We start from the raw sequence: 72,089 nt of genomic DNA on the forward strand, positions 1-72,089 counted from the left end.
TTGCAATGGGTGAGCAAGGAGCATACGAGGGCCTTGACAAAAAAGTTCTGAAAGATCTGTGTTCAGAAAAGGGGATAAGCTTTAGAAAGAAAGCTACAAATCAAGAACGGAGAGATCTGTTAATGGCCAGTGATCAGGAGGCAGGAGCACAGCCCTTACCTGATGCTACAGAAGCTGCAGAAGCAATTAGAATGCAAAAGTCAGCAAGTAAACTGCAACTTGAACATGGACAAAGACCGGCAGAAATTTGATTGCAGGAACTAGAAGCTAAGGCAAAAGTGGAAAGACTTAAGCTCCAACTCAAGAAAATAAAAGAACACCGGGAACTCTCTTATCATGAAAAGCCAGCTCCTCTTAACAGCAAAGATGGGGACAGAACCTGTCCAGTTTATAACAATGTTGGTATGTTGTATAACTCTGAGCAGTTGTCTGGGTGTAATCAAATGTACCCCAACACTGCCATCTTTTATGTAAACGCTCTTACTGTGAGTTCAGCCGAAGGTGACTCCATACGTTGTGCCAATGCTCTGTATGGGAGTAGTAATGAAAAATTCATAGAGTGTAAAAGTCAATGGTAAAAGCTGTTTAGGGCAAATTATGGTTTCTAACATCACTCTTGTTAAAGCAGATCTTGTCAAAGAGGAACATTACTTACCAAATCAGAGTCAGGGCCGGTGCAACCACTAGGCGAACTAGGTGGTCACCTAGGGTGCCAAGTGGTTGGGGGCGGCGGTGGAGCGGAGATAAGCTGGGGCAGCGGGGCGCGGGGAGGGCGGCCTGCAGCAAGTATTGGGGAGGGGGGCCAGTGCGTAGGGGAACCGCTCCCCGCCCCAGCTCACCACTGCTCTGCCTCCTCCCCTGAGCACTGCCCCGCTCTGCTTCTCTCCCTCCCAGGCTTGCGCGCCAAACAGCTGATTGGCGCCGCAAGCCTGGGAGGCGGGAGAAGCGGCGGCGGCGTGGTTGAGGAGGAGGCGGAGCAGAGGTGAGCTGGGGCGGGGAGCTGCCGCAGAGGGGGCTCCCCAGGCCGAGGGGAGGGAGGGGGTGGCGGGGAGCTGCTGCAGGGGGGTTGCCTCAGGGTGGAGGGGGGAGCTGCTATGGGGGGTGGGGTGGGGCAGCACAAGGTGGAAGTTTTGCCTAGGGCGTGAAACCTCCTTGCACCGGCCCTGATCAGAGTGTGAATGTTGTAGTCCTCTATGAGTTTACTGTTAAGCATGCCTTTAGACAGAGTCCACCTTGAATGGAATGGTACTAAGCATGAAGTTATAGCTGGTGTAAGGAAGTTATTGCCTAAGGATCTTTTGACTGGGGAAAATATTAAATCTTTGTTCAATCCAGGTAGCCAGTCACAGGAAAGGAATGATCTTAAACCTGTGTCTATTATGGGCAATGATCTGCCTGGGGAGGGTTTCTCCAAATGTTTGAGGAAAAGATTCATAGATTCATAGATATCAAGGTCAGAAGGGACCATTATGATCATCTAGTCTGACCTGCTGCACAATGCAGGCCACAGAATCTCACCCACCCACTCCTGCGATAAACCTCTCACCTATGTCTGAGCTACTGAAGTCCTCAAATCATGGTTTAAAGACTTCAAGTTGCAGAGAATCCTCCAGCAAGTGACCCGTGTCCCATGCTACAGAGGAAGGCGAAAAAACCCCAGGGCCTCTGCCAATCTCCCCTGGAGGAAAATTCCTTCCCGACCCCAAATATGGCAATCAGCTGAGCATCTGGGTAAGATTCACCAGCCAGACACCCAGGAAAGAATTCTCTGTAGTAACTCAGATCCCATCCCATCACAGGCCACTGGGTCTATTTACCATAAATATTTAAAGATCAATTAATTGCCAAAATCACTTTATCCCATCATACCATCTCCTCCATAAACTTGTCGAGTTTAATCTTGAAGCCAGATAGGTCTTTTGCCCCCACTGCTTCCCTTGGAAGGCTATTCCAGAACTTCACTCCTCTGACGATTAGAAACCTCCGTCTAATTTCAAGTCTAAACTTCCCGACGGCCAGTTTATATCCATTTATCCTTGTGTCCACATTGGTACTGAGCTTAAATAATTCCTCTCCCTCTCCGGTATTTCTCCCTCAGATATATTTATAGAGAGCAATCCTATCTCCCCTCAACCTTCTTTTAGTTAGGCTAAACAAGCCAAGCTCCTTGAGTCTCCTTTCACAAGACAGGTTTTCCATTCCTCGGATCATCCTCGTAGCCCTTCTCTGTACCTGTTCCAGTTTGAATTCATCCTTCTTAAACATGGGAGACCAGAACTGCACACAGTATTCCAGGTGAGGTCTCACCAGGGTCTTGTATAACGGTACTAACACCTCCTTATCTCTACTGGAAATACCTCGCCTGATGCACCCAAGACCGCATTAGCTTTTTTCACGGCCATATCACATTGGCGGCTCATAGTCCTCCTGTGGTCAACCAATACTCCAAGGTCCTTCTCCTCCTCCGTTACTTTTAATTGATGCATCCCCAGCTTATAACTAAAATTCTTGTTATTAATCCCTAAATGCATGACTTCTCACTATTAAATTTCATCCTATTACTATTACTCTAGTTTACAAGGTCATCCAGATCCTCCTGTATGATAGCCTGGTCCTTCTCTAAATTGGCAATACCTCCCAGCTTTGTATCATCCGCAAACTTTATTAGCACACTCCCACTTTTTGTGCCGAGCTCAGTAATTAAAAGATTAAATAAGATTGGTCCCAAAACTGATCCCTGAGGAACTCCACTGGTAACCTCCGTCCAGCCTGACAGTTCACCTTTCAGTATGACCCGCTGTAGTCTCCCTTTTAACCAATTCCTTATCCACCTTTCAGTTTTCATATTGATTCCCATCTTTTCCAATTTAACTAATAATTCCCCTTGTGGCACCGTATCAAATGCCTTACTGAAATCTAGGTAAATTAGATCCACTGCGTTTCCTTTGTCTAAAATAATCTGTTACTTTCTCAAAGAAGGAGATCAGGTTGGTTTGGCACAATCTACCTTTTGTAAAACCATGTTGTATTTTGTCCCAATTACCATTGACCTCAATGTCCTTAACTATTTTCTCCTTCAAAAATTTTTCCAAGACCTTGCATACTACAGATGTCAAACGAACAGGCCTGTAGTTACCCGGATCACTTTTTTTTTTTCCCTTTCTTAAAAATAGGAACTATGTTAGCAATTCTCCAGTCATACGGTACAACCCCTGAGTTTCCAGATTCATTAAAAATTCTTGCTAATGGGCTTGCAATTTCATGTGCCAATTCCTTTAATATTCTTGGATGAAGATTATCTGGGACCCCCGATTTAGTCCCATTAAGCTGTTTGAATTTCGATTCTACCTCAGATATGGTAATATCTACTTCTATATCCTCATTCCTATTTGTCATGCTACCATTATCCCTAAGATCCTCATTAGCCTTATTAAAGACTGAGGCAAAGTATTTGTTTAGGTATTGGGCCATGCCTAGATTACCCTTAACCTCCACTCCATCCTCAGTGTTTAGCAGTCCTACTTCTTCTTTCTTTGTTTTCTTCTTATTTATATGGCTATAGAACCTTTTACTATTGGTTTTAATTCCCTTTGCAAGGTCCTTCTCACTTTATCCCTTCATGTTCTGACCTCAAAAAGGTAGCTTTCCTTGCTGATCTCTCCCATCTTCCACTCCCTGTAGGCTTTCTGCTTTTTCTTAATCACCTCTCTGAGATGCTTGCTCATCCAGCTTGGTCTACAACTCCTGCCTATGAATTTTTTCCCCTTTCTTGGGATGCAGGCTTCCGATAGCTTCTGCAGCTTTAACTTAAAGTAATCCCAGGCCTCCTCTGCCTTTAGATCCATAAATTCTTTAGTCCAATCCACTTCCCTAACTAATTTCCTTAATTTTTGAAAGTCAGCCCTTCTGAAATAAAAAACCCTAGTCACAGAGTTATTTTTGTTTATCCTTTCATTCAGTTTGAACTGAATTAGCTCATGATCACTTGAACCAAGGTTGTCCCCTACAACCATTTCTTCTATGAGGTCCTCACTATTCACCAAAACCAAATCTAAAATGGCATCCCCTCTAGTTGGTTCAGCAACTACTTGATGAAGGAATCCATCAGCTATCGCATCTAGGAAAATCTGAGCCCGATTATTATTACTAGCACTTGTCCTCCAGTCTAGATCTGGGAGGTTAACGTCTCCCATGATCACGCAGTTTCCATTAGTATTTACTTCATTAAAAACATTAAAGAGGGCTCTATCCATATCCAAATTAGATCCCAGCGGTCTATAGCACACCTCAAGCACTATCACAGGGGAGGCTCTAGTAATTTTCTTCCCCAATGTGATTTTTGCCCAGACGGACTCTGTCTTATCCATTCCATCGCTTATTTCTTTACATTCTACCTCATCATTGATATACAATGCTACTCCACCACATTTAGCTTTACTTCTGTCTTTCCTAAACAGCACATACCCTTCAATAGCTGTAGTCCAGTCATGACTCCTATTCCACCATGTTTCTGTTATCCCTATAATATCTGGTTTCACTTCCTGCACCAGTAGCTCTAGTTCCTCCATTTTGTTATGTAGACTCCTCGCATTGGTGTACAAACATCTTAATTTTTGCTGTTTGGCCTCACTCACATTCTTTACCCGATTAGGCACCATCATTCTACAGCCAGTATGACCTATTAGACTGGTACCCACACTGCCCTTCCTCCTTGTGTCCATTCTCCTACCCACGGCTGTATCCTTTCTTACTATGTTTTCTTCCCTCTCAATGCTAAAATCCGGAATGGAGATTAGCTGCACATCTCCCAACCATCTCCCCCAAATTCCTAGTTTAAAGTTCTCTTAATCCGTTGTGCCAGCCTCCATCCTAGAAGTCTATTTCCTTCCCTACTTAGATGAAGTCCATCCCAAGAGAACTATCCTCTGTCCATGAATGCCTCTGTCAAGGATCCTTCCCCACTCTAAACTCTAGGGTACAGATGTGGGGACCTGCATGAAAACCTCCTAAGCTTACTTTTACCAGCTTAGGTTAAAACTTCCCCAAGGTACAAACTATTTTACCCTTTGCCCTTGGACTTCCACTGCCACCACCAAATGTTTATCTGGGTTTATTTATTAGGAAAGCGTTGTTATCTTTCCCCCAAAATCCTCCCAACCCTTGCACCCCACTTCCTGGGGAAGGTTTGATTAAAAATCCTCACCAATTTGCATAGGTGAGCACAGACCCAAACCCTTGGATCTTAAGAACAATGGAAAAAAGCATTCAGTTCTTGAAAAGAAGAATTTTAATAGAAGTAACAATAAAAAGAATCACCTCTGTAAAATCAGGATGGTAAACACCTTACAGGGTAATTAGATTCAAAACATAGAGAATCCCTCTAGGCAAAACCTTAAGTTACAAAAAGACACAGACAGGAATATCCATTCTATTCAGCACAGTTTAATTTCTCAGCCATTTAAAGAAATCATAATCTAACGCATATCTAGCTAGATTACTTACTAAATTCTAAGACTCCATTCCTGGTCTGTCCCCGGCAAAAGCATCACACAGACAGACTCTTTGTTTCTCTCCCTCCTCCCAGCTTTTGAAAGTATCTTGTCTCCTCATTGGTCATTTTGGTCAGGTGCCAGCGAGGTTATCCTAGCTTCTTAACCCTTTACAGGTGAGAGGATTTTTCCTCTGGCCAGAAGGGATTTTTAAAGGGGTTTACCCTTCCCTTTATATTTATGACAGCCTCCCAGTGGCCATACATCCCAAAGCCCTCCTTATAGCACCACTGCCTGAGCCATCTGTTGATAGGCATAATCTTGAGCTGTTTGTCTGTAAATGAAGTTTCTGAATGTCTGTCTAATGTCTCAGCAGTGAATCTGGAATTAGATCAAGAGCAGAAGGATTTCATTGGTCAGGAAAGTGTTTCTCAGGAGCAGATTAAAGTGGATGGTCAGATTAAAGCCCTAACTGAGGAAGGAAAGGGTAGATTTTTGATGGGTAATGGATTATTGGCAAGTCCATCTTATAAAAGTGAACCTGAAAAGGGTAACTGTGATTTGCTGGAAGTAGCTCAGTGTAGTGAGAAGAGCAGCAGTTTATCTGTTGCGAGTGGCAATGTGCCCGGTAAGGAAAGTTTGGTTGAGCCCAGGCAGCCTTGTGAGCTGATGGCTTTATCTAGTCAGCAGTGTGGGAAGGTAAGGATAGTGGAAGATGAGTGTCCCCATACCTTACCTGTTACCTGTGTGGAGAATTGTGACAGTGAAGGAAATGTGCCTGTGTCTATTAGGGGTATTGACTTGCCTATGCTCTGTCTCCAAGCAGTCGTCTGTGAACAGCCCTGTGTGCTGGAACAAGGGAAATGAAATCCCAAGCTGTATGTCTCGTAAAGGAGAATGTGTCTCCGGCTCTTCTTTGTCTGTGAAGCAGACAGAAGGGGCCTTTCAGCCTGTGATGGTTGAGAATAGTGCAGCTGTCTCAGAGTTGGTTCTGGAAGAAAATGGTCATAAGTTTGTATTTGCTAGGGAGAATGGCACTGTAACTAGGTTGCATCCAGTTAGTGTCTTAGCAAAATCCCAGAGACCAGATAATTCTGGTGCTTGTTTTGCCTATTGCTAATGTGTGGTTGGAAAAGGATGTAGCAACTCTGTCTAATCAGGGTGATATCCTAGATAGGGCATAAGGAGAGCATAAAGGTGATTTGATTGTGTTACCACTGACAGTTTGAAAACTTGTAGCAGGAAGGAAAAAATTCCTAAGCTTGTGTGTGGCAAAGAGAAGGAGAATGCTTCTGATCTTTTGACTAGGAAATCTAGCAGTTTTCCTGAAAGAGGATTGTGTAGAAATCTGCCTGAGCCAGAGGTGATCCTGCATGTGAGTAAGACCCAGAAAGAGTCTGTTGTTGCTCAGGAAAGTGTTCCTTTAGAGCAAGCCCTAGGTGAAGAGGGTAAGGGCAGAATTTCTGTGAGGGGTGCTTAGAGAAACTCCTGGGGAAAGGAATCCTCATGGTAATCTGTGCAAGCAGTTTGCTGCAACTGAAGGGTGTGAAAGTGAGTTAATCAAGAAAGTTTCAGTTCCTAACAGCCAGAAATTTTCTGTTGTGAATAAATCCACTGACTTTCCTTTTGAAGGATCCAGTGTCAGTATGGATAGCTTTGAGAAGGTCTCAGATGGAGTAAAAGCTGTTAAGGAATTTAAACAGCCCTATAACCAAGAGGCTGTGTTTGGCCACGTTGTTGGGAAGACAATGGTGTTGGAACAGGAATGTCTTCAGGCTAATTCTTTAAGCCCTGGTCTACACTACAGAGTTAGGTCAAATTTAGCTGCGTAAGGTCGATTTTATAATGAATGCGTATACACAAGCAACCCCGTTCTGTCGACTTAAAGGGCTCTTAAAATCGACTTCTGTACTCCTCCCTGGCGAGGGGAGTAGTGCTAAAATAACCTTGTTGTGTCGAATTTGGGGTACTGCGGATGCAAATCGACGTTATTGGCCATCGACGTTATTGGTGCTCCAATGTGACTGCTCTGGACAGCACTTTCAACTCCCGTCCACTAGCCAGGTATGCAGGAAAAACCCTGGGAACTTTTGAATTTCATTTCCTGTTTGGTCAGCGTGGCGAGCTCAGCAACACAGGTGACCATGCAGTCCCCCCAGAATCGCAAATGAGCACCAGCATGGAGCGAATGGGTGACACTGGATCTGATTGCTGTATGGGGAGAACCATCTGTGCAGGCCAAACTCCGATCAAAAAGAAGAAATGCTAAAATATATATATATATATACCAAAATTGCACAGGACATGATGGACAGAGGCTACAACAGGGACACACAGCAGTGCCACGTGAAAGTCAAGGAGCTCAGGCAAGCCTACCAAAAGACAAAGGAGGCAAACGGTCGCTCTGGGTCGCCCCATACATGCTGCTTCTATGATCAGCTGCATGGCATTCTAGGGGGGGACCCTACCACTGCTCCACCACTGTCAGTGGACACCTGCAAGGGGGGAGTCTCATGCAACACGGAAGAGGATTTTGTGGAGGAGGAGGAGGAGAATGCGCAGCAGGCAAGTGGTGAATTCGTTCTCCCCGGCAGCCAGGACCTTTTCCTCACCCTGGAGCCAATACCCTCCGAAGGCGGGATCCCCGATCCTGAAGGCGAAGAAGGCACCTCTGGTGAGTGCACATTTGTAACTACAGTACAGGGTTTAAAAGCAATAGTGTTTAATGTTTGATTTGCCCTGAAGACTTGGGATGCATTCGCAGCCAGTACAGCTACTGGAAAAGTCTGTTAACGTGTCTGGGGATGGAGCAGGAATCCTCCAGGGACATCTCTATGAAGCTCTCCTGGAGGTACTCTGAAAGCCTTTGCAGAAGGGGTTTCTGGGGAGGGCTGCCTTATTTCATCCTCCATGGTAGGACACTTTACTACGCTAAGCCCTCCCTAGAAATCTTCTGCAAAGACTTTCAGAGTACCTCTAGGAGAGCTTCATGGAGATGTCCCTGGAGGATTCCCGCTCCATCCCCAGACATGGTCACCTGGTTGAAATAGGGGAATTTTTGTAAGGGAACAATAAAAGGACCCCGTTCACGCTGGGCTGTTTGCGCTTGGCTAAAAGGGATCATCCCATAGCCACGAGGCGGGGGGGAGGGGTGAAGGGATCATCCCAAATAGCCATGCAGAAAGGTGAGGGGAGGTGTGTGCTGCACATCCACCTGAAAACCGCAGCCCCTCCTTTTAAATGGCAAACCCAACCAGCACTGCTTGCTATGGGAAAGGAGGACGCTGCAGTTTGAAACCATTCCCACATGTTATGAAGGCGTTAGAAGCCAAACCCGCGTACCCTTTGGCTTACCATGGCTGCCTGGAAACCGAATTCTGTTGCCCAGCCGTGTGTGATGTGTCACCATACTGGCAGGTGCTCAATATAAAAGGCAAAATGCGACCTTGTACCTAAAGCACATGTGCTGTCTGCTGTGAATTGCTTGATTCACTGTGAAAGTCTCCCTTTTGTTCTCAGAAATGTATCATCTTAAATTTTACTCTCCCTTTTTATCCCCCTGCAGGTGCAAATGTTTCTATGCTCCCCCTATCATCTCTGTCCCTGAGGTTGACTCCAATCCTCATAAGAAGTCTTCCTGGGGACGTTCAAGATAGCATGTGGGCAATGGGTCTGGGGCTTGGTCCTTTGGGATCGAGAGAACCTTTTTTCTTTTGCTGGGGTATTGGTTTTCATAACCATTCATCCCCATAACGAGTGGTGATGATCCTGGGAAACTGGAGTGTCTAAGGGAATTGCTTGTGTGACTTATGATTAGCCAGTGGGGTAAAACCAAAGTCTTCTCTGTTTGGCTGGTTTGTTTTGTTTTGGTGTGCAAAGGAACCCCAGCCTTGGGCTGTAACTGCCTTGCTTTAAGCAATTTGTCCTGAATTGGCACTCTCAGTTGTGTCCCACCAGAACCAGGATCGTTACCTTATATCCTGGGACATAGACATTTACATCTAAGCTTAATGCATGCTGCAATTTCCAATCATTTTATAGAATCTAAACACTACACATTCTTACCAGTCTAACACCTATCTTGAGCAATGCTAACACACAGGTGAGCTGGTCTGGTTTCCAGCTATGGATTTGTCAGTGCTTAGCTGATGCCCTGAGCCTTTGGCAAGAGCAGGCACCTGGTCTGCCAGCGTCACAGTCTTCTGTTACTAGTGATCATATTATGAGATTAAAGGGAAAAACCTATAAGTAAAACACCCTTTCGAGCTACCCAAGACCTACTTGGTAAACATTTTTATTTTACAGCTGCACTGCTAAATATGCAATATATTAGGAAGTGCTTTTGACAAAATGTAACTTTTAAAATATATACACACCATACTTTTGGCAAGAAGCTGAGTGCTGACAATGCCAATATTTAAATTTGGAGGCCAAATGGATTAGCTTAATTGCGTATGTAAAAAAGGATCCAGTGACTGATGGCATGTGTCAACAGAGAAGTGGCACCAATTTAATTCCAACTGTTTAAAAACCAATGCAGTTAAACTGGGGCAAATCCCTGTGCGTCCACTGTTCTGTGTCAGAGGCAATGCAGCCTACTGGATACAGCACTAGACAGCAACCTAGGAGACTTGGTTACTAGTCTTGGCTTAGTCACTGGCCTGCTGGGAGACCTTGGGCAAGTCACTTCCTGTCTGTATACCTCAGTTTCCCCATCTGTAAAAGGGGAATATGATACTTATCTCCTTCCTAAAGAGCTGTGAGATATACTGCTAAAAAACACTATTTGAGAACTAGGCATCATCACATTGGTTTCTGACAGGTTTGTTCAGTTTAGCTTGTAAATTGCCCAGTTAAAGCTATGTCATTTTACATCAGTTTGAAACCAATATGAATGCCCAAGCAAGCTCACTGGTTGTACTACATTGATATAAAATTACATTATCTCTTGAACTGGTGAATTTTTGTGTGTAGACCAGGCCTGAATGCTATTTTTGAAACTGACTCTTTCTTGCCAGCCTGCCTGTGAAATACAATCCAGCACAGTAGAAATCCCTGCATGCTCCTGACCACCAGGTTCAGTGCCTTAGTGCTGTAGGCATGGTAGACACTGAGTTGCACCTGCCTTCACCAGAGCCAAAGAAAGCATAGGGAAACAAACTGGGCTGCGTGAACAAGTGTGAGGAAACAGGTACTGGAGGGGAGCAATACTGTAAGTGATGGCTTTGACACAGCCCCACAAAGTACAACTCCTCACAGAGACCCTACTCTGAAGAACTAACTACCAGCTGTCGCCCTTAGCAGTTACTGAGGAAGGAAGGAATTTCATCCTTGAAAGAAACTTATACCAAAGCCAAACACTAAAGAGCTGGGTAGGGCCCACTGAAGAATACGCTATCTGTTTCTTCTCTCTGGCTTGCAGCGCACCATGGTCCCCCTCAAAGCAGCTCTGGTGACCTTGTGCTCATTATCACTATGATCAGCGGCCCGGGCAGTCTGATGTCAGGATATTTATGGCACAAGCTTGGACTGGTCCAGCGATGTGCAGCACAATGAACAAAATGGCACCCTCTTGTCACCCACTCTCCTCTTGGCACAGGTTTTGCTTTCACAGCCTGCTTCGACAGAAGCCTTGATAGTAAGGCTGAATGTGGCATTATGACGGGACGCTGTAACAGAATTTGTAACAATTTATCATTGGAAGCAAGCACCTCCTCCTAATGAAAATGGCACATGATCAGATCTGTCTTTTTGGTAATCAGAGTGGTTTACTTTAGTCAGCTACAAGGTGTTGTGCATGATAGCATTGTCCAGACTTCCTTGTGTGATGGGGTCTTGTCTTCTGTTCAGATGGATATTGGTCACAATGACTGATTTGGGGCCTGATCCAAAGCTCATTGCTGTTAATGGAAAGACTTCCAGTGATTGCAATGGGCTTTGGATCAGCCAGTCTTGATGCAGAGGCCCATGGTGAGATGGTAACTATAGGCTGGATCCTCAAAGCTATTTAGGCTCCTCACTTTCATTGAAATCAGTTACATCAGTGGAAGTTAGAAGCCTAAATACAACAGAGGATCTGGGCCTGAAGTTCTCAAACTGTGCCTGCAAGCAGCTGGCCTCGTCGGCTACATTTGAGGGACCTCATATAGAGGTAGAGGTTTTGTTTTGAACAGCTGGATTTCATAGTGCAGGAGCATCTTTGCACATGTGAGATTTGTTAGGAGAATGTGAAGTAAATAGGGTAGAGACTAAACAATAATAATCTTGCTTCTGGCCTTGCTTTTAGTTTAAACAGGCTGAATAAGAAAGCAAGAGAATGTAAGTGAAAGCACAAGGCTGCACCCCGCCTTCCTCCCCCGCAGCTGGTAGCCTTGAAGATAAAGGGCTAATTGAGCAAGGGGTTGTAATGGTTACCAAGTAGCTGGAGGGGAGGGGACAGTGTAAGGAGGAGAGGCAGAGTCTGCGAGAGTGACCGTGACCAAAAGAAACCCCGCTCCTTACCCCTCCCATCAGAGACAAAAGAGGTGGTCTTATCGACCCCAGACTCAGGACCACCCAGAACGGAATATGACATTGGAAGGGTGGTACCAGGGGAGGGGCACTACAAGTATAATTAGATTGGCCAAGAAGGGAGCTCCCTCGGCATGTAGAGCCAGGGGTTAGGAGAAGGAGGGGGTTCTATCAGCGTATTGAACTGTAGTTGGGTGAGGGGGAGAGGAAAACTATCAGCATATAGCGATAGCCCGCCTGGTGTGAAGGGCTTCAGAACATGCTGGCTTCTTTAGCTCCAATAAACCCATCCAAGTGCTGGCAGACTGGACTCTGGACTGTTATTTTCCCACTAACTGTGTCTGGGAACTAAGAGGGAGGAGGGAGCTGGACCCCCGCCAACAAGCTTCACCTGGCAGTAAGATGGTATCAGGGTGCCAGAAGATGCATTGAATACAATGTGATGATGCTGGTACAGTCATTAGGCCATGAGCGCCGGACAGGGACAGCACCAGGTGTTATAGACGAGAAAGCAATGAGAACTCGGATGAGTTAGAGCAGTCGCTATGCTATCGCCACGAAAGCATGTTTTCAGAGGCAGTACCCGCACTGCGTGGCTGCAAGCATTGCCATGGAGATGGCTACACTGTTTTCACAGTAACTGTGAAATCTCTGGAAAACATGGTTTCTCTGGCTGCACAATGGCTAGAGAAAAGTCTGGGAGACCTGAGGGTGAACAGAGGATCCATCTGTATGAGACAGGGAGAACAGGGAAGGAGGCAGGAGGCCACGGCAGGAGCCATCTGGTCTGGCTCTGGGCTCCCACAGAGGACTTCTGTGTACCCTTCCTCCTATATTCTGTCACCCCCCTGCTGCATTCAGTGGTACAGTCTGAGGGGCAGGCTTCTTTCAGCAGCATCAGGGGGACTAAACCAACCAGAAATGGGAAGAGAGGAGAAAACTGAAGCATTTGGGAATCCTCCCCTGAGAACACAGCATGTTTTCTTTGGTAGAATCAAGTCTCCTGCCTTCTGGGCTCTAGCATTTTCTTTTCCCTTTTGCCCCTGCCACGGCCAATGATCTGATCTGAAGGTGCAGTATGGGGGAGCCCTAGGGCTATCTAACCCCTAAGAGATATGGAACTATTAACAAAATAAAACAACACGCTCCAAAAGAGTGGATAGTCTTTGTGTCTTTCTCCAGCTATTGACTGGCACATTTCTACCCTCCTTATACAGACTCTGCATAGACCAATATTTTCCCCATCGCCGCAGGGTTTTAAGAACAAGTTGGACAAACACCCGTCAGGGATGGTCTAAATTTACTTGGTCTGGCCTCAGTGTAGGGGGCAGAATCTGACAATTTCTCAAACTCATTTCCAGCTCTATTAATCTACGATTAAAATAGGGGTATGAAATGTAATGTTGTTTCAAGACAAATGGCCCCTTTTTCCATGGGCAAAGCCTGGCTAATTGCTCATACACAACCTGTCTAGGTGTGTTAGCAGCAATGGAACAGTGCTGCACCCATCCACAACATCACTCATCTTGAAGTGGTCACCATTAAAATGTCAATAACCACCAGCAACTAACCCCACAGAGACCAACTGAGATCCTGCAGCATTTCCCTCTATTTAGAATATCGAATAACTGGAACGATTTGGCTGAGGTTGACTTTTAAATGGTGACCCCAATACTGCTTGATCCTAGAGTTTTTACCCTTCATTCTTGTTCTTTTATGGGAAGAAGGGAAAGTTTGTGGAGATATGGGAAGATGTTTTAGAAATTAAAATATAATCATTTTTAAATGAGAGAAACATCCATCACTTCCCATATCTGTACCAGTAAATTGTGGATTCCTGACATTTAGGCCCAGATCACCAAGGGGCATTAGGCACCTAAATACCTTTGAGGAGCTGGGCCTCTGTTCTTTTGGTTTCTCTTGTTTCTCCTCCTAATTAAATTCTATTTTCTTTGTTTCCTGAAAACTTGTCATTTTAAAGGAGTTCCTTTGGAGCTGTGTCTATTGCTTCCAATAGGTTGTGTGTTCTGTGCTTCTCCTTGTATGTTTTGACACAAGCCTCTCAATTAATTAATAAAAACAAAAAGAATTGTCAACGTGTTTCAGCACTTTAGGCCAGTCTATCCTGGTAAGAAGGGCCAGGCCACGTCAGTTCTTACATGGATACTTCCCAGGAAAACCGAGGGAACTACACTATGTAATCTAGACCTGCTCTCAACAGGATTAGCTGACATGGCAGTTAAAATGCCAGTAGCCACAGAACCATTGTCTACACTAATACTCCCACTGTTGCTATCATCGATGGAGCTCAACAATGGACAAAACCTAGTTCAGACAAAGCCTGAATGTCGCCAAACATTCTTGCTCTGCCTCTAGTATCAATATTCAAGTATCATGGCACTTGCTATGATTGCCACAGACTTCACACCTTGGCAACTGCCCCTGAGCACTCTGCTCAGTTCTAACCACAATTATTTTGACTAACTACCCACACCTATAAAAGAGACGGAATAGGTTAAAAAGCATGAATAAATGTTTGCTACTAATCCAAAGACTTTGTCAGGCTAACCTTTAGGGGCAGAGACAAAATGGAAACTCCATTGTGCCCTTATTGTGGAGAAGTGGATATCATTTAAGTTGTTTAAAGACATAAAATGACAGTTCTCATTGGGTCTCCTTATTCCTCTAAATGTAATTTAGCAGTGCAATTTAATGAGGATTAAGCTATGTGACAGCAGCTGTGGGGTGACATCTCAGTATCTCCTCATATTATACTCACTGTATAGATACCCCAGTATCTAGAGGTGGGAAAGAGAGTGACCTTTACAAGACACTTTCACTCTGAGAAGGCGAGGGAGGGGAGAGAGATGGCTCTTTCCTTGGGATGTCATGGGTGACTATGCTGTACAACTGAGATGATGTGGCGGAGGTGGGGCAGTTAGGTTACATGAGATATATATTTTCCTGCAACTCTTGAGTTTGTGCATGACAAAGCAGTAGTGGCTTACTGAATTTCAGATGACAATGATATACTGGGGACTTTTTGGATCATCTCCATCTTCCCATGCACTGGTTTAAAACAAGCAGCAATTGCCCTCATCTGTTAGATTTCCACCATAAGTATATGAGTGATGGGCAAGCCTCAAAGGATTTGGAGTTCAAGGTTTGGCATGAATAAGTCCCCAAAGTTCAGGTGTTAATTTTAGTTTTAATGAACTATCTGCACTCCATGGGTCTGCAAATTTGGGCCACAGGAGGTTCTATCCTTCAGCTAGCAGTGTGAAGCACAAGTCCTGACCATGTTTGGGCATTAAAGAGCCCCTGTTGTTCTCCCCCAGAGTAGGAGTGTTAACCACACTGTTTTGGTTAATTCCAATATAGGCCTTTGCATTTTCCTCATCCACCCCACCTCACTGGGACACTGGTTCCCTGCTGAATGATAGTGAAGAATGCAGCTTTATACCCCACTGGTGTCATTTTCTGAAGCACCTGCTGCTCCAGAGAGGGCTGGCATCCAGGTTGAGACCATTTAAACCAAGAAAGTTTTCCCACATAAAGGGAAATTTGCCTATCTGGCTCCCCAGCTCTCCATCAGCTCCTACTAGACCAACTTGATCTCTCTGGCCTCTGCTCAGACCACTGTCTCTCACGTGCCCCTAGCCACACAGCTACCTCCCCAGTGGTTGGTTCTCCTTCCTTCCCTTACCCAGTTCATGGCCAGTTCCCCTGACTTTCAAAAACTGCCCCTTCCACTCTGGACTCTCCCAGCATCTAACTGCAGCTGCTTGCCAGGCTCTGCTGCCAGGACCACCCTCTGGCACTACCTCCCAGCTGCTCCCCACATGCTGTGCCCACGGGCACTTGGTGAATTAAGGGTCACACCGTAACCTTGCTTGGCTAGATTCTTCTTTCTGCCCCCTCCTTTCTTCCCCCCCCCGCCTCCTTAAAGACCCCGGAGCTCATTACATATTGAGGTATAAGGTCTTCTGCATAGTGCATGGACCCACTCCCCTAAATATCACCCACCAAATGGCACCCTGCAACTCCTACTGCAAAATAAATACAGTAATTAAACAAGGGAAATTGACATGCAGTTTTTAAAATTATCCAAACACAAAGTAATATTCCCCTCTTCCCTCCTGTGAAACCAGCCCATTATGTCAATTTGCTTTTCTTAATTGCTTTTTGTTTATTTCCTCAAACAACTCATCTTGTTAACCTCCTCACACTGTGTTTGCTTTTGGGAGTTTGGTCATTCGGCCACCATTCAGCTTTCAGTTTTTAACTCTTTTGTGCAGCTGCTCTTTTTACAGACTCCTGTCGCAGAGGGCGCCACGTCTCCTTAGACAGGATGACAGTGTTCTGATAGTTCAGAGGAGGGTGTAGATTTAGCCTGGGGATGAAGCGAGGTGTCAGTTGATCTATGTGGGGTCATCCCTCAGCAAACCTGGAGGAAAATGAATGCTGGAGTTGAAGCTAGTCCTCCAACATCAGTTCCTGTCCCCCCTCAGACTGCGTTAACTCATTGCCTTTCATTAGAGTTTGTGCCCTGAAGTCACTTCAGAGCTTTTGAAAATATTGGCCTAAAACGATAGAGGGCTTATGAAGCAATCATAGAATCACAGAAGTGTAGGATTGGAAGGGACCTCAATAGGTCATCTAGTCCAGTCCACTGCACTCAAGGCAGTTCTATGTAATAACCAGACCATCCCTGACAGGTGTTTGTCTAACCTGTTCTTAAAAACCTCTAATGATGGATCTTCCACAACCTCCCTCGGCAATTTATTCCAGTGATAATCTACCCTAACAGTTAGGAAGTTTTTCCTAATGTCCAACCTAAACTGCCCTTGCTGTAGTTTAAGCCTATTTCTTCTTGTCCTAGCCTCAGAGGTTAAGGAGAACAATTTTTCAGCCTCCTCCTTGTAACAAACTTTTATGTACTTGAAAACCGTTATTATGTCCCCTCTCCGCCTTCTCTTCTCCAGACTAAACAAACCCAGTTTTTTTCAATCTTCCCTCATAGGTCATGTTTAGTTGACCTTTAATCATTTTTATTGCTCTTCTCTGGACGTTCTCCAATTCGTCTTCATCTTTCCTAAAATGTGGCACCCAGAACTGGACACAATACTCCAGTTGAGGCCTAATCAGCTTGGAGTAGAGTGGAAGAATTATTTCTCGTGACACGTTTACAATACTCCTGCTAATACATCCTAGAATTATGTTTGGGTTTTTTGCACAGTGTTACACTGTTGACATATTTAGCTTGTGATCCACTATGATCCACAGATCCCTTTCTGCAGCACTCCTTCCTGAGCAGTCATTTCCCATTTTGTATGTGTGGAATTGATTGTGATGAAATGAATGAAAGGACAGATTTTAGGCTGAAGAGCAAGAAAACCTCCCGAGTTGAGGGGCAATTATATGGTGCAACAGATTTGCAAAAGGAAGAGTTGGAGGCCCATCACCGGATACACTGGACACTAGCCTGGACAAAACATAAGGACTGGTGATGATCCTGCACCATGGATGAGGAATGGAGGGCCTAAGAATGGAATTTCTCCATAGGGAGTAATGTATATGATGCTTTTAGCAGAGACAATGTATCTGGCTCCTGGCTGACCAGGAGAGAAGTGACAAACAAGTGGCAGTGAGAAGCTGCCTGCCAGGCCTGGTGGGTTTTGAACACTGGTCCCTGGAAGCCACCACACTTCAGTCCTCATCCCAGCAGCTCATAGATAGCAGCTGGGACCAGGTTCATGAAGCCCAACTAGGACACAAGCTCCGTCCCCTACATTTTGATTGGGAGAGCTACAAAGCTCCTGATTGGGCAGCAGACCCTATTTATGCCTGAGGAGGCAACAGGAAGTTGTCCTTACAAATGAGTTCTATCCTTCCATGAACAACAGCTGGCCTGGAGTTTACCAGTTCCTGCCTTCTGATCCTGACCTCCTGGTATTCGCCCTTGGTAACTGGGTTTCTGCCCTCCAGTTTCCTCACTCGATCCTGACTTGGCCTGACACTTGGTCACCACCTCCTGGGCCCTGGACGATGCCTGATGCTGACCCCTAGGCCAGGCTTTCCATGCCCCAACCCTGAGACTGGTAAAGGAGAACAGGGAAACAGATAGGAGGAGAGGGTGTTGGTCCTGCTTTGAGCAGAGGGTTGGACTAGATGACCTCCTGAGGTCTCTTCCAACCCTGATATTCTATGATTCTATGACTGTCTCTTGCCTGGGTTCCATTCCAGTTACAGGAAAGGGGGCAGTTCTAGCAAAAATGGGTTTGCCACCAACAAACTTTAGACAGACAATAGTTTTATTATAGTTGTTTTTCTCTTTATACCTGGTGTGGGACTAAAAGAAACCCAAAGGGTTCATTTGTCAGGAGTCAATGACTGCTGTTCATAAACAATACATTTGTCACCTACAGAGACCGAAGAGACAGCCTTCAAGAGAGTTCTTCTACTTCCAGCATGTCAAATGCCCTTTCCATGTGTGACTCGGTCCTCTCAAATGCATCTAGGTGGGTGAGAGTATAGTGCAATTTGTAACAAAAAGTCTCTTATTAGTTTCAATGTTGATTAATTAAGCAACAGATGGTATTGCTAGCAGTCACTCTAGACTGCTAGCAGTACTAGAATTTAATTGATGTTTCATTTTGTTGTAGGCCCCAACAGGGCTTTAGATTAAAATACAAAGCCTTTATTGGATGCTACTACTAATTAGCAACATGCAGTCACATTTTAAAGGCCCAAGCCTACAAATGCTTAGGTCCATGAGCAGCTATACCCTTAATGGGACTACTCATGATTAAAATTACTGATGTAAGTGTTTGCAGGATCAAACCCTAATTTTCCTAACACAGTACTCTCATGGGATCAGTTATTTATTGTGGAGCAACAATTTATTGACCTAAATCCTAGGGGAAATCTGACTTTTATTTTCCCCCCAAAGTAACCATCGTTATTAATATGTGAACAGAGGAGAAGCAATCAGAGGGAGTTTGCCTGGGAACCATCCGAGAGGAGCTACAGTGAGTGCCGCATTAGGGGGCGGTGGGGTTGTGAGCTGGTGGTGAATATCCGAGTGTCTGTCTGCTGTGACCATTTGTTTGGGTGGTGCTAGTTGCAGGGACTGTTTGACTGTGTGTTTGTTTGTTTTGAAAAGTGTGAATTGGGAGTGCTTTGTTCCAGGTGGGCCTTGAGTGGTTGATTGGAGGGAAGGCTTTGAGCTAGCAGCCTTATAAAAAAGTGAGCTGTGAACTGTGGAGAAGCAAACAGAGGGAGGTTGCCTGGGAGTTCACCTGGGGGGAGTTCCCACAGAGTTTTTGCCTTTCAGGCTTCTGTGAGCAGTAAATATAACATCTGAAGAGGCTCTTAGAAGGAAGACAATGTGGATAGTGAGTGATCAGCTGTTGTGACCTGCACAGGATGTGCCATGTTTGTCTTTCCCCCAGAGGATAGAAGTGACTTTGTCTGTATGAAGTGCAAGCTGGTCTCCATATTGGCAGAGAAGGTTAAAGGACTGGAGACCCAAGTATCAACCCTGCATTGCATCAGAGAAAATGAATTTCTGGAGAGAAGTCAGCGTTTGGTACTGCAGGCACAGCATGCTGAAGAATCAGAGAGGGCAGTGCAGAACGGGGAGGAAAATTGGCAGCATTTGACCTCCAGAAGAAGAAACAGGAGAACCCATGTATCCCCAATGCAGGTAGAGGTAAGAAACTGTTTTCAGGCTCTCTGCAAAGGTACTATGGCGGAGAATGGTTTGGAAGAGTCATCTGAGGGAAGGGATCAAAAGGAGACCCCATCGACCAGAAGGCAGGGGATGCATTGTCCTAAGGATAGAGGTTCCACAACCACCACTCCCAAGAGGAGGAGACAGGTGGTGGTGGTTGGGGACTCCCTCCTAAGGGGGACAAAGTCATCAATCTGCCATCCAGACCTGGAAACTCAAAGTGTGCTGCTTGCCTGGAGCTAGAATTCAGGATGTGATGGAGTGTCTGCCAAGACTGATCAAGCCCTCAGACCGTTATCCCTTCCTACTTCTCCATGTGGGCACCAGTGATATTTCCAAGAATGAGCATGTCACTGCAGACTATTTGGCTCTGGGAAGAAGGATAAAGGAGTTTGAGGCGCAAGTAATGTACTCGTCCATCCTCCCTGTTGAAGGAAAAGGCCGAGGTAGGGACCACTGAATTATGGAGGTAAATGTGTGATTATGCAGATAGTGTCAGAGAGAGGGCTTTGGATTCTTTGAGCATGGGATGCGTGCCAGGAACAAGAATTGCGAGGAAGAGATGGGATCCACCTAACAAAGAGAGGCAAGAGCATCTTCTCAGGCAGGCTTGCTAACCTAGTGAGGAGGGCTTTAAACTAGGTTCACCTGGGGATGGAGCCCTGAAGTAAGTGGGGAAGTGGGAGGAAACACAAGGAGGAGGGTGCAACAGGGGACGCCTCCTAATTCATACTCAGAAAGTAGGATAATTGGCTAGTTATCTTAGGTGCTGTATACGAATGCAAGAAGCCTGGGAAACAAGCAGGAAGAATTGGAAGTCCTGGCACAATCAAGGAACTCAAGGAATCCATTTTGAAGCACTTAAAATCATAGGATCATAGACTATCAGGGCTGGAAAGGACCTCAGGAGGTCATCTAGTCCAACCCCCTGTTCAAAGCAGGACCAATCCCCAGGAACTGTCAACATGGATTCACTGATCAGGCATCATCCAAGGATCAGGAACAGACAACATGGATTCACCAAGGGCTAGTCATCCCTGACCAACATGATTGCCTTCTATGATGAGATAACTGGTGCTATGGACATGGGGAAACCAGTGGATATGATATATCTTGACTTTAGCAAAGCTTTTGATACGGTCTCCCACAGTATTCTTGCCAGCAAGTTAAAGACGTATGGATTGGATGAATGGACTATAAGGCGGATAGAAAGCTGACTAGATTGTCAGACTCAACAGGCAGTGATCAACGGCTTGATGTGGAGTGCCCCAGGGGTCGGTCCTGGGGCCGGTTTTGTTCAACATCTTGATTAATGATCTGGAGGATGGCATGGATTGCACCCTCAGCAAGTTTGCAGATGACACCACTGAGAATAGTCTAGATCCATCCTCTTTGGAACCCCCTTTCCGGTAGTTGAAAACAGCTATTAATTGCACCTTCAGCAAGTTTGCAGATGACACTAAGATGGGGGGGGAGAGGTAGATATGCTGGAGGGTAGGGATAGGGTCCAGAGTGACCTAGACACATTGGAGGATTGGGCCAAAAGAAATCTGATGAGGGTCAACAAGGACAAGTGCAGAGTCCTGTACTTAGCAAGGAAGAATCCCATGCACCGCTACAGCCTGGGGACCAACTGGCTAAGCAGCATTTCTGCAGAAAAGGACCTGGGGATTACACTGGACAAGAGGCTGGATATGAGTCAGTGTGCCCTTGTTGCCAAGAAGGCCAACACCATATTGGGCTGTATAAGTAGGAGCCTTGCCAGCAGATCAAGGGAAGTGATTATTCCCCTCTATTGGGCACTGGTGAGGCCACACCTGGAGTATTGTGTCCAGTTTTGGTCCCCCCACTACAGAAGGGATGTGGACAAATTGGAGAGAGTCCGGCAGAGGGCAGTGAAAATGATTAGGGTTCTGGGGCACATGACTTATAACGAGAGGCTGAGGGTTCTGGGCTTATTTAGTCTGCAGAAGAGAAGAATGAGGGGAGATTTGATAGCTGCTTTCAACTACGTGAAAAGGGGGTTCCAAAGAGGATGGATCTAGACTGTTCTCAGTAATAGCAGATGACAGAACAAGAAGTAATGGTCTCAAGTTGCAGTGGGGGAGGTCTAGGTTGGATATTAGGAAACACTATTTCACTAGGAGGGTGGGGAAGCACTGGAATGCGTTACCTAGGGAGGTGGTGGAATCTCTTTCCTTTGAGGTTTTTAAGGCCTGGCTTGACAAAGCCCTGGCTGGGATGATTTAGTTGGGGACTGGTCCTGCTTTGAGCAGGGGGTTGGACTAGATGACCTCCTGAGGTCCCTTCCAACCCTGATATCCTATGATTCCATGAATGTTGTCCTGTAGTCCAGTAAACATTACTATGGAAAATAAAAATAGTAGAATTTAAATGTAAGCAACATCAAAATGTGCAACATCAGTGTTGCCAGTTCTCATGATTTTATTGAGAGTCTTACAATATTTAGTCTTTTTCTTAAAATCCCAGTTCCTTGTGTCATGTGATCAAGGAAGAACATCAGCTTTCATTTAAAATAAAAACAGTAAGTTTCTTACTCTCATGATTGCTGAGCAAAGTTTGAAAATGTGAAGCAATTACATGCTCAAAAACAAAAAGAAAAGTGCAATTTTATGTTTTAACTCATAATTTTTAGACCAAGCTCATGATTTTTTGAGGCCTAATTCATGATTATTGAACACTTAGGGTCGGCACAGGGTTGTATGGGGCCATTGCCTGAAGAAGGCTGTTTCTCCCCTTGGGTTTTCAATGAATAAGAGGAGGTCTGCCCTTAAAACGTTGCTTTGATGCAGTTGCACCGCTATGGTACTTCAGTGAACATGCTACTCTGCTGATGGGAGAGATGGTAGTTATGTTGATGGGAGAAGCCCTCCCACTGATATAGTGCTGGCTACGCTAGGGGTTGGGTCAGTACAACTGCATCGCTCAGGGGTGTGGATTTTTCACACCCCCAAGCATCATAGCTATATCAGTGTAAGTTTGTAGTGTAGACCTGGCCTGAGATCTTCTAGGGGACGGAGCAGCGTGTCACCAACTCCTCCATGATGTAATTATATTGGCTGGTCTAACTGCGGCCTGATATGTTTTTTTTTCTCCTACTAAAAGGAGAGGAAGCCTATACAGTATGCTTTTAGATCTCTGTTAACAAAGGACCACCCCCTGGCTCCTGGCTGCACGCACGCACGCACGCACGCACACACACACACACACAGCACCATTTCAAGGTTTAATCATTCTTTCTCATGTCTTTTTCCTGAACAACTTAAAACTCTTAAAAGGGAACCATCAACTTGGGGATCACATTTCAGCCAGAAAATGTACTTATTTTAGTTATAAGCAGCTCCTGAGACAACGATATCTAAAAGAGTTAAGGGAAAAACCGCTTTCAGTATTACCAATTCCACAAGTCCAACAATCACAAGGCAGACCTCAAAAAAACAGGAGATATTTAAAAGATTACTTAGTGTTCATTGGATTCGTGAACTCCCCCTGCTCACCCCCAGTGTGTGAGAGACACTCAGAGTTGCCAGCGCTCTCCAATGTATAGAATAAGGGGGATCAGGTCCCACTGCAGGAGCTCTTGCTGAGGGGATCCAACTGACATCAAATGACAGAGACTGGTATAAAATGCTGCCTGATGGTGTGGAGCTTCCAGCTTCTCCACAACCCATCTTGATATCAGAGTGCTCTTGACTCATCCCATCTCATCTCTTAGCTCATCTCAACTCATCTCATCTTCCCCATCCCCAAACAGAGGGAGCAGATCAGACCGAAGGATTTTCTCCCCAAGAGGGAGCCATCAGGCCTTGCTCTCCTTTAAGGAACTTTGTTTTCACCTGTGAGTCCTGAAAAGTCGTCATATGGGTCTAACTCATAATTTGTGAACATCTGAGATTGGCAATGCTGGGTGTGTGTTGTATTGTGGTTATTTTACACTGGTTGCAGAGAAGAGATGTGCTTTGGATAACTGTATTTCTCACTACCTTCTGTCTCTGTCTCTCTCACTTTGGAAATGAATGAAGACATGTAACATAGATGAGAGGTGCAGCACCTACATATCTAACAGCACTGCAGAGAGCAGGGCGGTGATTTTGGATGGAAATCAGAGCTGGCTTTTCTGGGGAAACATCCTCCATAACATCAGTTAAGGGCATACTGGGCTTCTGATGGTCAACAGATTGAGTCAGGGACCTCCAGAGCTAAAAGCATAAGCAGCTACAGCATGAGCTAACAAGCCTTGCATCTCTAACTAGAGCCATATCCGCCCACCCTCCCATATCTTCTCCAGATTGGGCACAGAAGGGGTCTTCTAACACACACTCATCAGGGGGCTACATTAAAAGCTTCTGTGGAGAGCCACATTATGCTGGAAATCACAAAGCCCATGTCCAGCCCAAGGCTCACATCGGCTGGCTGACAGATAGTCCAAGTTGTCAGCTAATAATTATTTGCTGCACGGTCCCAGCACAAGGCTTGTCAAAGGCACATTAGAATATGGCTTACATACCAAGCTATGTCACTGAGCTACATTTCAGTAGCAAGCCAATGGCAGCTCATGATAAAGTACATTGCCAACTCCCAGTCTTGAGTTCTAGTTGGCACCTTTAATTAGAAAACTGGATTATTCATTAGCAAACACGGAGCCTCAGCATCTTACGTTCTTGGCCGCCATAAACATGGGATCCCTTCTGAGTTTACGCTGAACTAGCATGAATGGGGCCCACTGGAACCAGGGACCAGATGGCTAGCCATTCAGTTATGGTTTAAAGATACTATTAGCATAACAGAAACACTACTGGTGCCAATCCTGTGAGCTCCAGGGTCTACTCTTCTTTGGCTGGGGGCCTCTAGTTCAGATGGTTTTGCCTAGGACCAGTACAGGAGAACCTGTGTTAATATTTGATGATGTGACAATCACAAACTTGATGAGTTTCCCAATATAACTTTTAAAATGTAGTGTTGATTGGGTGGCCTGAGGGAAGGAGTGGCTGGGCCAAGGCTGGAACCAGAGAACAAAACCCTTCTCTTTCAGCCCCATGGAGCGCTCCTGAGGAGATAAACCAGCCCTAAGCCTTTCTCTGTCTGGAGCACTAAATGTAACCCTAAGACATGTTCCGCTGGGCAGAGTCCTGCATTGTCGATAACCCTGTGGATTCTGATAGCCAATGAAATCAGAAGCCTGTCTCTGAGATCACATACCATTGCCATGGAAATAACTGAGCTCATAGGCTGCATAGTGTCTCATTGCAGGATCCAGTCAATGGACAGGAGATGCTGTGAGGGAGAAGGCCTTTATCTGAGCACAGCTACAGAGCTCAGGGCTGCGGTCTGCACTCAGATAAAGCTGCCATTGAGCCAGGCCTACCCAGAGACCTATATGGTCTCTGCCTATGTGGTTGCCAACCCAGGAGGGCAGGGTCTGTAGTCTGATTCTGTGCTCACATCACAGTGAGTCAGGAGTAACTTCTTTAGGACTAGTGGTAGTTGATGCAGGGTACATCCAGCTCCAGCTGCTTTAACTGGTGTCATGGGACTTCGCCAGTGCAGAGCGGGCCAAGGTTCAACTGCTGGGCCCAAATGAGGTCAAATAAATGCATTTTAAAACAAAAGATTGGGAAACAACGTCCTGGTTTACCTAACTTCCAGGACCTGAGATCGCCGTTCTCCTGGTGACCTCAGCAGCATGCAATGCGGTGTGATGACTGCAGCTCCCTGCTCTAGGGCTTGGTGATGCCAACAGCTCTTGGGGCAGAAAATCTCAGCCACGAACTGCAACCTTGGCAGATACACAAATATTCCATTGACTTTTAAAATGTGTCCCCGCTGTAACACAAAGGATGCACAATGGCCTTATGTGTCCCAGACCCAGCCTCCTGGCTCTGTGGGACTAGGCACAAACTAAAGATGAGATGACTACCCCAACCATATCATGCAAGCACATTCTTCTGCCCATCCCCCACCCCTGACTCTTGCTGGCTTATTGGTGCAGCTCGTATTGTTGCATTAATGTCTTTCATACACCCAAGGGCAGCACAGGCACATGGGGGAGTGGGATTTATCAAGATTAATCATGTCACCTGGTGACTGTGGATATCCTGTCCCATCTCTGTTATAATGAGTCTAATCACAATTGATTGCCACTGCGCAATTCTGGATTCAAATTACAATCGCTGCATGGAGATTGAATCTCACTGTTGCAGCTTCTCTTGTTCGTACAGCACAGGCCTTGGGCCTCATCCCAAGTGAGAGCTACTTAATGTGAGTGACATTTGCAGCATCTAGGCTTTTGGCTATGTAAGCCACATTGCTGACTCTAGTGACTTGTCTCTAGTCATGATCCAATCTCCTGATGTGTTGCTGGGTTGGTTAAAGCTCCAGATCCTGGAGTCCTGTGATTTGGTGAGACTCCAACTTTCTTTTTTTTTAAATAAAGGTACAAAACAAAAGACTCCAACTCTCCTGGTTGCAGAGAAATACTGGAAAACATGAGCAAACTCCACCCAAAGGGCTCAGAAAACCCAAGGCAAGAAAAAGAACCCCAAATATACATATTAAAATGACATGATTTCTAAACACTTGGGCCTGGTGATACTGTGACTGAGACCTAGGAATGTTGATGTTGACAGGGGTGTAGCTGGTCTGTCAGTGTTAGCCACGCAAACATGACAGATGCTACTTGGGCCAGATTCTAGTCACTGTTGGAAGGCACTGAGGCCTAGATCCTCACAGGTATTTAGGCCTATGGGAGTTAGGTGTGTAAGTGCTTTGATGAGCCGAGCCTTGGATACCACATGGCAGCATAAGAACCAGAACAGAATAGAAGCTACTCCAGTACCCTCAGCATCTGTAATTCCCTTTCACCTCTAAAGGGGTTATCATGCATGCATCAGGAGGGCATGTCACTGTACCCACTCTGAACTAGAAATGGTTCCTATTCCAATGAGCTATTTTCTCTGGCCAGGTGGCTGATGTCATGATGGAGAAGAATGACCCAGAAATCTAATCACTATGGAACAGCAGGAAGGCCAAACTGCCCTCTGTCTGAAGCATTAGCATTCTTATTATGCGTTCCCATGGCAGTGATTTTAATTGGCTGGAATGGATAATCATTGGCACAGATGCATCCTTGTAACGATGACTATTGGACACTGGTTCTCATGTTGTAATGCTGCAAGAAGCAAGGACCAGAATGGCAAATGTGGTTACAACACAGGATTGGTGCTTTATTACTGGTCATTCCTGGGGTCATAGCTTGTCACTCCAAAACAGCAGCAAAGACCAGGTGTGATCTCTTCTCTTAAATAGCTCCTTGCAAGTACAGCATGTTGACAAGAGGCACTGCCTCTGGCAATGTTCAGGTGTTTGCTGCATTCAGATTTGGGGTTATTCCTCAGCTTCCACTTGATTCTTTGCCCTCCTCTCACCTCCCCCCGCCCCGCTCTGGTTTGATTTAGCATACACCAGTATTCACAGTGAAGGTCAGTGGCTGGAGAGAACCAGCTTGTTCAAAATCACCAGCATTTCCTGCCAGTTTGTTACTCTGTCGCTTTCCATACTGGGATGTTGAGGTAAGGAATTTTCCGAGGCAAAGCTCTTCCGTGATTTCAGCCCCTTAAGTGGAGAAATGTGTCCAGGCAGTGAATGTCTTAGATAACACACCTGGTTTTGGCTCTCCGTTTTACTGAAGGATCACACAACAACCACAACAGCATTCTTTGAATGGGAGATAGGTAGTGAGCACTGTTCCTGGGAGTACCAGGACCTTCTGTTAACTCCTTCAATGCCTTACAGCATGCTGGCCACCATCTGACCCTGCATTCTGTCCATCTTGGGCATCGTCAGTGGCACAAAGGAGCTAGCAACTGGCTGAACTGACCCTTCAGCCATGACGTAGCAGCTCTGCACCATACCCTTTGCTGGTGCCTTACCCGGCATGACTGTGGGCCCTGCCCTAGTGATTAGACCAGCCATAGACTTTGTGTCAGCAACTGCTTCCATTCCAATTTATCTGATTCTTTGTCTCAAATAGTCAAGTCTCCTGCTCTTAGATTCCCACAGGCAGCCCAACCAGGGTGTCGTTGCAAATATGGGGATTTGAACACTAGATATGGCTTACCCTCTAGAAGGGAACAAAGAGATGGGATGCATTAGCATGGGTTACACAGAGAAAAGGAGGCATGGGCAATTGGAACAAATGAATGCCGTAATGGCACACGCTCAGGGAGTGGAAGGATGAGTTAAAGCTTTCTTCGTATCCCCTTCATGGCTGCACCAAACACAGCCCAGGTGTAGCTCAGGAGCTGCCCCCATGTTTCCATTGTCTCACAGATCCAGAATTGTGCTCTACAGTGTACATGGTACGGACAGTAGTTAAGACCACTTGAAAGAGGGTCACTGTTGTAGCAACCTGTATGGAACTTAGAGGGAGGAGCACAGGTTGCAGGAGGGAAGAGTTTGGAGGAGGCATCAGGAAGTCAGTCTGTGTGCACATGGTTGGAATGCTAGCTGCAATTGCAGCACCTCTTGTAAATTGTTCTCTTAATAAAGAGCCAGTTTATTTTTACAAGCATGGAGTCTTCTCATGTTATTACCCAGCATGAGATACATGAACAGCTGTTCCTTTGTACTCATCCATTCTATAAATCCAGGCGCTCTGTAAATCACACAAAGAGAGGAAAAAAATGAGAGCAGCATAGGGAACATAAGGAGCTCCCTACATTTATTTTACTTTAAACCCACCGAAATATACTGCAGCGTCAGTGAGGTGGAAATCTTTTTATCACTAAGGCTTTGTCTTGCTGGTCCCAGAATTCAGATTGGTTCATCCAGGATTGTACTGACTGTTCTGTATCCATAATACATGCTCTCAAGGTGCATTGCTGCATCAACTGTATCCCTGGCTTCAGATGCTGGCTGGTCCTGCAAGGATGCAAAAGTGTGGGAGAGGGTGCCAAGTGTCCTCTCCCTTCTGTTATTGCTCACGGACAATGATGACCCTGGTCATTGCACTATTAGTATTAGCGAATGAACAAGTGGTGCAATTATGATTTGGAAGAGGGACAAAATATATAGAGAAAACACAGTTGTATCAATCAAAACAGTTAAAGTGTCAAAAGGGCTTAGGTAGACATCACGTGTTTTAGCCATTCATGCTCCTACAGTCTCATCACTTCACCTCTGTTTCCCTTCCCATGCTTGCCCTGTTGTGTTTGTTTATACTGGGGCAGGGCCTGTCTCTGCTTGTACAGCACCTTGCTGACTCCTGATATCCAGCAGGATCTCCAGCTGTTACTCTAAAGCGATGGAGTGAGCTCTCACTATGGGAATGCACTTTCTCATGGCTTCTCTCAACTGTAGAGCGAGTATGTAGATTCAACTTCTAGCAACACCTAGCCAGATTTCACGATTACCCAGGAGTATTTGAGGGGATACTCAGGTGGGCCAAGTGTTTTGGCACCTGTCGATCTCCCCTTTCTGTGCAGCCCACTCCAGAACACCGGAGTGTATTGCTGTGTGAACGTTGTAGCAAAACCCTCCCAGCATTGCAATGTGCTGCGGAATTGTCAAGGTCAGTCAACTGAAACCTTTTCACCATCCTACCGATTCAGCTGTATTATAAAGCTTCCCTGCAAACTGAGGTTACGTGGGACCAAAATAGTGATGCAAAGCAATCTACTAAAGTCTGCTTTTAAATAATTATAACTTGACTTAATTACCCTGATATTTTTCACTATTAAAAATAAACCTGACTGCAAAATAAAAAGCGAGGAGTGAACTTCCAAGAGCATCTCTTTTGTCTATTATTCAGAAGTGTAATTAAATTAAGTAGGATTGATTGAGTGTCCGGCATCTGCAGGAGTAATTCCCTAACTTCATTAATGCTATTGTGCCTGCAGACGCCTTGGTGGTAATTTCGCTCACAAGTGGTCTAATGAGAGGCTGCTGATGTGATGTGAAAGCATTACATGAGGCTGCTGCTCCCACGGCCACTGCTCTTCCTGCATGCGTGGCATGATTACCTGGCATCAGGCTGTCTCTCTGGCATACCACGTTTTGGATCGGGGCAGTCCTAGTCCTGGCAAACAAAACACAAGAACCATTGCTTGCCTAGTGGAGCGAATATCGTGAGGGGCAGCAGAATAGGTGATGAATCGACACTGAAAACCCCAAATAAAAAAGATGTTTACATACTAAATAAACAGGACGGGCAAAGGGTGAAAGAAAGGAACGCTGATATTTTAAGTGCAATACTAATCTAAAGTGATTGTAAAAATGTGAGCTTGAGCTTCCATAGTTGTTGTCTCAAGGTGCCTTCTGTGTCAGCTTTGTTCAACGGGGAGTACGGTGGAGGGTGTATTCAGAGAACTGCTGGGGTCTGACAATGTCCAGTCAGTGTGATGGCACCTTGCAAGCCATTGCAGCCAGGTGCAATTTACAGCAACTGTGAGGCTGCTCTGAGTTATGCTGTGAGCCAAATCAGCCTCCAGCAGCCCAAGATATCAAGATAGAACAAAGATGGCTTTAAAGAAACTGTTTTCCCCTCCAACTCTTTGGTGAGCAGGGATCTGACACAGCTGAGGATTTGGCCTTTGTGTCTGGTGTACTAAATGTCCTTAAAAAGAAAAGGAGTACTTGTGGCACCTTAGAGACTAACAAATTTATTTGAGCATAAGCTTTTGTGAGCTCCAGCTCACTTCATTGGATGCTTATGCTCAGATAAATTTGTTAGTCTCTAAGGTGCCACAAGTACTCCTTTTCTTTTTGTGAATACAGACTAATAGGGTTGCTACTCTGATAAATGTCCTTAATGATTTTGCAGTGATTGGACAGATGAGAACGTGCTGTATTCTCTATACTCTGTGGAACTAGAACTTGAAATAAAAGCAGTGCAAAGGAAACTGATTCCAGGGAAGTGGGACAGCTACATTTCTCATCAATCTGAGGAGCCTGCATTGTTAGAACTAGGAGAACAACTGGTGGCTGTACTGTGTACTTAACTGGAGCTCTCAGCCTGATTACAGTGTGGCACAAAGAATTAAATCTTAGCAGTGTGGGGCAAACCTCAGCACGCTTGGGCTAGACACAACACTCCCGGATTTAGACAGCAGACTGACTATTCCACCAGAACAGACTTCCTTGTTGTCAAGGTTCCTTCCCCACTCTGAACTCTAGGGTACAGATGTGGGGACCTGCATGAAAACTCCCTAAGCTTATTTTTACCAGCTTAGGTTAAAACTTCCCCAAGGTGCAAACTATTTTACCTTTTGCCCTTGGACTTTATCGCTGCCACCACCAAGCGTCTAACAAATATATAACAGGGAAAGAGCCCGCTTAGAAACGTCTTTCCCTCCAAAATCCTCCCCAAACCCTACACCCTGTTTCTTGGGGAAGGCTTGATAAAAATCCTCACCAATTTGCATAGGTGAACACAGACCCAAACCCTTGGATCTTAAGAACAATGAAAAAGCAATCAGGTTCTTAAAAGAAGAATTTTAATAGAAGAAAAGGTAAAAGAATCACCTCTGTAAAATCAGGATGGTAAATACCTTACAGGGTAGTCAGATTCAAAACATAGAGAATCTCTCTAGGAAAAACCTTAAGTTACAAAAAGACACAAAAACAGGAATATACATTCCATTCAGCACAACTTATTTTATCAGTCATTTAAACAAAACAGAATCTAACGAATATCTAGCTAGATTACTTACTAAGTTCTAAGACTCCATTCCTTTTCTGTTCTTGTCAAAAGCCTCACACAGACAGAGAGAAAACTTTGTTTCTCCCCCCCTCCAGCTTTGAAAGTATCTTGTCTTCTCTTTGGTCATTTTGGTCAGGTGCCAGAGAGGTTATCCTAGCTTCTTAACCCTTTACAGGTGAAAGGGTTTTTTTCTCTGGCCAGGAGGGATTTTAAAGGTGTTTACCCTTCCCTTTATATTTATGACACTTGTGATAATATCAAACCTCCCAGTTTGGGCTATTCTCTTTCTGGGCCTGGCTGAAATTCAGTGAAGGAGAATGTGGAAAAGTGAAAACAACAAAGTGAACTGAACTTTTTCACATCTCACCCAGTTTAGTTCAGGATTGGTTTGCGCTAGGGCCACACATTAGGAATGGTTTGCAGCAAGTTGTGTTTATTGCAGGAGGCTGGGAATCAGGACTCCTGGCTTTGATTCCCAGCTCAGCCTTCTTCTTTCATATGGCATTTGAAAAGCAACAGCCTGGGATTATAAATGAATTTTGAGATTAAAAAGCCATTCTAATGCTTCTGGGGTGGCCATCATTGTAATCATAAATTATCCATGATGTGTCACATGATTTGTACCTCACCACAGTCACAATTTGACGATTCCTTGATTTTCCTTTTGTGGAGGAGATATTCGCCTCTTCTGTATTTGTCTATATGTGGTCGAGTTCAATCCAGTGCCTATGGGTAAGGCAGAATCCCAGGACTTCTTCCATTGGATCTTCAATCAGGTTTTTGTTTGGGACATCTCAAGCAGCCTGCAATTCAAGCCAGTGAGAGCTGGCATCCTTTCCATTCACCTGTAGAGTTGATGTGTGCATCCAGGAAGGCTTCCTGGATTTGAGTCGGGAGAGTGGCAGTGAATTGAGGTTTTGGTATATTGGCAGGTCTGGCGTGGCCAGGATCTTGGTGTACTCCTGAACCACACCAGCATCTCGCCTGATGTTGGCTGGTATGATGCCTACCAAACTGGGAGCCATGGCAGTGGCATTGATTTGAGAGAGCTGTTAACAATCCCGAGTGCGGCATTGATTTCCGTGTAAACAAGACTGGTGTGGGAGCTGTTGCACGAAGCTGGCACACAATACTCCGCTGTTGGCAAGACCAGGGCTAGAACTGATATTCAAAGCACGCATGCATCACATCCCGAGGATGTGCCAGCAAGCTTCTGGATGATGCCAACCCTTGTCTTTATCTTCTTTTTGAGGTTGCCACCACTTTCAGCTGCACTTTGGCTTCATGGTTATTCAACTGAAAGGCAAAAGACAAGTGATGGGTTTCACTTGCCAAGCTTTGAAATATGTCTGGAGGTTGTTGTTCATAAACTTTTCTGTGTCCTACAGAGAAGATGCTTGCATTCCTAGTGCAATATCATCTCCATAGATGAATTTACAGGATGATGTAACTGAATGTTGCTAGTATTGAATAGTGCAGATGATAAAATGGATTCTTGTGGGAGGCTGTTGCTCAGTTTCTGTGATTTGCTGGCAGATTCACCAAGGTGTACGGAGAATCTTCTGTTGCTCAACATCTCAGTCCTGAGTCTGATGGTTGATTGGCATGGGAAAGCTATTGATAACTTTAGCAGGAGACCTTTGTGCCATCCTGTATCGTATGCAGAAGAAAAGTCAATGAATGCCAGCACTATTTTTAATTTTTGCTGGTAGCCGGATTCCATGTAGCTGGTTAAGGCCAGTGCCAGGTCACAGCAGTTGTGACCAGATCTATATCCGGCCTGCTCTTTGGGGACCAGTGGCTCCAGTATCGACTTAAACCTTTGAAGTAGGAGCTGCTCAAACAGTTTATAGCAATTGCTAAGGAGGGAAATGGGCTGGTAGCTTTTTGGGTCAGTGGCCTCTATTCGAGGCTTAAAAATGACTATGACTTGGTTACCTTCCTCTCTTCTGGTATTATGCCAGAAGAGCAGATGTTGCTGAAGAAGTCTGCCAGCCACCTTCTTGCCTTCAGACCAAAGTTCTTCAGGAATTCTGGATATATTCTGTTCATTCCTGATGCTTTCCTGAACTTAGTGTTGAAGGGACCCTTGTCCACTTCACCTACTCTGTAGGAGGCAGAAAGGGGTGAAGACAACTGGCATTGGCTTAGTGCATGGTTAAATTATTTGTGGACTTGCTGCCTGATGATTTTATCCACTGGCACATAGGAGTTGGCAATTAACTGTGCAGAGATGGCATCTGCACTTACTTGAGGTGGTTTGTAGGCTGCTGGAGCCACACTGCCTAAAGCAGTGGTTCTCAACCAGAGGTATGCATACCCCTGGGGGTACACAGGTCTTCTAGGGGGTACATCAACTCATCTAGATATTTGCCTAGTTTTACAACAGGCTATGTTAAAAGCACTAGCAAAGTCAGTACAAACTATCATTTCATACAGACAATGACTTGTTTATACTGCTCTATATACTATACACTGAAATGTAAGTACAATATTTATATTCCAATTGATTTATTTTATAGTTGTATGGTAAAAATTAGAAAGTCAGCAATTTGTCAGTAACAATGTGTTGTGACACTTTTGTATTTTTACGTCTGATTTTGTAAGCAAGTAGTTTTTAAGTGAGATGAAACTTAGGGTATACTAGACAAAAAGCCTCCTGAAAAGGTTGCAGTAGTCTGGAAAGGTTGAGAGCCAATGGCGTAAAAGATGGAGGTGCCTCCAGGCTTTGCAGCTTGACCTTGTGAAGTCAAATGCTGTCACAAATTTGCAGTCCCTTTTTCTTCTTGCTGAGTTCAAAGACTCTAGCAATGCCATCGCAGTCATGGGGCTTTTGTCAGCTTGATATTTCTGGAAGAGTAGCCTTGCTCTCTTCTGTCCTGCAAGGAAGAATGCTTTTCTGCAGCCCCTTGCAATGCTTGATTTGGTGGTTGATACTATTGGTCCTACAAAGCAGTGGTAATGAGAAAGATAGGATGGAATCTGGTTTATTGAGCTCTCTATGATCACTGCATAGCAGGAACAGCCAGCAGACTGTAGATTCCAGCGTGGTTTTGGGAGGGATCGAATGAGTGGAACTTGTAGGCCTGTGCAAATTATGACTGGATGGTGTTGGCTGTTGGGAAAGTCATTGAAAAGTGAACTTGTGGATGTATTAGGTGGCCACTGATTGTCGCACTACACAAAACAAAGATCAGGAGTGTAGTATTTCCTCCATCGGGCCGACCTGAATGTGCCATAGTCTTTGGTATCATAGAGGAAGTGCTGGTCTTTGGTGAAAGGTCAGAATATCACCTATTCTCCATAAAGGTTATAGCTCCACGAGCTATGGTGGCTACTGAAATCGCAAAGGTGGATGGTGGGATGGCTTGGTGTTGGTAATGCTGGACATGGCCATTCCATTTACAGGGGCTTGTACACATTTTCAACAGTCACGTCACAGATCTTGATGGCAATTGAGTAGGGATTCATGATAGGCATGACCTGAACGGAATCCTTAAGATCATGTTCTACATACATTGCGAGTCCATATTTAGGAGGATGGCTTGCAGATACGAAGACATTCAGTCGAGGGCCTGCACTCTCCAGATGTGTTTCTTATAGTGCAAGGAACCAGTATTTTGATTCTCCACTTTGCATTGAATAGGCCCTGTATGTTGAGCTGCATAATTCACAGCAATGGGCCTATTTGAAGGAAGGTTTGGCCCTGACATGGGCCATTATTGCCATTGCTTTTCTGATCAGGAGGTCCTTTAAGGATGTTTGGTTGTGATTTGATGACATTTCTTGTGCTTTTGCATGTGACAGTGGAGACCACATGAAGGTTGTCGTCATCTCCTCCCTGTCCCACCTCCGTCACTGATTCACTGCTTACCTATGGACAAATCACTTAAGCTCTCTATTCCTTAGTTTACCCATTTATAAATCTGGTGTAATAGTACCTACATAAATCACCAGGATGTTGTGAGCATTCATGTTTATAAAGTACTTTGCAGTTATTAGATGAAAAATACTATAGCACCAAATATTGTTTATCTGCGCCAGTTCCCACTTCCTTAATTGTAACGTACAAGAGATTACGTTAAAAAGACAGTATCTGAATTGTTTCTGTGCAGAAAAATAAACCCTAGCAAACCCAGCAATTATTCCTTTGGAAGGATGCTATATGCTGCTAATGTGCCCTTATATGCCATTTATTTATCTGAGGGGCAGAGACTGTCTTTTCAATAAGGGTTCGTCCATGGCCTCATGAAAAGGGGCCCTGATCACTCACTGCCGCCCTTGGGCTCCACTGCAACACAGGGAATAGGTCGTATTAAGAATAATATTGAGGCGATACAGAGTCTGCACCTGGGAGTGTTTGAAAGACCCAGAGAGTTGGAACAGTTATTAGACACCACCAGACCCAATTGGCTTGAAAAGCACGTGGGATCCAAAGGTTGGGTACAGTACAGGAGACATCCAGAAGGGGAACTCAGCCAGGGCTGCTACAAAAGTGTTCCCAGAACTCTCCCAACAGTACAAGTGGAAGAATACAGGGGGCAAAAATAAGACAAAACAAAATATGTTGTCAGATATATACCCAAAAGGGATTTTATCTTCCTGGTAGTCACAGGGAAACAGAATTATACATGAGCTAGTGTGCAGTAGGTGAAATCCTAATGAGAATTTGTAAAGGAGCAATAGAGGAGACATGACTAAAGCAGTAGGATCTTGTGGAGAAAAGGAAGGGAATTGGGGCATTAAGATGTTGGATGGAGTGTCATCTGGCAGGAAACATAGGAAGAATATGATCATAGAATATCAGGGGTGGAAGGGACCTCAGGAAGTCATCTAGTCCAACCCCCTGCTCAAAGCAGGACCAATCCTCAATATTTGCCCCAGATCTCTAAATGGCCCCCTCAAGGATTGAGCTCACAACCCTGGGTTTAGCAGGCCAATGCTCAAACCACTGAGCTATCCTTCCCCTCACTGTGGAGAGAAAACCAAAAAAGAGAGGAGACATGGATTATAGATGAAACAATATGGCCGGCAAATGCAGCATCCCATAAAATCTGGACAGTAAGACTACAAGCAGAGGAAAGACTCTGAGAAGGGTAAAATATTCCCGTACAGGTCTGGAACTTATAAAAAACCCTCTTATCTCAAGGATACAGGAGTGTAAAGATCTGTTGGAGTAATTAGCTAAGGAAAAAGCCACATTACATCAGCTCAAATGTAGTCAAAGACAAGGAAGGGAAAAACCCCTTTTTGCCATTAGGCAGGAGAAAATGTGCTTATGAAATAACTATAGGTATACTGTCATATGTGGCAGGAAGGATTCATTAACAAACTATCAGGGGGTAGCCGTGTTAATCTGTATCCACAAAAACAACAAGGAGTCCGGTGGCACTTTAAAGACTAACCAATTTATTTGGGCATAAGAAGTGTTTTTTTACCCACGAAAGCTTATGCCCAAATAAATCTGTTAGTCTTTAAGGTGCCAGCGGACTCCTTGTTGTTTTTGTTAACAAACTAGTGCCTTGCAAGAAATGATGAAGCACCATATGCTGGAGTACACTGATCAAGGTATTTGCATAGGTCCCCTTCAGTCTAAGGACTAGCTGGAGTTCCAGACTGTTGCTTCTTTAAGGAATCGGTTGTGAAAGGGCCATTAGCATAATTGCTTTTTTCAAAAGGCTTCCAGCAGTGCTTTCCACGGTGGAGCATCTTACAGATTTTTGGAAATGGCAGGCAGCTATAAAACACATCAGCAGAGTTGGTGGAGATATGTGAATTCATGCTTGAACACTAACATGTCTAAAAGCCTCTGCTCCTAGACCAGAGCTCCTCCACTGAGATGACTCAGAGCTTTGGAAATCAGCATCTCCTTTTAGCAACTGGAAAGAGGTACACAGCTGACAAGGATATTTGCATTAACAGTGAAGAAAAAAGAAGAGGAAAACCATGAGGACAAGATGGAGCAGCAATGGAAATGGGGAGGAGGAGAAAATATATAAGGTATATGTAAAGCTAGTTAGGGATGAAAGAGAATGAGCTTACTGGGAAGGGAAGCTGGTAAAGAGAGGAGGAAATAAGAATGAAGGAAAGGAAATATAGGAATGGGGAGCAAGAAACAGGATTTGGTGAGACAGTGTCATTACCGAAACTCATGGGTTAGACCCTCCTGGTCCCTTCTAACCCTGTGTTCCTATGATTATTTTCCATGGTGCCCTAGATACCAGCCCAAAGTATCACCTATACTTTCCAAGAAGTATATCTGCCCCCTTTCTTCTGGGAAACTGGCAGATCCCTGCTACAGGAGATTTCCAGTGATTGGGTCAATATATTTACAAACTGTGATCAAATGCTGCATCTACAGTGGAGTCACTATTATAAAGTCATCAATTACCCAGGGACCATACAATAATATCTCAGATACTGCACTCTTTCATAACATTTGCTTTAGGAAATAACAGCAGTATCTTAGATGCCACTGGGAGTAAATGTTGACCCTTCGTAGTGACTGCAGCATATAATTATGAGACAAACTTTATGTAATTATATGGTGTTCATCTATTCCTTAGGAAACATTTTAGGAATATAAATAGTATTGTAAGATGACTGTTGTTACAATACAATTAATGTAATTTGTGGAATTAGTCAGTATAAGCTTAACAAAGTTAGCAAGGAGTTTAAAGTGTTGGAGCAGATCTCTTTGGAAGGGTTAAGAGAAAATACGAAGCAACAGTGGAATCATATTGCAAGCAAAATTTAAGAATGTGTGAAGATCCTGGCTGGTGTAACAAAAGCAAGTGCCTTTTTCCCCAATGAGATTTAGTGGTGAAATGAGAATGTTTGAAAAGCCAAAAAGGAGTAGAAAAAGTATTTTAAACTCTGGCAATTCTCCTTCATCAGGATTTTCAGGAGTAGAAAAAGCCAAAAAGATAGTAAAGGAAAGCTTATATGCTCATCTTGAAATGAAGGAGGGTGAAAAAGATATATAAAGACTGGCAAAGGCTCAAGTTAAGAGAACTAAAGACATTGATGAGATCAAAATAATTAAAGATGAAAGTGGAAATGCATTAATCAATGAGAATCAGATTAAGGAATGGTGGATAAATTACTATGAGAGACTTATGAATGAAGAGAATCCAAGAAAACCATGCTTTATGACAAAACTGAACCAGGGTCTGGTGGCAGCACTCCTAGAAGAAAATGTTGCACAAGCATTGGGCAACATGGAAAATAAGAAAGCTCTCAGCCCCAGTGGCATGCCAGAAAATGTATGGAAGTGCATGGGGCAAGTAGGCATGACCATATTGACACAACTGTTTAATTTCATCATTTGGACTGAGAAGATGCCTGATGCCTGGAGAAAGAACACGTTAGCACCAATTTTTAAGAGAAAAGGAGACACACAATTCTATGGTAACTACCGCAGCACTGAGCTCATGAGCTATACGATGAAGATCTGAGAGAAAGTTATTGATAAGAGACTACAAAGAGAAGTAAAGATCAGTGACAATCAGTTTGGATTCATGCCAGGCAAGTCAACAATGGATGCTATCTTTGCATTAAGATTGCTTGTGGAAAAATGTAGAGAAAAAAGGAAAAACCTGTGCATAGTATTCATCGATCTGGAAAAGCTTATGATCACATTCTGAGAGAAGTCATCTGGTGGTGCATGCGAATGAAACAGATACCTGAAGACTGTATCAGACTCATCCAGGGCATGTACACAGGTGCTGTTATCACAGTTGGAAGGCCACGCAGTGAAAGTGAACAGTTTCTAGTAAGAGTCAGAGTCCATCAGGACTCTGCACCAAGCTCTTCTGTGTTTACACTGGTGCTCAATGCACTTACAAAACATCCATGCACCCTGGTGCTCATGGGGGAGAGCAAAGAGGAAGTGGAAGAAGATTGAGAGTGATGGAGGTGGTACCTGAAAGAAATGTCATGAAAATTAACAAAAATAAAACAGAGTGTGTGGTCTGTAGGTCTTATGATACTTGAAGGGAGACAAGACTGTGTCTGAGAAGACCAGCCTCTACCAAAGAAACAGAAGTTCAAGTGTTTAGGTTTGGTAGTATGGGACAATGGTGAACTCAATGACATACTTATAAGCAGAACAGGAAAGGCACGCAGTAAATGGAGAAAAGTGAGAAGAGTAATCTGTGATAGGTGAATGCCTATCAAATTGAAAAGTACGATCTACAGGATGGTAATTAGGCCTCCATTTTTGCATGATTCTGAATTCTGGGCTTTGAGGAAGAGACAGGAACAGACTTGAATACAGAGGAAATGAAAATGTTAAAAGGGATGCTTGGAACTACAAGGATGGACCATGTTCGGAACGATCAAATTTGGGGAAGTCTGAAGGTGGCACCAATTATGGAAAAGCTGAGGGAATCCAGGCTTAGATGGTTTGGACATGTGAAAAGAAGATCAGAAGGAACAGGGTTTTAAACTCAGAAGTGGAGGGTAAGAGATTATTGGAAGACCCAAAAGTAGATCATGGATGTCATACAGCTGTGGCATTTCCAAGGAACTGGTTCAAGACAGACTGGAATGGAAAAGAAGGACTCAACAACAAGCTGATTCCATGTAGATAGGACCAAGGCTAGGAAAGGAAGATTGGAATTAGTCAGGTCTAATATTGCCTCTGATTTTCATTGTGGTTGTATTATAATAGAAGTCATGGAGCACTTGGTGATAGGAAGGGCCTGCGGTAGGTATGACATTCTAGAGGAACTGCCTCTAATACAACAAGTGCTTCTATCAAGTGGCTACATAAAGATGTCAAAAAGTGAGGCTACCAGATAAGTAAAGCATACTTCTACACTGTTGTCAAGAACATAAAGATAATTCTCTGAGACAGTCATGATAAGAAAGAGGTGGTGGAACCTAGGGAGGTGGTGGAATCTCCTTCCTTAGATATTTTTAAGGTCAGACTTGACAAAGCCCTGGCTGGGATGATTTTGTTGGGTCCTGCTTTGAGCAGGGGGTTGTACTAGATGACCTCCTGAGGTCCCTTCCAACCCTGATATTCTATGATTCTATGAAGTTGTTAATTTTATAATTCTGCATTAGGAAATTTGAACAACATGGGTGTATGGGGAAACTTTGGCAAACCAGTTAAGTGCCTGAAACCACTATGGCTTATTGCTAAATGCAGCCAAGGCAGCAGGCTGTAAATTGTCCATTCAGCAGTCTCAGTTTAAGCAAGGCAGGAGGGGAGGGGTTTTTTTTGGGTGCCACAGAGAGGGCAGCTTGACCCTGCATCCTTCCTGATAAGAATTGTGTTGAAGTTGCTGATACATGCATTTTAGAAGAGCAGGATGTGCCCCAGGAATGTTTATTGGGGCCTCAAGGCTGCAAATGCTGGAAAAACCCACACCTGGTTAATTGATAATCAGAAGGAACCTCTCACTTGACCATTGAAACTGCTTACTTAATAAGTTTGTTTTAAGGGACATGTCATTCTATTATTAATGTATAAATAAGGGGAAAAAGTTTGAGGTAGGGGGAACTCTTCAGGACTGCACTCTCCCTCTGGATGCATCTTGTGTTCCCCACTTGCAGACGGGCTGCCGCTGTGCCACTCCTCTCAGCTTTGGTAATTAGCAAGGCTTGAGGGTGTTTTACTAACCTGTTGCAGACGTGTGTATAAGTGCTTGAGACTAAGTAAAGTTTAGCTTTAAGTGAAAACACTCTTGTGTTGTCCTGTTTGTTCCAGCCATCTATCGGTCGGACGGCCGTGTCTCCCCTGATTTATTTCCTGACACCACCTTGCACAGAGTAAAAGTTACCAAGTGCTTTGGGTTGAAATAACCCTGGGTAACAATGGCGGCAGGATAATCGAAGAAGACAAAATAATTGTTTGTACTGTATAAAGAGCTGAATCATTACAATTGCAAACAGAGGGCCATATTTTTATAAGGAAACCTCTAATTTTGACTTTCTGATTTTTGGTGACAATCTTTGGACACGTAGGGCCTGATTTTCAGAGATGTTGAACCTCCACAGTTCCAGCTGACCGGTGTTGGTTTCCTGGGTGCTAAGCACATTTGAAAACAGAAGGTGAGATTCTCCAAAGCATTCAGCATTGGCCCACCTATTCTCCCATTCAAGCCAATGGTAAAACTCCCAGTGACTTCAGTTGGAGCAAAAAATAGAATCATAGGACTGGAAGGGACCTCAAGAGGTCATCTAGTCCAGTCCCCTCCACTCATGTCAGGAGTAAGTATTATCTAGACCATCCCTGACAGGTGTTTGTCTAACCAACTCTTAAAAATCTCCAATGATAAAGATTCCATAACCTCCTTAGGCAATTTATTCCGGTGCTTAACCACCCTGACAGTTAGGAAGTTTTTCCTAATGCCCAACCTAAACCTCCCTTGCTGCAACTTAAGCCCACTTGCTTCTTGTCCTATCTTCAGAGGTTAAGAAAAACAATTTTTCCCCTTCCTCCTTGTAACAACCTTTTACATACTTGAAAACTGTTACGTCCCCTCTCAGTCTTCCTTTTTCCAGACTAAACAAACCCATTTTTTTTCAATCTTCCCTCATAGGCCATGTGTTCTAGACCTTTCATCATTTTTGTTGCTCTTCTGTGGACTCTCTCCAATTTGTCCACATCCTTCCTGAAACATGGCGCCCAGAACTGGACACAATACCCCAGTTTCAGAGGGGTAGCCGTGTTAGTCTGGATCTGTAAAAGCGGCAAAGAGTCTTTTGGCACTTTATAGACTAACAGATGTATTGGAGCATAAGCTTTCGTGGGTGAATATCCACTTCAGATGCATCTGACGAAGTGGGTATTCACCCACAAAAGCTTAGGCTCCAATACGTCTGTTAGTCTATAAGGTGCCACAGGACTCTTTGCTGCTAATACTCCAGTTGAGGCTTAATCAGAGCAGAGTAGAACGGAAGAATTACTCCTTGTTTCTTGCTTACAACACTCCTAATACATCCCAGAATGATGTTTGCTTTTTTTGCAACAGCGTTACACTGTTGACTCATTTTTAGCTAGTGATCCACTATGACCTCCAGATCCCTTTCCGCAGTACTCCTTCCTAGGCAGTCATTTCCCATTTTGTATGTGTGCAACTGATTGTTCCTTCCTAAGTGGGGTACTTTGCATTTGTCCGTATTGTATTTCATCCTATTTACTTCAGAGCATTTCTCTAGTTTGTCCAGATCATTTTGAATTTTAATCAAACCCTCCAAAACAGTTGCAGCCCCTCCCAGCTTGGTATCATTTGCAAACTTTATAAGTGTACTCTCTATGCCATTATATAAATCACCGATGAAGATATTGAATAGAAGTGGGCCCAGAACTGAGCCTGCGGGACCCGACTTTTTATGTCCTTCCAGTATGACTGAACCACTGATAACTACTCTCTGGGAACAGTTTTCCAACCAGTTATGCACCCACCTTATAGTAGCTCAATGCTGAGCCCTTTTGAACATCCCACTCATAGTTTAAAGCGGGGTGCTCAAAATGAGAAGCTACTGTTGAAATGCGTTGGCCAGAAACTCTAATAATAATAGGTACCTGTGGATTTGGGTACCTGGTTATTTTCTGTGTACTTTTTAAAGCCAAGGGCATTGCATTACAAGAAAACACATTGTAAGCACAAGTGTAAAATGAGCATATACAATAATCACTTCTAAGAGCATAACTTTTTCCTCACCAGATATTTGACTTTACCACAGTTCAGGAAAAATTTCTATTAAGTATTATTATTAGTTAACATCTGAATACAGTAGAACTCAGAGTTACGAACACCAGAGTTATGAACTGACTGGTCAACCACACGCCTCATTTGGAACCGGAAGTATGCAATCAGACAGCAGCAGAGAAATAAAAAAGCAAATACAGTACAGTACTGTGTTAAACATAAACTACAAAAAATATAAAGGGAAAGTTTAACAACGATTTGTCAAGGTATGGAAACTGTTTCTGCGCTTGTTTCATTTAAATTAAGATGGTTAAAAGCAGCATTTTTCTTCTGCGTAGTAAAGTTTCAAAGCCGTATCAAGTCACTGTTGAGTTGTAAACTTTTGAAAGAACCCTAATGTTTTGTTTGAGTTATGAACGTTTGAGAGTTATGAACAACCTCCCCTCCTGAGGTGTTTGTAACTCTGAGGTTTTACTGTATAGTGGAATAGGCTAGTAAACACTTCCGTAAATGTTGAGTTTTTAATGATGGACGCTGTATGAAGCAACCATTTATATGTCTAGTGGCTTGATTACATAAAGAAGTTCATAAGTGTGCATCTCCCTTTAAGCTTAAGGGCCTGGTTATTCAATTGGGCTCATGCTTTTAGCTGTAGGGGTGCAGATGACCCATTCAGGGTCGTTATGTATTTTAAATTCTATTCCTTGGCTGATTTCAAGGCAACTGTATTTCTTTTCCTTCTGTAATCACCACCTGTGAACTCTCAGCAGCAGCTGGAGAGCTTGGTATAGCTTGGCTGCTTTCACTGGAAGCAGAGTTGAGTATTCATCACTGCAGAGAGTTTTCCAGACTTTTCATGCCAATCACTGAGATTCAGGTTGGATTGGCAGCTGTCATATTTGCAGATCCATGTCCCATGTAGATACATATCTGTCGTTTCTGGCTGACTTGTAGCTAGTTTCACCCCATGGCTGGTCTGGCATCACTCGTTGAGTCCCACCTGGATTTGATGACTAAAGATGCCTTTTTCCCATCTGTACTTGGTGCATTGATTTTTCACCTTGCAAGGTTAATCCATCCCAAACAAAGATCAGGGCGCCATTGTGGTAGGTGCTGAAATGTATGATATCAAATTCAGTCCCTGCCCCAAAGAGCTCACAACCTCAAGGCCAGAGTGTGGTCCAGCTGTGCAGTAGCATGCAGGGGGATGAGCTCCACAGACCCCATGTCGGGTATAGTGAGAGCAGGCTGCACAGGGCTGCTCCAGCTACAAATGGGTGGGGAGGGGGCAGGGAGGAGGAGAAGCCAGGGCTCCACTCTACAAAAGGCCAGACAACAGAGCTGAGACAGTGCTATTGGGGGGAGAAAGGAGGAGGAGGGGGGCAATAGTCTGCAGGTGGTAAGGGGCTTGTCATAAATATAAAGGGAAGGGTAAACACCTTTAAAATCCCTCCTGGCCAGAGGAAAAACCCTTTCACCTTGTAAGGGTTAAGAAGCTAGGGTAACCTCACTGGCACCTGACCAAAATGACCAATGAGGAGACAAGATACTTTCAAAGCTGGATGGGGGGAGAAACAAAGGCTGTGTGTGTGTGTGATGCATTTGCCGGGAACAGAAAGGAATGGAGTCTTAGAACTTAGTAAGTAATCTAGCTAGATATGCGTTAGATTCTGTTTGTTTAAATGGCTGAGAAAATAAGCTGTGCTGAATGGAATGGATATTCCTGTTTTTGTGTCTTTTTGTAACTTAAGGTTTTGCCTAGAGAGATTCTCTATGTTTTGAATCTAATTACCCTGTAAGGTATTTACCATCCTGATTTTACAGAGGTGATTCTTTTACTTTTTCTTCTATTAAAATTCTTCTTTTAAGAACCTGATTGCTTTTTCATTGTTCTTAAGATCCAAGGGTTTGGGTCTGTGTTCACCTATGCAAATTGGTGAGGATTTTTATCAAGCCTTCCCCAGGAAAGGGGGTGTAGGATTTGGGGAGGATTTTTTGGGGGGAAAGACGTTTCTAAGCGGGCTCTTTCCCTGTTATATATCTGTTAGTTGCTTGGTGGTGGCAGCAATAAAGTCCAAGGGAAAAAGGAAAATAGTTTGTACCTTGAGGAAGTTTTAACCTAAGCTGGTAAAAATAAGTTTAGGGGGTTTCATGCAGGTCCCCACATTTGTACCCTAGAGTTCAGAGTGGGGAAGGAACCTTGACATGGTGGCAGAGCGGTGGGATTAACTTGAAGTCATTTTGAGATCAATTTGAGATTTTTTGAACCAGAAGCACAGATTTTAAAAGGAATTTTTTTTCCTTTGGGCTGCTGGAAAGCAGGTTTTAAGCTGAAAGCAGTTAGAGTTTTTTTTCCTCTGCTTGGGGGCCAGAGCAGAGACAAAAGGGGATTGTCTTTTGTGAGCTGGAGTTTTCTCTACCTAAAGGCAGGGTAGTTAACCTCCTGCAGGGAAATTCACAAGTCTTCACAGATCTGAAGAAGTTTTTTTTACCTAAGAGCAACTAGAGGGGTTTTCTGCCTATTTACCTAGAGACAAAGGTGTTAGGCTTTTTTTTAAAGGATTTTTCTGTAGGCTGACAATCACTATGAGAGAACATAGGTATCTGGACAGCACAGCAAAATTTTACAAGCCAAGTTTTTTTTTTTTTTCCGCTTTGTTTCTAACTCTAGGGTGTAAAGTTAGTTAAAAACAGAGAGGTTAGGACAACAGACTGCACAGTTCAAAAGAAGCTGGAATTAGCCAGATTTGAGGCTGAGGAAAGACAAAAAGAACATGAAAGATGGGTAGAACTCAGACAGATGGAGATGGATGCACAAGCGGCCAAAGAAAAAGAAATGGAGGCTGCCCACAGGAGAGAAATGGAGGCAAGGGAAAAAGAACTGGAGGAGAAGGAAAAAGAGAGGAAGCATGCACTGGAGATGCATGGCATGAGGCAAAGGCTCAGCAGAATATACCAACGAACCCTAGCAATCCTTCTCCAGGTACCACTTCCCATCCCAGAAAGTTCCCCACCTATAAGGCAGGCGATGATACCAAGGCCTTCTTAGAAAACTTTGAAAAGGCCTGCCTTGGGTACAGCATCTCTACAGACCAATACATGGTAGAGCTGAGGCTGCAGCTCAGTGGACCCTTAGCTGAGGTAGCGGCTGAAATGCCTAAGGAACACATGAACCAGTATGAACTGTTTAAAACCAAGGCAAGAGTCAGAATGGGGCTAACACCTGAGCATTCCCGTCGGTGGTTCAGAGCCCTAAGGTGGAAACCAGACGTGTCATTTACCCGACATGCCGACCACATTGTGAAACATTGGGATGCCTGGATATCAGGAGCAAGCGTTAAATCTCCAGAAGATTTGCCCTTCCTAATGCAAATGGAGCAGTTCTTAGAGGGTGTTCCTGAGGAATAGAAAGATACATTCTAGATGGGAAGCCCAAAACTGTAATCGAGGCAGGGGAGATTGGAGCCAAATGGGTGGAGGTGGCAGAAAAGAAAAAAACTGGTCACAGTTGGAGCGGATACCAGAAGGGACAACCTCAGACCACCCCCTACTACCGGGGGCCGCCCAAGGCCCCACCTACCCCCCAAGGAACCCTCCAGCCACCTTATCGTCCTGCCACACCATTCTCCAGCAACCCACCTCGCCCCAGTTACCCATCAGCTGGACGATGTTTTAAATGTAACAAGCCGGGGCATGTAAAGGCCAACTGCCCCAAGAACCCCAACATATTACAGTTCATTGCACCAGAATTACACCAGAGGTCCTCAGTCCCAGATACCTCCCAAATACCCTCAGAGGGGAGGGAAACTGTGAGTGTGGGCGGGAAGAAGGTCATCGCGTGGAGGAACACCGAAGCACAAGTGTCGGCTATCCATGCTTCCTTAGTGGACCCCAGTTTAATCAACCCAGAGATCCACGTGACGATTCGACCCTTCAAGTCCAACTCTTTCAATTTGCCTACAGCCAAGTTGCCTGTCCAGTACAAAAGCTGGTCAGGAACATGGACTTTTGCAGTCTATGATGATTATCCCATCCCCATGCTGTCGGGGGAAGACTTGGCCAATCGTGTGAAGCTAGCCAAAAGGGTGGGAATGGTCACCCACAGCCAGGCTAAACAAGCCGTCATGCCTAGCTCTGTTCTGGAAACTTCTACCAGGACCCGGTCAGAGGTTATGGACCCGGACCCCAGGCCAATGTCTGCAACAGCAGTAGTGGATCCAGTCCCAGAGAGCCAGTCCCAGAACCGGAACCAGTGGAACAACTAGCACCAGACCCATTGCCAGCACTGAATCCAGTACTTGCAACCCCAACACCAGAGGGCACCACCAAACCTGAACCAGCAGCAGACGATAACCCTACACAAGAGGCTCAGCTGGAGCCTGAACCCCAACATCGTGCACCAGCGGAGAGCGGTTCACAGTCAACGGAAATAGCTCCATCCCCCACATTGCTTCCAGAGGGACCAAGCATAGGTCCACAATCCAATGAGGAACTGATGTCTCCAGCATCAAGGGAACAGTTCCAGACCAAACAGGAAGCAGATGAAAGCCTCCAGAGAGCTTGGATGGTGGCACGGAGCAACCCACCGCCTCTCAGCTCTTCTAATCGATCCACATTTGTTGTAGAAAGAGGACTTTTATCCAAGGAAACTCTTTCTGGTGGACACCAGGAAGACTGGCATCCTCAGAGACAGTTGGTAGTTCCAACTAAGTACCGGGTCAAACTCTTGAGCTTAGCCCATGATCACCCTAGTGGCCATGCTGGGGTGAACAGGACCAAAGACCGTTTGGGGAGGTCATTCTACTGGGAGGGAATGGGCAAGGATGTTTCTACCTATGTCCGGTCTTGTGAGGTATGCCAAAAAGTGGGAAATCCCCAAGACCAGGTCAAAGCCCCTCTCCAGCCACTCCCCATCATTGAAGTTCCATTTCAGCGAGTAGCTGTGGATATTCTGGGTCCTTTTCTGAAAAAGACACCCAGAGGAAAGCAGTACATACTGACTTTCATGGATTTTGCCGCCCGATGGCTGGAAGCAGTAGCTCTAAGCAACACCAGGGCTAAAAGTGTGTGCCAGGCACTAGCAGACATTTTTGCCAGGATAGGTTGGCCCTCCGACATCCTCACAGATGCAGAGACTAATTTCCTGGCAGGAACTACGGAAAACCTTTGGGAAGCTCATGGGTAAATCACTTGGTTGCCACTCCTTACCATGATCAAACAAATGGCATGGTGGAGATGTTTAATGGAACTTTGGGGGCCATGATACATAAATTTGTAAATGAGCACTCCAATGATTGGGACCTAGTGTTGCAGCAGTTGCTCTTTGCCTGCAGAGCTGTACCACATCCCAGTTTAGGGGTTTCACCATTTGAACTTGTATATGGCCGCGAGGTTAAGGGGCCATTATAGTTGGTGAAGCAGCAATGGGAGGATTTACAACTTCTCCAGGAACTAACATTCTGGACTTTGTAACCAACCTACAAAACACCCTCCGAACCTCTCTAGCCCTTGCTAAAGAAAACCTACAGAATGCTCAAAAAGAGCAAAAAGCCTGGTATGATAAACATGCCAGAGAGCGTTCCTTCAAAGTAGGGGACCAGGTCATGGTCTTAAAGGCGCGCCAGGCCCATAAAATGGAAGCGTCATGAGAAGGGCCATTCACGGTCCACGAGTGCCTGGGAGCTGTTAATTATCTCATAGCATTCCCCACCTCCAACTGAAAGCCTAAGGTATACCATATTAATTCTCTAAAGCCCTTTTATTCCAGAGAATTAAAGGTTTGTCAGTTTACAGCCCAGGGAGGAGAGGACGCTGAGTGGCCTGAAGGTGTCTACTATGAAGGAAAAAGTGCTGGTGGTGTGGAAGAGGTGAACCTCTCCAAGACCCTTGGGCGTATGCAGCGACAGCAGATCCAGGAGCTGTGCACTAGCTACGCGCCGACGTTCTCAGCCACTCCAGGACTGACTGAACTGGCATACCACTCCATTGACACAGGTAATGCTCACCCAATTAGAGCCCAATCTTACCGGGTGTCTCCTCAAGCTAAAACTGCTATAGAACGGGAGATCCAGGATATGTTACAGATGGGTGTAATCTGCCCCTTTGGCAGTGCATGGGCATCTCCAGTGGTTCTCATTCCCAAACCAGATGGGGAGATACGTTTTTGCGTGTAACTCGCCCAGACAACTATCCAATGCCACGCACAGATGAACTATTAGAGAAACCGGGACGGGCCCAATTCATCTCTACCTTGGACTTAACTAAGGGGTACTGGCAGGTACTGCTAGATGAATCCACCAAGGAAAGGTCAGCCTTCACCACACATGTCGGGCTGTATTAATTTAATGTACTCCTTTTTGGACTGTGGAATGCATCCGCCACCTTCCAAAGACTTGTAGATGATCTCCTAGTGGCATTAGGAGAATATGCAGTCACCTACCTTGATGATGTGGCCATATTTTCCTGGGCAGAACACCTGGAACATCTACAAAAAGTCTTTGAGCGCATAAGGGAGACAGGACTAACTGTTAAGGCTAAGAAGTGTCAAATAGGCCTAAACAGAGTGACTTACCTTGGACACCAGGTGGGTCAAGGAACTATCAACCCCCTACAGGCCAAAGTGGATGCTATCCAAAAGTGGCTTGTCCCAAAGTCAAAGAAACAGGTTCAATCCTTCTTAGGCTTGGCCAGTTATTACAGGCAATTTGTACCGCAATACAGCCAAATCGCCGCCTCACTGACAGACTTAACCAAAAAGAAACAGCCAAATGCCGTTCAGTGGACTGAAGAGTGTCAGAAGGCCTTTAACCAGCTTAAGGTGACACTCATGTCTGACCCTGTACTAAGGGCCCCAGACTTTGACAAACCGTTCCTAGTAACCACAGATGTGTCTGAGCGTGGTGTGGGAGCAGTTTTAATGCAGGAAGGACCGGATCAAGAATTCCACCCTGCAGTGTTTCTCAGCAAGAAGCTGTCTGAGAGGGAAAGCAACTGGTCAGTCAGTGAAAAAGAATGTTACACCATTATCTATGCTCTGGAAAAGCTTCGCCCATATGTTTGGGGACAGCGTTTTCACCTGCAAACCGACCATAAGGTCACCTGCCAGCCCTCTGTGGAGAAAGAGGTGGTTAGGGACTATTTAGAAAAGCTGGACGTGCACAAGTCCATGGGGCTGGATGCGTTGCATTCAAGAGTGCTAAAGGAATTGGCGGCTGTGATTGCAGAGCCATTGGCCATTATCTTTGAAAACTCGTGGCGAACGGGGGATGTCCCGGATGACTGGAAAAAGGCTAATGTAGTGCCAATCTTTAAAAAAGGGAAGAAGGAGGATCCTGGGAACTACAGGCCAGTCAGCCTCACCTCAGTCCCCGGAAAAATCATGGAGCAGGTCCTCAAGGAATCTATCCTGAAGCACTTACACGAGAGGAAAGTGATCAGGAACAGTCAGCATGGATTCACCAAGTGAAGGTCATGCCTGACTAATCTAATCGCCATCTATGATGAGACTACTGGTTCTGTGGATGAAGGGAAAACAGTGGATGTATTGTTTCTTGACTTTAGCAAAGCTTTCGACACGGTCTCCCACAGTATTCTTGTCAGCAAGTTAAAGAAGTATGGGCTGGATGAATATAAGGTGGGTAGAAAGTTGGCTAGATTGTCGGGCTCAACGGGTAGTGATCAATGGCTCCATGTCTAGTTGGCAGCCGGTATCAAGTGGAGTGCCCCAAGGATCAGTCCTGGGGCCAGTTTTGTTCAATATCTTCATAAATGATCTGGAGGATGGTGTGGATTGCACTCTCAGCAAATTTGCGGATGATACTAAACTAGGAGGAGTGGTAAATATGGTGGCAGGTAGAGATAGGATACAGAGGGCCCTAGACAAATTGGAGGATTGGGCCAAAAGAAATCTGATGAGGTTCAACAAGGATAAGTGCAGGGTCCTGCACTTAGGATGGAAGAATCCAATGCACTGCTACAGACGAGGGACCGAATGGCTAGGCAGCAGTTCTGCGGAAAAGGACCTAGGGGTGACAGTGGACGAGAAGCTGGATATGTGCCCACAAGTGTGCCCTTGTTGCCAAGAAGGCCAATGGCATTTTGGGATGTATAAGTAGGGGCTTAGCGAGCAGATCGAGGGACGTGATCGTTCCCCTCTATTCGACATTGGTGAGGCCTCATCTGGAGTACTGTGTCCAGTTTTGGGCCCCACACTACAAGAAGGATGTGGATAAATTGGAGAGAGTCCAGCGAAGGGCAATAAAAATGATTAGGGGTCTGAAACACATGACTTATGAGGAGAGGCTGAGGGAACTGGGATTGTTTAGTTTGCAGAAGAGAAGAATGAGGGGGGATTTGATAGCTGCTTTCAACTACCTGAGAGGTGGTTCCAAAGAGGATGGTTCTAGACTATTCTCAGTGGTAGAAAATGACAGAACAAGGAATAATGGTCTCAAGTTGCAGTGGGGGAGGTTTAGGTTGGATATTAGGAAAAACTTTTTCACTAGGAGGGTGGTGAAACACTGGAATGCGTTACCTAGGGAGGTGGTAGAATCTCCTTCCTTAGAAGTTTTTAGGGTCAGGCTTGACAAAGCTCTGGCTGGGATGATTTAATTGGGGATTGGTCCTGCTTTGAGCAGGGGATTGGACTAGATGACCTCCTGAGGTCCCTTCCAACCCTGATATTCTATGATTCTATGATTCATGCTGCGCTACAGTGGCTTCATACCGCCACGGGAAATAACAAAAAAAGGAATTTGGTGGAGTTTAGCTCTTCAAGATTTTGATTTCGACATCCAACACATCTCAGGAGCTTCTAACGAAGTGGCTGATGCACTCTCCCATGAAAGTTTCCCAGAATCAACTGGTTAAAATCGTCCTTGAGATGTGGAAAATATTGTTAATCTTTATATACTTGGTAGTATATTTAGAGGTGCATGTGTCTTATTAACTCTGTTTTCTCCTAGAGCTCCAGGAAGAAATCCCAGCCAGCGTTTCACCCTAGCTGTGATTTGGGGGGCGTGTCATAAATATAAAGGCAAGGGTAAACACCTTTAAAATCCCTCCTGGCCAGAGGCAAAACCCTTTCACCTGTAAAGGGTTGGGATAACCTCGCTGGCACCTGAGCAAAATGACCAATGAGGAGACAAGATACTTTCAAAGCTGGAGAAACAAAGGCTGTGTGTGTGTGTGTGTGTGTGTGTGTGTGTGAGTGTGAGTGTGAGAGATGCATTTGGCAGGAACAGAAAGGAATGGAGTCTTAGAACTTAGTAAGTAATCTAGCTAGGTATGCGTTGAGATTCTGTTTGTTTAAATGGCTGAGAAAATAAGTTGTGCTGAATGGAATGGATATTCCTGTTTTTGTGTCTTTTTGTAACTTAAGGTTTTGCCTAGATGGATTCTCTGTGTTTTGAATCTAGTTACCCTGTAAGGTATTTACCATCCTGATTTTACAGAGGTGATTCTTTTACTTCTTCTTCTATTAAAATTCTTCTTTTAAGAACCTGATTGCTTTTTTCATTGTTCTTAAGATCCAAGGGTTTGGGTCTGTGTTCACCTATGCAAATTGGTGAGGAGTTTTATCAAGCCTTCCCCAGGAAAGGGAGTGTAAGGTTTGGGGAGGATTTTGGGGGGAAAGACGTTTCCAAGCAGTCTCTTTCCCGGTTATATATCTGTTAGACGCTTGGTGGTTGCAGCAATAAAGTCCAAGGGAAAAAGGAAAATAGTTTGTACGTTGGGGAAGTTTTAACCTAAGCTGGTAAAAAATAAGTTTAGGGGGTTTTCATTCAGGTCCCCACATCTGTACCCTAGAGTTCAGAGTGGGGAAGGAACCTTGACAGGGCTATAGCAGATATCTTCCCCCCAAGGGAGCAATGGGATGGACAGGGAAAGAATAGTGTCTTGAATTAAGAATTCCTGCCCTGCACTTTTCCTTGGGCAATGGACCACCCATTACACAGGACTGTTTCTTGGCTCAGGGTGGGGTTTCCAATGGGATTTGGGCACCTAGCCCCTTTTGTCTCATGTGAAAATGCCAGCCTCCATGTAGCCCCTAGCAAGCGTTTACAGTTTGAGGGCTCGACCCAGCTCACACCATAGCGAACGTGAGACTCTGTGGCTATCCACGGCGAATGATGAAGCCTGTATTGCTCAGTGAGGGGAAAAGGTCAGTGCTGTAAATTGAGCCAGGTAGGTATTGTGCTGGCTTTTCCACAGACCTCTGCCAATGCAGCTCAGTCCTGACCTGCAACATTCCCCCATGACAACCTTCAGCAGACACTATGCTCCATGCCACATTCTGGGGTGGAAATATTTCACTTTCATTCTAAAGGTTACAGCACACTGCTTATTTACAGTCTGTTGATTATCTTTTTATAGATTAAGCAATAATCAATTAAGCATTAAAGATTTATGAAGGGACAAGTTAATAATTTTCCACCCAATTCCATCCCACTGATTAAAGTTTTTTCCCATTAATCTTTGTCCTTTGATATCTCATCTGAAATAATGGTTGTCCTTTAGTTTGAACATTCACTTTAAATAATAGCTTTATTGATTATTGTTATTGGCTTTCAATTGAAATTAAGAAACCTCAAAGGCTCTTACTTAAATTTTACACACAAAATGTCACTCTTATTAGTCGGATACATTTTTCAGAAAGTGTTTGTCCTGAGGTGTCTAATTAATTTGTCGGAAGAATTATGAGAATAATAAAAACTAATTACTTCAAAATTTCAAGGAACACTTGTTTCAAAATCTTAATTAAGTACATGCCCGTTAATAATGAACTATTTTCATTTTCAACAGAAAAGCAATTTCATTTTAATTTCCAAGCAATATGTATTGGGATGAGAAGGGATTTACACCACATTTTACAACAATAATAGAGTGTCGCAGTTCATGGCAACTGCAGCTGTATTCCCCCTCAGTGATTCAGCCATATCATCCATTCTCGGGCTTCCAGCTTCCCCACTGTTAACTCTCTTGGATGGAGACCCATGTTTCTCTCCCTTCTATCCAAGATATTTCCAATCTTAAGAGTTCCCTGACTATACTGTGATATCCCAAGCAAAAGACAGACTGCCTAAGCATGACTGCTTTGCTTCTCTCCTCAGAAAGGTGCAGAGTGTAATGGCCACCCAGCTCTTTCTAAGCAAGCATGTTTATTCTTAAGGTGAAAGTGTTACAGAAAAAACATGTTAAAAACAATAAAAGAGCCTGCATGCATGCTAATAAGCTCACCAGAGAGCAGCCCCTCATTCCAATAAGGGCTCTAGTTGGTCATTAGTCCTTTAAATACCACACAGGGGTTTTTTACTCTTTTATCCTGTTTGAGGCTTTGAAAGCACTGTAAACAGGTAATCAGCCAGACAAAGTTTCCCCACCCCAACCACACCCACCTCCCCCACTCTGTAGGCCAAGCTTCAAAAGATTGAGTTCTTGCATAACTGAAGAAGATTCAGCTGCATACATCTCCCCCTGGACATATCCTGGGCAATTCTCTGAATTTTAAAAGTTCACGCTTGTCTTAGCCCATTGCTAAAAGATTCCTGAAGATCACAACACTTCCCAAGGTTTACATTAGTCAGGTATCCTAGACAAGTTACATACAAGCCCACAATAGCCCTTATGCATTTGCATTTTTTAATACCACAGTGTCCTAAAATAAACATAATTTAATACGGTTTGTCCAGGATATTGTCGTATCTGTCACACAGTATCTCCCATGGCTTTATTTTAATTACAGTTAACATGCATATTCTATGCATTTCTGAAATAATGGCAGTGTTATCTAGTAGTTAGAGCACTGGACTGGGAATCAGGACTCCTGGCTCCAAGGTTATCTTATTCTCTTACCTGGAAAAATCACTATGGTCTTAAAAAAAAAAAAAGACCCAAATTTTCAAACTAATAGATATTCTCAGGTTCAAACAGGGATTAATTTGGAGACGTTCTCTGGCCTTTGTTATGCAGGAGGTCAGACTAGATGATCACAGTGATCATAGAGTCATAAAGACATAAGTTTAAGGTCAGAAAGGCCCAGCAGATCATCGAGCCTGACTTCCTGTATATCACAGGCCACCAGCATCACCCAGCACCCGCACACTGATTCCAGATTCCTTCTGGCCTTGGAATCTATAAATCCAAAAAAACCAGGCTGACAAAGCGATCTAGGCAAACAACAAATCAGCAATATGTCAAAAGTTATTGTACAAATTCTGCCTGCTTTCCCCCCTCTCCCAGTTTTCCATCTATCCAGCTGCCAGTCAAACTCTGTAACAGCCCTTACACATCACAAGTGCCCTCCTTCTGTCTCAGGCAGCCCAGGGAGAAACACTCAGTCTCACTTGAGTTGAAGGAGCTAACTTAAACCAACTGCTGACAAAGGTAGTGTGGACTAGTGGCTAGTGCAGTGGCTGTAGGGTACAGGTAGCAAGGGTTCTGAGTGTCAATCCCATGCTCTGAGTGTCCCTAGCCTCTGTTTGCCGGAAGCTCAGGTGGACGACAGGGGATGGATCACTGGATGATTTACCTGTTCTGTTCATTCCCTCTGGGGCACCTGGCACTGGCCACTGTTGGAAGACAGGACACTGGGCTAGACAGACCTTTGGTCTGACCCAGTGTGGCTGTTTTGTTTTCCAGTTTCAGCTCTGCTGCTGGACAAAGTGCGGCTGTGCCCCATTTTCCCCCGCTGTAAAGTGGTAATAATGATGTTTGCCTCCTTGATAAAGGTGCCTGAGCTCTAAGGGTAAAAGTATAAGCATTAGTTATTATATTAGCCACATGCTGAAAGTATCCACCTCGCTGAATGGGGGCCCAATCCTGAGTGGTGCTGAGCACTCAGCCCCTATTAAGGTAGAATGTAGGGCACTAACTTGCATTCCCAAGCCCTTAAGGCAAGTTTGTCACTGAGTTTGGATGACTGATGATTAACTGACCCTTTAAGATTTAATGCTGACCTGTAGAACTGCTGGACTATGTCTGATGATGAGATTTCGCTCACATTTTCTTACATCTCCATACATTTACAGCAGTATTATAAAAATATCTCTTGGTTTCAAAATTAGGGAAAGCTGGAAAAAAAGATTTATGCTTTCTCCTCACAGATATTTAAAACTCATTAAAAACGTTATGATGATACATAATACCCCAGATAAACTAAAGCCTCATAAAACATTTTTTTATGTTAAAATGGATTTCCAAAGTGCAAAGGTATAATTTTTGGTTAGGCTTCAATTTCATTCCATCTAGCCTCAGGACTTCAATGTATGGTAACTCTCTAAATGAAGGGCAGTATAATTAAAAGTATAATAAATTGAGAAGATTACATTATTTCAGTCCGGTCTCGTACTCAGAATCTCTTGTACCACTGTCACTAGCTATTCAGCTCTATTATTCTTTGCTATAATACCTCTGTATAATGACACATCTCCCAAGTCAGGAGCAATGCCTCACTGGGCTTCGGTGATGGGGTTCCCCCCATCCTCTGTGAAAGAAGGGAAAAAATTCCCAGAGACACGCTCCACCTGTGGGGGAATTGACTGCCTCCCGTCCAGAGGGGTCTGAGCTAGGAGATAAGCTATTCATCACCTTGGCCTCTTAGTAACCTGAGGGAAATTGGTGGGGGGAGAGTTTGCAGAGGAGGTGGGCTTTCCTACAGGGGAAGGCCCAGTCATTTGGGACTGGAGAGCTCAGCCATGGGAGTAGAGCTAACTCCTGTGGTGAGCCCTTGGAACAAACAGCGAGATGTCCAGGGACGCATTCCTGGGCCTGGTGCTCTGGAAGGGGACTGTTGGGGACACTGGGGCATGGCCACTAGGTAACTCGAGGGGATGGAAGACCACGAGTGTCGATGAAGCCCCCTTGCACTAGGCCCAAGTGTCCTTGGCCCCTCCCCTGCCGCCTGGAGGCACTCGCAGCAGCTATGCGTACTAGGCCCAAGTGTCCTTGGCCCCCCAGCCTGGAGGCACTCACAGCAGTTATGCTGAGGATCTGCAACAATATGTTGCAGAGTCAGACTGCCTGAAACTAAACAAGGCCAAACAGGGCAGATATGGAAGAACAATGCTGAAGGAAGCAGCTTTATGTATAGGTTAACAAATGATACAAAAAACAAGGGAACTAGCTGGGAACTGGATTGGCTGGCTATATGAATACTTAGGGCAGCTTGCTATTGGATAAGTATGCTGAAGAAAGGATGTATAAAAGCCTGTGTAACTTCCTGCTCTGCGTACAGGATTTGAGATTCTAATCTCCCTGTACCTTTTTGAAGCTTCAAATAAACTTTTCTGCTTCTCCACCCCGTTGTGATTATTGGGTGAAGCACACCGGGTAGCGAACCCCCGCACCGCTGTTGCTCACCTCTGGCACTGGATGCCGGCAACAGGACCAAAGAATAGAAAACCCCCCCAGGGAGCAGGCTGGGTTCTTGTGCGGAAGCCCTGAGACAGGGCTACAAGTAGAAGGGAGATCTGTAAGGGAAGCTGCCAAAGTCCCTGGGGAAGGGAGGCAATGGGGGAGTCCTGCTGGGGAGGAAGCAGGAAGTGAGAAGCTCTGCAGGGGCCAGTGAAGCCTGAGAGAGGCAGAAGTATTAGTCCAGGAATTTAGATTTTCTGTTACCCCAGAAGGGGACTAACTTTTAGGTGACTTGGCCAGAGGGCCAGGACAAAGAGAAGCAAAGACAGACAGGCCATAGCAGGGCTGAGAATGTGCCCACCGGGGGGTTCCAGGGATGAGGACCCCAGGCAGCAGAGCATCCTGACACAAGGGGGCACCACAGGAAGTGAGGACACACCATGGCGTGTCCAAAGAGCACAGCACAGTATAGATGGCAATTCTGAGTCACAATCCGGTCCCTGAGGGATCTGGAGAGAAGTGAGCAAAGTCATTCCTTTTGGGGGCACTTTTATGTCTCATGTTGTGCTAGTGTACCGCTGCTCCCTGGGTGGGGTCTGAACCTGGCACGTCTGGATCAAAACATAGGCAGCCCTGCTGCCTGAGCTAAAACTCTGGCTCTGTTAGGCACGGCTGGAGCAGGCTCATCAACAGTTATCTGTGGCCCAGCCTCCACTAGAGGGGGACAGAGTGGGTTACACTGGCCAGCAGAGTGAGGGGGAGGACCCACAGTTCTATCGCCCACCCACTCCCTGCCCCCCTGGGTGGGACGGGCTGTAGCAGCCCTGTGCAAGGGGAAGAGGGAGCTCCTAGGTCTCCTCTGGACATGTTTACACTGCAACTGGTGTGACTGCAATGCAGGTTGCCTTACCCACAGTAGCTTTGATTGGGCTAGCACAGCTAAACAGAGCAGGTCAGCAGCACAGACTTCAGCATGGGCTCGCAAGGCAAGGATGTTCCCAGGGTCTGTGCCATGCTGGTGCAGCCCCCTCTATCATCACTGCTATTTTTAGCTAGGCTGGCTAGATTAATGCTAGTGTGGGTACGCCAACGCAAGCTGCAATCAAAGCAGTGCAGCCTTACTCTGGGTGCCCTGCATGAGTGCATAGCCCAGCTCATGCCTGGATGCTCCAAATGGTTAGCGAGCAAGAAGTCTGCTAGAATGAACATGTAACGTGCTGATAACGCATGGGATCGTGAGGGACAGGGACGAGCACAGGTTGCCGCTCTAGCCGACCTCTCGCAAGAGAGAGGGTACAAAGCCAGCTTATGTTTGAAACCTTTTCTTTCCACTTTGGACTAGGTTCTGTCTCCAGCAGGTATCAGCCTGAGCCACTAGGAATGCCACAGGCCTGGCATTTCCTGAAAATGACATGTCCAGCTAACAACATGCCCAGGTGGGTCCGTTCTAAGTTATACAACTCAACTGCTCTTCAAGCTTTCAACCTCGTAGTCTTCGCTTTTAAGAAGGGAAGAAAAATCTCCAAGTGGAAACCAGGCCTTTGAGAACTGTCCTGATACAAGGTGAGGCAAGGGGGTACTTCAGCTCTGTGCAAAGCAGGGGATACTAGTAAATGGGTATTGTTAGCCTTGGCGATCCTATTGCAGGGGAGAGCTCATATCCCAAGACACCAGCTTTTATCCCAAATGGAATGAGGCTGTTCAACAGTACTGCACACACTATCACGGCATTTCTCACCCAGCCACCTCCAAATACTCCACTGACTGTATTTCTTGTGAGAGCCTGATTCTCAGAGGTGCTGAGCACCTCCTAGAAGTTGCTGCTTGCTCAGCTTGCATTGATACCCAGGCACTGTTCAGGGTTGGGCCGAAGGCAGGGAAATACTCTACTCATTGGAGAATTTCAGAGATTCATAGTTATTAGGGCCAGAAGAACCCATTGCGATCATCCAGTCTGAACTCCTGTATAACAGGCCAGATAACTGGGTTGGTTCCCTTATCAACCTTATAACTTCTGTTTGAGCAGAAAGAACAAGGAGTACTTGTGGCACCTTAGAAATGAACACATTTATTTGGGCATAAGCTTTTGTGGGCTAAACCCCACAGTAAGAAGATGTGTATGTACACAGAGAACATGAAAAAATGGGGGTTGCCATACCAACTCTAAAGAGACTAATCAATTAAGGCGGACTATTATCAGCAGGAGGAAAAAAACTTTTGTAGTGATAATCAGGATGGTACATTTCATACAGTTGACAAGAAGGTGTGAGTAACAATAGGCGAAAAATTAGCATGGGGAAATAGTTTTTAGTTTGTGTAATGACTCATCCACTCCCAGTCTTTATTCAAGCCTAATTTAATGGTGTTCAGTTTGCAAATTAATTCCAGTTCTGCAGTTTCTCATTGGAGTCTGTTTTTGAAGTTTTTTTGTTGAAGAATTGCGACTTTTAGGTCTGTCCAGGAGTGTCCAGGGAGGTTGAAGTGTTCTCCAACTGGTTTTTGAATGTTATAATTCTTGACCTCTGATTTGTGTCCATTTATTCTTTTGCGTAGAGACTGTCCGGTTTGGCCAATGTACATGGCAGAGGGGCACTGCTGGCACATGATGGCATACATCACATTGGTAGATGTGCAGGTGAACGAGCCCTTGATATTTAAATGTAGTATTTAAATCAGTATTTAAAATAGTATTTAAATAGTATTTAAATCAGTATTTAAAATGATCAGTATTTAAATGTAGATTTAAATTTAGATTTAAATACTATGACGTTGCACTATTGATTATACTGGGGTGTTTTGCCATTTAAAACAATGTTTAAAGGTTGAGAGATTTGTTACTTTATGTTCGTTTCACTGCAGTGTGCTTTCCAACAGGTGGGAGAGTCAGGAAATGAAGAACATTTGCAATGTGTTAATAACAGAGGTTCTGCTTATCACTCAGATACAGATCCTTTCTGGGACGCATGGCAAACACCCTTCAGTTAATTAGCCAGCCTCAATAGTTGCCAGTATTGCAATACTTACTCATGGGAGAAGTTCTTAATTGCCTATGCCTTCCCACTTGAAGTCACTGAAGATCTCCTGATGGGGGACAGTCCCAAGACCAAATGTCTAAACAGCAATTTTTTAGCCTTGCAGTCCAAGCCCCACAAGCCCAGTCAGCTGGCCCGGGCCAGCTGCGGCTCTGCCTTGGGTCTTTTATGTCAGTGTAGATGGCCGGATTTTCAAAGGAGTTCAGCACCCAGCAGCTTCCATTTTTCATCGAATCGTAGGTTTGGAAGGGACCTTGAGAGGTCATCTGGTCCAGTTCCCTGCACTCATGGTAGGGCTAGGACTAAGTATTATATTATTCTCAGCGCATGCATCTGTGCATGCGTGTGTGTTTTCCATTGTGGATATGCTACGTGGTGAGATCTTTTGAAAATCCGTCCCTTTATTTTAACTCCAATAATCCAGACTCAGCAAAATGTATAATAAATTAGCTCAAAGTAGACAAACAGAGACAAACCATATACACTATAAATAAGCTTTGACGAGATGGAAACCAATCACTTAACATCCCGGCAGACCCGCTGTCATCAATATGTTTGTGACAATTACTGGAGTCATTCTGCTGCCCTCCCTGGTGATGTCAATCAGAGTTAGCACTAATTAGTGAAATTCTGAGGCGGTGTTGGCCAGTGGGTTCACATCCTGGGTAAGGAAGGCTACAATGACACTTCCGTTGTTTATTGCCAGGCCTTAGAAACAACCACTCCAGCTCCTGTGAGAACCAGCGCAGACTAACATAGACACTGAATTTCTCAGGCACGTTGTAAATGGTGTATCAGCTTCTAAGGCTCATCACGTAATGTGCTGACATTTTCTGGGAAGTCATTTGCCTTTACACTTACCTTTCCCAGTAGCTCACATTTGCATACATTGTTTTATGGGACATGACATGGATTATTGATGTTAAAATCATTCCAATATGGGCTATCGTTCCTGTGTGACCATCAGCCTATGCCTATGCCTAACCCAACCCAGCCTATGCCAAAGCCAAATAACCAAGTGCCCAAGAGTGCTCAGGAAGGGCCTTCAGGCCATGTGCACTCACGCTGACAGAAACTCCACTGCATATGAAGGGCAAAATCCGAACCTCTTTGCCCAAGCACTGCATCATTGTTTTCATCAGCCAAGTCACACCCTGCTCACTCCCCTCCCCACCCCCAGCCACAAATCCTCCTCCGAAATATCACTCTGTCTCCTAATGTAGGGCCTAACTTGGCAAGGTGAATAAGCATGTGCTTAATCTTAAACACATTACTTATCCCATGGGTATGTACTGAGGTAGTAAACCAAGATTATCAGTTTATCAAAGTCTTAGGCTCATGCTCAACTTGTAAATTCCTTTGATCTTCCCTCATTCTTTTGGGTAGCTTTGCTTTTTCTGTTCCTTCAAGCACACAGTGTGTGCGCTCAAATATGCTTACAGTTTGACTCCTTGTAGGATCTCCTGTGTTTAGTTGCTGTCTATAGTGACAGCCCTAGGCCTATGCTACATAGGTGTGGTCATCCTTTGTGTGTGACTTTTACATCCAGGATCTCTGCTCCATGCCTCCAAGCCATGGACCAAAAATAGCTTCAGCTAATGGACTACAGAGTATGGAAGGCCAGATCACAGATGTAGAGAGGGCTGGTTAGGTCCTACGTATTTAACACAGGGCTGTGTAAATCTGGAGCTGATCCAAGGTTCCAGCTCTGCTTGTGCTCTGGGATTTGGTTTTGTGAGGAGGGGCATGTGCCCAGCCTACTGGGATTTGTTAAAGGGATATCCGAGGTCTTTATTGAACTAAACGAAGTCCAAATAAAAGTTCAAGAGAACCAGACCATATAACATATTGTGATATAGAATGATAGACTTGTAGGACTGGAAGGGACCTTGAAAAGTCATCTAGTTCAGTCCCCTGCACTCAAGACAGAACTAAGTATTATCTAGACCAGTGGTTCTCAATCTGCGGCCTGCAGGCCCCTTGTGGCCCAATCAGCACAGAGCTGCGGCCCATGTGACGTCCTCAGGGCCATACAGGCAGTATTGGATACTGCCCACAATGATAAATAGGTTGAGAACCACTATTCTAAACCATCCCTGACAGGTGTTTGTCTAACCTGCTCTTAAAAATCTCCAATGATGGAGATTTTACAACCTCCCTAGGCAATTTATTCCAGTGCTTAACCACCCTGACAGGAAGTTTTTCCTAAATCCAGCCTAAACTGCCCTTATTGTAATTTAAGCCCATTTCTTCTTGTCCTATCCTCAGAGGATAAGGAGAATAATTTTTCTCCCTACTCCTTGTAACAACCTTGTATGTATTTGAAAACTGTTATCATGTCCCGTCTCAGTCTTCTCTTCTCCAGACTAAACCCAACTTTTTCAGTCTTCCCTCATAGGTCATGTTTTCTAGACCTTTAATCATTTTTGTTGCTCTCTTCCAGACTTTCTCCAATTTGTCCACCTCTTTCCTGAAAAGTGGTGCCCAGAACTGGACACAATATTCCACCTAAGGCCTTATCAGCACAGAGCAGAGCAGAAGAATTACTTTTCGAGTCTGGCTTACAAAATACTGATTTAAGCTTTCATTTAAAAGACAAATGAACTTTTTAGCTCTCATGGTTACAGAGAAAAACTTGAAAATATGACTCTAAAGGCTCAAAAACCAGAAGCAAATAAAAGGAGCCCAACATTTGTTATTTTTTAAAATTTCATGATTTTTAAGCCAATCGTATGATTTGGGGGGCATGAGTCATGAGTGTTGAGCATATGGGGTTGGCCATAGCACTGCTCTGCAATATTCCTTAAAACCCAAATCCTTACCCCTTATCTGTGGCTATGGAGGGTGTGACACACTGGCACCCCCTTACTTACCACTGTTATACAATTAGGATATGTTTTGCACAAAGTATGCCTTGTGAGGTATCATTCGAAAAGTCTTGAGCCGCTGGACAGTAATAGCTCATTGGATGGTACGTGCTATCATCGTATGAGAAGTTATGAAGTTTGGCTAAGTATGTGTTACTGAAACCTGTTGTGAGGTGAAAAAAAACCCACAAGCAGCCTGCCAGGTACAACAGTAAAAAGGCCAAACAATGTGAATGGCTTATTGAGGAAATGCACACAAGCACCAGGATTACCCCAGGAACTGTGTACAACACAAACCTCTCAGAGATAGCACAGCACAATGGGAACTGTTTGACCCAGGTCACAGGAAAAGAGCTTTCCAGCAAGTGGGGACAAGATATAAAAGGGGGAAAATGACATCGTGATGGGACCTCACTCTCCCTACAACAACACACCTGGAAACATCTGAGGAACAAAGACTGAACTGGGGGAAATGCTGGACCTAGGCTAAAGGGATTTTTAGCCTGTGGATGGACCACCTGGGGATTCCAAACTGTAAGTTAGTATAGCTTGCCCCTTAAGAATCTGCAGCCTGCTTGTATCATCTCTTAGGGTGAGAATCTGCTATTCATAACCAACCTGTGTAGTATATTAAGCTTAGTTTGCATTTTTATTTGCTAGGTAATCTGCTTTGATCCGTTGGCTATCACTTAAAATCTATCTTTTGTAGTTAGTAAACTGGTTTTAGCTTTATCTAACCTAGTGTGTGGGAATCATAACTCAGGGGCAAAAGGTTGTTGCATATTCCTCTCCACATTGAAAGAGGAGGCAAATTTTATGAGCTTACGCAGCGCAAGACGGTACAATTTTGGGTTTATACTACAGACAGGGTGCGTGCCTGAGGAGCTGGTAGTTGCCATAGCTGTAGCCTTCCCATGCAGGAGCTTGTCAGAAAGCCTGAATGTAACTGCAGCTGGGTGTGTCCCTACCTGTATGTATACTGGTGAAAGTGCAGGCTGGAGGGGGCTTTGCAGCTTGTCACAGCAGTACAGTGTAAGAGGGAGCCAAGGCCGGTGGGTCAGGGGGCTCCTTGGTACCCCAGTTCCAGGTGGAAAACCAGTATCCTGCACAGCTCACCCAAAGTCCCCGGTGAAGCATGCAGCCCTGATGCTCAAGATAGACACTGGGAACAGGATTTCCCATTAAAAATTTCAAAGGAAAGGTAAAGTACTTGAAAAGTAGATGACCCGAGCCTAAGATCTACAAACACCGTCCTCCTTCCAGGTATGCAGTACCTAGTGCCATACGTCTAGAGAAGTTCGTCTTGGGCAAAGCCACGAGAGTCAATGCTCTCTCGCCACAATCAGTTGGATGCTACATCAGAAAGTGGTCCACTCTCTAGAAAGAATAAATGGAGGTGTACTGCAACTAGTATTTTAAGCAAGGAAAACTCCTTGGTGCAACAAATAACCCCTTGCATTTGTAAAGCGACTTTTATCTGACAGATCTAGGATACTTGATTAATCTCATGGCACCCATGTAAAACAGATACCCATTTCACAGAAGGTCAAACAGAAGCACAAAGAGGTTAAATGATTTGCCCAAGGTCTCACAGCGAGTCAGTGGCAGAACCTGAATTGGAACTCTTGCATTCCAGTTCCCCTTCTCTAACTACTAGACAGCACTTCCTCCCAACAGCACTTCTAAGCAGACGAGTTGCTGTTAACCTGCCGGTCCAGATATCATTGAATAGTTAATCCTGCCACTCTCCTATATTTTGTGGATTTATGCAAATGAGCCAGCTCTAAACTCTTCACAATGTTAATTCAGTCTTTTCAAAAATCTGAGCTCATCATTTCCTGTTCTGACCACGCTGCATACAGATGAGGGCTGGAGTTTGCTTCTTGCTGCTTCAGCAAATGCTTGACAGCTCTTCACTCCACATAAACATCACTCAGCAAGATCCTGAGCCTGCAAACCCTTGCTCATGTGAATAGTCTTTGCTCACACACATCACTGAAGTCCCCGGACTACTTCCATATGGAAGGGTTTCCAGGCTAAGCCCCTTATCATGGGGGTCACAGTGCTCATATATAAAGGCTTGTTTCACAGTGTATTAAATAAAACTGCCACTAGAAATCCCTACTTTGAAGCTCTGCTTGGCCCTGGGAGTTGATTTCGCACAGAGGGTTCACCATGCAAAGCTTTTATTCACTACTCGGGGCCAATATCCGTTAAACTTTTGCAGCTCAGAAAGGGGCTCTGATACTGGGAGGCACAGTTTCTGTACTGAAAATCACAGCAGTCCAGCCCCCATTACCTATCACCCTGATTTCCTTCTCCGTTTTTGGCCTTCGGAAACCCCAAGTCTAGTTCTTGCAACTGTTTTTTTAAAAACAGCTTGTAACTCAGCACAATGTTTTAAACAGTGGGAGAAGTTAGTGATGTAATTAGAGAGACAATAGTGCCATCGGACCATTGGCTCAGATCCACAAAGGGACGTAGGCACCACTGCGCTCCACAGAGCCCCCATTTGGCTTCTGTCTAACCCTCTGGAGACGGCTGAACTCACTCGGTGCCTATGTTTTTGTTGTACAAGTCCTGTGGGTACCCAATTTATTTCTTCTGAGCATACCCACTGCTGCTTCAGGCAGGCCCCCAGCTGCCTATCTCACACCGAAGCCCTAGCACGATCCTCAAACCAAGTGGAGACAGGCAGGACACCTGGCTCACTAGCAGAGACATGCTCCTGCCTCTGGCCTGGATGTAGGCACCTAACTCCCTGAGATGGGTGGGGATTAGCTCACCCCTCTGGCTGGGATCTCCCATTGGCTAGCTTGGGCATCTCCCTGCCCAGGGATGCTTTTGGGGATCGTATTCGCAGGAGCATTTCTCTCCCTGTGCATTGTATAGGGCGCCTAGGTGCCTATATCGGGGTTTGTGGATTCCACTGCGTGACTAGGCACCTAAACACCTGGCATTTGTGGCTCAGGCCATTGTGCCTTCTGAAACAAGCCTTGCTGCTAGTGCAGTGAGCTCCAGACAGGCTGGAGTTTTGGGTGAACACACAGGACTTTGAATGTTTGCTTTTCTAAACCTCCTGGGTCTATGCTGGAGACAAGGCAAGCAAGGTAATATTGGTTATTGGACCAGTGTCTACTGTTGGAAGGGACATGCTTTGGAGTTTCACAGAGCTCCTCTTCAGGTCTGGGGAAGATAATCTGTGTCAAAGCTAAATACAAGGTTGGACAGATTGTTGTGAATAAGGGATGAAACCATGTTGTAAGAGACCACTTAAAATGACGTGCCCAGTTAACACCAATGGAGGGTTCTAGACGTTTCACAAGAACAAGCTTTCCTGGGAGGTTTGTTGTGTTTCCTGTTTCTGCAAGAATAGCCTCTCTTGCAGGACACTGCAACACGCAGTTAGGGGGAGATTTTCCAAAGCACCTGAATGATTGAGGAGCACAAGTCCCATTGAAAGTCAATGGACCTTGTGTTCCTGAGTCACTTGGGTGGCTTTGAAAATCTCGCTGTAAGTTTCAGCAGCCAGGGAATGTAAAACTGAAGCTCCAAAGCTAAGTCGCTTCGAGCCCCTTTCCTGTGGGCTCCCTTTAGTATCCAGCAAAAACATACCAATATAGAACAAAGCAACTCAAAATCCTCTCAGCCACAACCTCCCCATCCACCCTCAGCTCTCTCATACAGCGCTCAGGCTTTCCAAAGGTGGTCACCTGATTTCCTGGTCATGTGCCCTCTGGGCTCTCAGTCCCGACTGGGAAAACTACAGTTCCCAGAACGTCACTTCTTAGACAGCCCAAGGGCCACACTGGAGGGCTGCTCCCACCTGTACTTGTTGCTGTCCTTACCTCAGCATTGCCATTGCCAGAGCCTTTCCTTCACATGTGGTCCCCCCCAGCTCACCAGTCCAGCCCAGCCTCTGGCAGGACAGCACCACCCCATCACCTGCTCTCCTGCAGCCCAGGGCTCCTGCTGCAGAGTCTCAGGGAAGGGAGCAGCTGCTGATGTGGATTTTCCTCCTAATGGTCCCTTCTGTTCTGACCACTTGGGGTTCCAGCCACTCCCAGGAGGGGTGGGGATGATACAGGTCTTGAAGGTCAGTTCACAGCAACTCTCTTTCCTCCATAGAGCCTAGCTTTAGAAGCGTCTGAATCTGGAAAGTGTTAGTTTGGAGCCCTTGTTTCCTCTGGGACGTTCTGCAGTGATTTCAGAGAGGCTTTATTTTCCCAAGTGTGCATGAAAAGTGTAAAGGGAGGAATAGGAACTGTTTGTGTTAGAAATCACGCTCCTGCGAAATGCGGGCATCAGACAGCAGCCATGGCGTGTAGACTGCTAGACATTAAAGAAACCAATTAACCTCAGCCTCTTGGTGGGAGTGAAGATGGAGAGGGGCATTCAAATAAAGGAACTGAAATACCTCTCTGGGAAGTACACAGGTGCAAGGGACCCCTGTGATGGTTCTTGGGATACCCAGGACTGTGAATCACCTCATTCCCCCATTTTCCGGTGTGAGGGAGTCTTGTCTGTGCACTGACACCACCAACTTGTCAGCCATGTAAGCACTCTCCTCTGGCAACGGCCAGCTCTGTCTTCACCTGGCAGGTTAACAACAGGTGCACCCAGTCCCTGAGTCTCTTTGAATCGTTCCCCTCTGAGATGCAGCCCCTGACCCTGACTACTCACAGAAATTCAGAGCCTCTGTCCCCAAAGGTGCTGTGTGCCCCAGTTTACTTAAACACCCTCTCCTGTGTAACACACAACACTGGTAACAAAACCAAAGGAGGTTTATTTAAGAAAGGATTCCAGCATTAAGAGGGAGTGGTGGAAACAATGGCTTACAACACAAAACAATCTCATAAAACACAAACCTGGGTCCACACATATTAATAGTGCCCTTTCCTGGCTCATAAAGTTCAGTCTGTTGCTGATCTGGCTGACTTCACAAGAACCAGTATCTTTTCCATGCAAACACCCCTGCTCCTCAAGATGCCTTCCAGGTAAAAAGAAAAGGAGTACTTGTGGCATCTTAGCCCTGATCTACACTAGGACTTTAGGTCGAATTTAGCAGCGTGAAATCGATGTAAACCTGCGCCCGTCCACACGATTAAGCACTTATTTTCTACTTAAAGGGCTCTTAAAATCGATTTCCTTACTCCACCCCTGACAAGTGGATTAGCGCTTAAATTGGCCTTGCCGGGTCGAATTTGGGGTACTGTGGACACAATTCAACGGTATTGGCCTCCAGGAGCTATCCCAGAGTGCTCCATTGTGACCGCTCTGGACAGCACTCTCAACTCAGATGCACTGGCCAGGTAGATAGGAAAAGAACCGCAAACTTTTGAATCTTATTTCCGGAGGCTGCGGGAACTGTGGCATAGCTACCCACAGTGGAACACTCCGGAAGTCGACGCTTGCCTCGGTACTGTGGAAGCACTCTACCGAGTTAATGCTCTTAATGCACTTAGAGCATTTTCTGTGGGGACACACACACTCGAATATATTAAACCGATTTCTAAAAAACTGACTTCTATAAATTCGACCTAATTTCGTAGTGTAGACATACCCTTAGAGACTAACCAATTTATTTGAGCATAAGCTTTCGTGAGCTACACCTCACTTCATCAGATGAAGTAAGCTGTAGCTCATGAAAGCTTATGCTCAAATAAATTGGTTAGTCTCTAAGGTGCCACAAGTACTCCTTTTCTTTTTGCGAATACAGACTAACACGGCTGCTACTCTGAAACCTGTCACTTCTAGGTAAAATGACCCAGACTGCCTTTCCCCTTTCTGTGTTACAGCCTTTTGCCTTGCTTCATAGGCAAGGCCAACCCCTGTCTGTTATCGTGTCCCTTTCTTACCTCCAAGTAGCTTTGATTGTTTGCAGTTATCTCTGATGGTTTTTTCATTGAAAGTCGTGGGATAAAGCAAGGCTGGGCAATTGAGATTTGGTGCCTCACTTTAAAAAAAAGACACTAAGTCATACTGAGAATGGTCATTTCTAATAGACATTTTGACATAAACGATCATTTCTTTTCGGGTTTTTTTAAACTACAAGTCTGAAATGAAGTGACATTTAAGGCCTATGCAAAACAAAAAAAATTAGTTTGAACATTTCCCATGGGAAAAGTTTAAATTTTTCATAAGGGACATCGTCCCATGAGAAATGCTGGTTTTTGATGAAACCAGGTTATTTGGCGGGAAAACTTTTTTCATTAAAAATGTCAACCAGCTCTAGCTAAGGGGTTTTTGCTGTCTCTCTCACTATCAAGAACTTGATCTCTGGCCCTCATCTTCCTGGTTTAGTAGATCTAGGTGTAAGACCTTCCGGAGGCTCTTGGTGCCTGAATTGTCTAGAGGTGTGCTCAGAAATGTAGCTGGGCAACATGTTTTTGTCCAAAACTTTTTTTCTGTGAGAAACAAAGATCTGGCGTCACCCGAACGTGTTACGTGTTCATGCTGGGTTCTTCAAACTGTTTGTGTAAAAAAAAAAAAAAAAAAAATCTGAAAAAGTGGAAACATTTCATTTCAGCCTTTTTAAACAAAATGCTTGGATTTTTCGATTTGAAATGGTGTTTCGTTTTGAAATGTCCTTCCACTTTATTTATGTATTTTAAATTTAAAAGATTAAAAATGCTCAAAATAAAAACGAAACATTTTGTTTCAGGTTGAACGAAGCATTTAGTTTGACCTGATTTTTTTTTTATTTTTTGATTCACTAAAAATTTTGAAAAATATTTTTAGGTCACCTCAAAAGGATTTTATTTCAATCATTTGGATTTGCCAGCGAAGCGAAAAATCTGTTATTCACACAGCTCTAGTCAGGGCATGAGAATGCTACTCTGAGAGTGTGCACAGTGCCTGCCAACTGAGAAGGAAAGAACAGAGCTCACTTCTCAGTCTTGGATTGCCCTCCATAGTAGCTTTGTGATAGGCCAACCAGAAAAGGGCATTTTCTTTGATGATTCAGTGCAGTGTAAATATTAATTACAACATTCCTCAGTGATGAAGTACTAGGCTACTCCAGACCCATGGGATCATAGAATATCAGGGTTGGAAGGGACCTCAGGAGGTCATCTAGTCCAACCCCCTGCTCAAACCAGGACCTAATCCCCAACTAAATCATCCCAGCCAGGGCTTTGTCAAGCCTGACCTTAAAAACCTCTAAGGAAGGAGATTCCACCACCTCCCTAGGTAACACATTCCAGTGCTTCACCACCCTCCTAGTGAAAAAGTTTTTCCTAATATCCAACCTAAACCTCCCCCACTGCAACTTGAGACCATTACTCCTTGTTCTACATCTGGTACCACTGAGAACAGTCTAGATCCATCCTCTTTGGAACCCCTTTCAGGTAGTTGAAAGCAGCTATCAAATCCCCCCTCATTCTTCTCTTCTGCAGATTAAATAATCCCTGTTCCCTCAGCCTCTCCTCATAAGTCATGTGCTCCAGCCCCCTAATCATTTTTGTTGCCCTCCACTGGACTCTTTCCACATTTTCCACATCCTTCTTGTAGTGTGGGGTCCAAAACTGGACACAGTACTCCAGATGAGGCCTCACTAATGCCGAACAGAGGGGAATGATCACGTCCCTTGATCTGCTGGCAATGCTCCTACTCAGAGGTGGCAGGTTTGTAGAAATTTTGGTGGTGCCCAGAATGCTCAGAGCCTGCCTCCTCTGAACTCCGCCCCCCACCTGCCTAAGACTCTGCGAGGGAGTTTAGGTGGGGGGAGGAGGTCTGAGGTGCAGGCCCTGGGTTGGGGCAGGGGATTGGGGTGTAGGATGGTTGAGAGGCTGGGCTCTGGGATGGAGTTTGGGTTCAGGCTCTGGGCTGGGGCACAGGGTGGGGGTGCAGGATGGGTGGAGGGGTGCAGGCTCTGGGATGGAGTTTGGGTGCAGGCTCTGGGAGGGAGTTTGGGTACTGGGTACAGGCTCTGGATTGGGGCAGGGCCTGGGGGTGCAGGCTCTGGGAGGGAGTTTGGGTGCAGGCTCTGGGAGGGAGTGTGTAGGAAGGGAGTGAGGGTGCAGGCTCTGGGAGGGAGTGTGGAGGGCTGGGTGCAGGCTCTGGGAGGGAGTTTAGGAGCAGGAGAGGGTGTGTGGGAAGAGGTGAGGGTGCTGGGATAAAATGAAGCTACAATGTGCCAGTGCCACAAGATTACAAGGGTCAATTAAAAGTGGAAAGTCAGAAGCAGCACTTGCCTGCTTCAATATATTATATTTTGTTGTACTTGCTGTGATTCATAGACTAGACTCATAGACTTTAAGGTCAAAAGGGACCATTATGATCATCTAGTCTGACCTCTTGCACAATGCAGGCCACAGAACCTCACCCACCCATTCTTGTAATAAACCCATAACCTATGTCTGAGCCATTGAAGTCCTCAAATCATGGTTTAAAGACTTCAAGGTGCAGAGAATCCTCCAGCAAGTGACCCATGCCCCACGCTGCAGGGGAAGGCGAAAAACCCCCAGGGCCTCTGCCAATCTGCCCTGGGGGAAAAATTCCTTCCCAATCCCAAATATGGCTATCAGCTGAACCCTGAGCATGTGGGCAAGACTCACCAGCCAGACACCCAGGAAAGAATTCTCTATAGTAACTCAGATCCCACCCCATCTAACATCCCATCACAGGCCATTGGACATATTTACTGCCAATGGTCAGAGATCAATTAATTGCCTAAATTAGGCTATCCCAATATACCATCTCCTCCATAAATTTATCA

This window comes from Chelonia mydas, chromosome 4 (assembly GCF_015237465.2).
Source record: "Chelonia mydas isolate rCheMyd1 chromosome 4, rCheMyd1.pri.v2, whole genome shotgun sequence".
Lineage (NCBI taxonomy): Eukaryota > Metazoa > Chordata > Testudines > Cheloniidae > Chelonia > Chelonia mydas.